The 57798-nt window shown below is 37.2% G+C and overlaps 3 protein-coding genes across 7 annotated transcripts; 2 read left to right on the top strand and 1 right to left on the bottom strand.

The window, feature by feature from the left end:
- Window positions 1–3352: 3352 nt before the first annotated feature.
- LOC117620335 (ubiquitin carboxyl-terminal hydrolase 13-like) lies at window positions 3353–20794 on the top strand. 2 transcript variants are annotated; one of them, XM_034350501.1, is made up of 32 exons: window positions 3353–3596; window positions 3713–3794; window positions 4593–4737; window positions 4822–4979; window positions 6482–6747; window positions 6827–7045; window positions 7135–7243; window positions 7333–7448; window positions 7704–7802; window positions 9003–9112; window positions 9690–9764; window positions 11020–11098; window positions 11187–11333; window positions 11448–11528; window positions 11647–11766; window positions 12433–12555; window positions 14023–14100; window positions 14225–14313; window positions 14386–14494; window positions 14634–14702; window positions 14972–15082; window positions 16053–16108; window positions 16241–16418; window positions 16515–16616; window positions 16701–16772; window positions 16905–16970; window positions 18307–18372; window positions 18490–18573; window positions 18803–18916; window positions 19046–19120; window positions 19208–19294; window positions 20198–20794. In XM_034350501.1, exons 1-32 carry the CDS (start codon window positions 3567–3569, stop codon window positions 20237–20239), a joined length of 3357 nt encoding a protein of 1118 aa, XP_034206392.1. In that variant the 5' UTR covers window positions 3353–3566; the 3' UTR covers window positions 20240–20794. The 2 variants fall into 2 exon arrangements, with proteins under 2 accessions (XP_034206392.1, XP_034206393.1); XM_034350502.1 differs by having other exon boundaries at window positions 3475–3596; window positions 3716–3794.
- Window positions 20795–21492: 698 nt separating this feature from the next.
- Window positions 21493–23175, top strand: LOC117619383 (very-long-chain enoyl-CoA reductase-like). 2 transcript variants are annotated; one of them, XM_034349324.1, is made up of 3 exons: window positions 21493–21736; window positions 21877–22160; window positions 22560–23175. In XM_034349324.1, the coding sequence occupies exons 2-3, from the start codon at window positions 21879–21881 to the stop codon at window positions 23028–23030; spliced, it is 753 nt and encodes a 250-aa protein (XP_034205215.1). In that variant the 5' UTR covers window positions 21493–21736; window positions 21877–21878; the 3' UTR covers window positions 23031–23175. The 2 variants fall into 2 exon arrangements, with proteins under 2 accessions (XP_034205215.1, XP_034205214.1); XM_034349323.1 differs by having other exon boundaries at window positions 21493–22160.
- A 19447-nt stretch (window positions 23176–42622) lies between these two features.
- On the bottom strand, window positions 42623–48702 carry LOC117619209 (pentatricopeptide repeat-containing protein At2g17525, mitochondrial). 3 transcript variants are annotated; one of them, XM_034349105.1, is made up of 6 exons: window positions 48646–48702; window positions 46621–46712; window positions 46296–46412; window positions 43188–45501; window positions 42834–43088; window positions 42623–42727 (listed from the first exon to the last, which is right to left on the bottom strand). In XM_034349105.1, the coding sequence occupies exon 4, from the start codon at window positions 45446–45448 to the stop codon at window positions 43511–43513; it is 1938 nt and encodes a 645-aa protein (XP_034204996.1). In that variant the 5' UTR covers window positions 45449–45501; window positions 46296–46412; window positions 46621–46712; window positions 48646–48702; the 3' UTR covers window positions 42623–42727; window positions 42834–43088; window positions 43188–43510. The 3 variants fall into 3 exon arrangements, with proteins under 3 accessions (XP_034204996.1, XP_034204994.1, XP_034204995.1); XM_034349103.1 differs by having other exon boundaries at window positions 46621–46773; window positions 48646–48679; XM_034349104.1 differs by lacking the exon at window positions 48646–48702 and having other exon boundaries at window positions 46621–46788.
- Between the last annotated feature and the right edge of the window lie 9096 nt (window positions 48703–57798).

The raw sequence follows: 57798 nt of genomic DNA, 5'->3' as shown, positions 1-57798 counted from the left end.
CTAATCAACTCTCTTGTGATAGTTGAAATTGTTGACTTTTCTGAGTCAGGTAGTCACGTGGGTTTTGAGAATAGGCTTTGCAAAAAGATTTGCTGACCTTGCACTTTAGATTTTGAGATCAGTGGTGAGCCAAAAGCTGGGCCCAATCCAATTTTTCTTTCAAATTTTTTTTTTTATTGATCTGCTTCAGTGGTTGATTGCCATTTAATCTTGACGTTTTTACAACTTTGCCATTTTTGTAAAAGATATGGGCCTTCTGATTTGGTTTTGGGCTTTCTCTATTTTTTGAATCAAAGCCCAATCCTCCGTCTTTTCTGTTTTGTGGGCCTTTATGAAAAGTGGGCTGGCATGCGAATTCTTTTTAGTCCCAAACAACAGTGTTGCTACTTTTCCCTTTTCCAATCATGGCATTGCACCTGTTTTCCTTTTTCTCCTTGATCTGAACCATGTTCACCATTTTTGCTCCTCTTTCCCTTATGATGTTGTGTTCCTGTTGAACACAGATGGTGATCAAATCATTCAAAGTCCAGAATTCCTTTTGAGCAATATAGGTTTCTCTAAGGGACTTGAAATCCTTTGGTAATGAATTCAAAGCAAAATGCACCATCATATTCAAAATATGAGCTCTCACACAGCCTTGCCCATCATACTTCATGTCTATCAATCTGTTCAACGAAGTACTTTTGACTGCTTTCTCTGATTCCTTAAACCTATGTGCAATTGCCTCATAGTATTTCTTAGCAGTGTTTAACTTTGGAATACTACCTTTGACTGATGATGCCATAGCCCTCTGCATAATTAGTATTGCCATCTTATTTGCTTTATTCCATTTAGCAAACTTGGTTTTGGTTTCTGCAGAAGCATCTACAGTAGGCTCTTGAGGAGGATCTTCTTTGAGAACAAAATCGTAATCTAGAAAACCAAGAGATATTTCCAGATCCTGCTTCCATTTCTGATAATTTGATCCAGTAAGAGTTTTGATGGTGTTGTGGTTCACTGTAGAGATTTTTATAAAATCAAATGAGCAAAAACTGTCCCCAAAAGCTTTACTTAAATATGTCAGTTTATACCTTTGGGTTTAAAAAGCCATATTCCAAAATCCCAAACAGCAGACTGTACAAAACTTCCTGCGCAAGAATACTCACATTTGTGGACGTAGAGAAACTTGCTAGTTTGTGCAGTCTGTTGTCCAGATTGTTCCATCAATATCGTTATCAATCTATAAAATTCCCATTTGTGGATGGAAAAAATACATAAGGCTACTTATATTGATGCAATTTTTTTATATCAAACTGTCGTTTCAAGATCTCTCATACAAACTGAGCAGTTGTGGCTTGCTTAGTTTGCACAATAGATCCTAAAACTTGATCAAAAGACCTTTTGCAGTATGATCGAGCAGTAATACTATATGCCCTGAATCATACTTAAATAGATAAAATATGCTTGCTGCTTGAAAACCTCATATTGCAGCATTATAAATTAAAACATACAAATTTATATGCAGATTTTGTCGAAACATGGATTAGATTAAGAAACAAAAGCCTAGAGCTCTGATACCACATGTAATTCTATACTAGGCTTTTATAACTCAACACTAACCTTGGTCAGACATCTTGGCTTCTAAGAGGATCTTCTTCTCTATGCAACGCTTTAGTGCTATTTCTCTAGATGGGGAGAGAGCTGTGTGTTTAGTGTATTTATTGCTAGAGAAGGGACCTCTATATATGCATCACTTGAAAGCCTTGCCCATCAAGGAGCTATCAAGTGTTTCTAGTTGCATTAGGATTAGGTTGTTCAATCCCTATAGAATTAGGAATTCCATTATCTCTTGTACTTCAATAGAATAACTTATGTACAAGAGTAATCAAATAAGTCTGAGTATATTTCTGAACATGCAAACCTCTAGAATCCTTACATGATTAGAAGACCACAATGTCACAATGATTTGTCTTACAAGATTACCATCAAAACAAACTCATTCCTTAGCTTTGCCAATCTGATTATACGTGCTGTGCAAACCTTTTTCTTTTTCACTTTCCACATTCTGAATCACAATATGAACTGAAAAATAAGATGAGCAGATAGTTATTGATGTGTAAGGTGTGTGCTTTGTTTGGGGTTTAATTTAGTTTTAGTTGGCTCGATTAGATTGGTTATTTGGCTTATGAGTCTGATAGTTGTTGGGTTTTCTTTTCCTTATTTTTTTTTGTGTTTGGGATTTTTTTTAATTTCTCATTTTTGTTCTTTTTTAATTTCCATGAGTTTGGACTTACTGTAGGATAAATTAACTCGTAAGTTTTATTACATTTGGGCTTCGCTAGCTCTTATTGTATGGTGTTTGTTTGTTCATGATCATACTGTTATGAACTGCTTGCTCACAGTAAGTGAAAGTGTTTGACTCAGTTGATCAAGAAGAAGAGAGAAGGGAAATTTATTAAGGTTTAGGATTTAGGGTAAAAGTGTAATTTTTTAAATTAAGGTGCAATCTGTTTGATTAAGGAAAATTTATTTGATGTGCAATTTGTCTGATTAATGTGCAATTTGTCTGATTAAGGTGCAATTTGTTTAATGTGCAATTTGTCTGGTTATATAGATGGAGGTAAACCAAGGGGTGGAAGAAGGTTTTGCTTCTAATCAGCCATCACCTGTAACTGAATCTGCACCAGTAATTGTGACTTCTGAAGCTCAGGCTTTAGAATATTTGTTTTGATGGAAATTGTGAACTTAAATGCATGCTGGAAACTGGACAACTTTTGATTAAATGGAAATTATGAACTTGTATTTTGGGCAGCCTTTCATTTCGTAGTTCATCTTGTATTCATTTCTTATAAACTTTAGAATGTTTTGATGGAAGTTGTGAACTTAGATGCATGCTGGAAATTGGACAGGTTTTAATTAAATGGAATGTTGTTGTGTTAGTCTTTGATGGAATGGAATGATATAATGGCAAAATGTTAGCATTATAATGTAAGAGCAGGTTGAAAAATGCATGATTTTGTGTTAGGCACAAACCGGCCGAATCAATCCGAATAAAGCCGATTACAAGTGGTTTGGATTGGTTCGGTTTTCATTATGGTTTTAGGCTAATCCAAACCAAACCGAATCGTTATTTTTTTATTGGTTCAGTTGTGGTTTGAAAGTAAAATCGAACCAATCCGGACAATACCCACCCACCCTCACTATAAAATTTCGCTTACAAATTAATATCTTTTCTTATTGAGTTAGACCCAATTGATGGTGGCATTTGACACATTATTTAAGCTCAAGTTTGATTGGAAAAATTGGAATAGGAAAAGTTATAAAATAAAAAACAAAAAAAAACAAAAACAAAACTCAAAAGTAAAGTCTCAATAATTTTGATTTATTGCCTTTCTCGTCTCCGGTCTCCTCCTCTACCATTTTGCGAAATCCCGAAACTGTCCCATCTCCAGCTAAAACCAGCAGCAAAGCCCTTTTCTCTAATGTTCTAAATTTTTAATAACTTGCAGGCTCAATATCTCAGTCTCTCTCTCTCAGCAGCTACACAGGTCTCTCGGATTCGTCGATCAGACGGCCTTCCGGCCTCCATGACTCTGATGACTCCTCCGCCGCTAGATGTAACTACTAAACCCGTCAAAATGCGATCTCAAAACGATTTCGTTTAGGTGTACGAATGTTTTCCTAGGGTTTCAATTAGCAGATCGGAGCTCTCATTTTGACCTTGTTTTTGCAGCAGCAGCAGCAACAGCAGGAGGACGATGAGATGCTGGTCCCGCACTCTGAGTTCCCCGATGGTCCTCAGCCCATGGAGGAAGGTTATTCTTTTTCTTTTTTTTTCTCTTTCTATTTGTTTATTTATTCAGTTTTTGGTTAAAACCAATTTCTCTCTTTCTTCCTTCCTTTCTGTTTGTTTCCCGAGAAAATTCTGAAAATGTTAAGCAGTGAAGTTTTATGTCAAGGTTCCATCTTGTTTGGCTCTAGGCACAACAGAAGTAGTTTTTGGGCATAGTTGAGGGTTTTTTATTTGTTTTTTACTTTCCATTTTTAGTTGTGAACTTTTTGTATTGGTTATAAAGCTGCAAATGCTGATAATTATGCATTACAGGGGTGACTGAGAATTTGTGAGTCCTTTTACCGCTTGGCTGCTGAGAAAACTGAGGAATACAGAATAAGAGTAATACAAATTAGTTAATTAATTATAGAAAGTCAGAATTCACTTCCCCTAAGCCAATTAATTATATGGAATGGGCAAAGTTTTACTACTCAGATGAAAAAAATGAGGATTATAATTTCAAGGAGGAGTTATCAAAATGTTAGGTTACCATATCATTTTCTTTAATGAATTTCTTAGATGAAAAATGGGCCACTAGTGTACTGGGGTTGTGCTCCTTGGGCAGTTTTTAACCAAATTTATTTATTTTTTTTAAAATTATAGAAAGAAATGAATAGAAAAGGCATAACTAGGACCGCTTACCAGATTGGTTTATTTTGCCTTAAATTGTGTAGTTTCTTGGGTTTATAATACAAAAGTTGAGATATAACACTTAACTGGTTTTTCTCTTCTTCTGCTGCTCTTGACAATCGAACATTTCTTGGTTAACTACTTTTGGCAGCTCAAGCAGAAACTAACAATACAGTGGATGCTCAGTCAGTGGATGATCCATTGTCAGCTAGATTTACATGGACAATTGAGAGCTTTTCAAGGCTTAATACCAAGAAGCTATATTCTGATATTTTCCTTGTTGGAGGCTACAAATGGTATTTAAATCTCTTTTGAGTTGGTAATTTTGATATAGGTACTTGATTTGTTATGACCGATCATATTTCACATGCACCGTGCAGGCGGATACTAATTTTCCCAAAAGGGAACAATGTGGATCATCTGTCAATGTATCTAGATGTTGCAGATTCGGGAACTTTGCCTTATGGGTGGAGTAGATATGCCCAGTTTAGCTTGTCTATTGTCAATCAAATTCATAGTAAATATTCAATTAGGAAAGGTACTTTCTCTGCCACTGATGTTCCTATTAGAAATAAATTATAATGTTTTAGTGGTTTTATAAAATTGGACTGCAATGCATCTTTTCCTTTAGACATCTTCATATCAAGTCCTAATGGTTGAAGTGCAATGAATAAGGGGATAAAACTTTGGTGCATATGATGTGGTAGCTATATCCATTTTGTGCTGTATTTGCTGAACAGTCTGTGGGAGTTATAAACTCTTCAGATGTGCCTCAGTAAATTGTTATGGCATTTCACATATATGTGTAAATTGTGGAAATAGCCGAATTCATTAGTCTCATATCGTGAGTTTATTCAAGAATACATGCGCATTACTTCAGATTCTCACCAAGTGAACAAAAGGGGCGTGAAAAGAAAGAATTATTTTTTTAGACATGCACCTGTTTTGACATGTTCAGCCACACTACTTTCTTTTTTTGAAGAACTTAGAACGAAGAAACTCTTTCCAAAGATGAGGCATGGGGGGCTGACCTGAGTCATCATTGTATCATTGAGTTGTTGAATAAAATAGCAATTAATGTAGTGTTTGGATCAAACCTGGATCCTTGCCTACCTGTTCTTCCATGACTCTAGTTAGGAAATTAAGGGCAGTTACCTATATATAAAAGGTGCAGAACGTAAAGGTATGCTCAGTTAACATGTGAAGAGTAGTGTTCTTGCCTTTTCTGACCAGATATGAGGGTGAAATAAGCCAAAAAAAGAAAAAAGAATCAGAAATGCTATTAGATGATGTTCTAACATTTCTTTTACTCCTGGTTGGGGCCATTGCCTCACTGAGATGATATTGTTGTTTCTATTTTCTAGTAAATATAATGGCTTTTTGAGGAATGAGGACTGGATCCCTAATGTCTAGTAAATATGGAACATATATGTTTTGGAGAAAAAAAAGAAAGGAAATAAATAATGTTAGAGTTGTTTGATATGGCAGAATGGAACCAAGATGTGTTGTTATGATGTTGCTTTGATTTGTTTCTTTCAAGATGTGTGTTTGTGTATGTGATCTTTGTTAAGATTATGCATACATTTTATGTTGTGTTTGATATGATATTCCACCTTACTCTTTATTGATTAAATGCCTTTTTGACACTTGTATTGCCACATATCCAATCTTGTATAAGTCCTAGCTAGACAAGGACCAAGAACTTTACGAAGAAGAAAATGACTTGCATTTTTTTGTCATGGAACATCGGAGGGTTGCCAAATTTCTATAATCTGACCCTCTTTTAACTATTTCATTATGTAGAATATTAAATGATTACAGCATCATAGCTGTTCTCCCAGTGTTACAGGTGTTAAGTGATATAAAAAATATCCTTAATTTTCCTGTAACAAGATGGAATATTTCATATTGTTGAATGAGAATCAGTTTTTCATCATGTGGGCCTTAGCCACTGCTTTGTCGTTACCTTTCTGATTGCGTGTGTACAAAAATTTCATATGTAGTTATTTGTATTTACTTCTTTGTGTTGCGTTATTGCAGAAACACAGCACCAGTTTAATGCACGGGAGAGTGACTGGGGTTTCACTTCGTTCATGCCTCTTGGTGAATTATACGACCCTGGTAGAGGTTATATTGTGAATGATACATGCATAGTTGAAGCTGATGTTGCTGTTCGTAGAGTTATTGATTACTGGTCACATGACTCGAAAAAGGAAACTGGTTATGTTGGACTGAAAAATCAAGGAGCTACTTGTTATATGAACTCTCTCCTTCAGACTTTGTACCATATTCCTTATTTTAGAAAGGTTAGCATAATTTCTGTACATAATTTTTCCCAATAACGTTGTGTACAAGGAAGCCCCATATCTCAAATTGTAATTTTAGGCTGTGTATCATATGCCAACAACGGAGAATGATAATCCATCTGGAAGCATCCCTCTGGCCTTGCAAAGCTTATTCTACAAACTTCAGTACAATGATACTAGTGTAGCGACCAAAGAGCTGACAAAGTCATTTGGATGGGATGCATATGATTCATTTATGCAGCATGACGTCCAAGAACTTAATAGGGTTCTTTCTGAGAAGCTTGAAGACAAAATGAAAGTATGGAGTTCTTACTATATCAGACTTCATGCTTTGCACTTTATTTGTCAATTTTGGAGGTTTTGATTGAACTTTGTTTACTGGAACAGGGAACTGTAGTGGAGGGTACAATACAGCAGTTATTTGAAGGGCACCAGATGAACTATATTGAATGCATCAATGTGGACTATAAATCGACGAGAAAAGAATCATTTTATGGTAAGTGATTGAAGTTGATGTAGATTACTGTGCAATCGAACAAAATACTGTAGGTCTTCTTATGGAATATTCCATATATTTATTTGTAGATCTTCAACTGGATGTCAAAGGCTGTCGGGATATTTATGCTTCATTCGATAAGTATGTGGAAGTGGAACGCCTTGAGGGTGATAATAAGTATCATGCTGAACAATATGGTTTACAGGTAAATGACATAAAAAATTTCCTGTTGGTTTATCTGTTTCCTTGGGAATGTTGACCAACATTAGTGACTTCACCGGGATCATCATCACCATCTTCTTCAACCCATGTTTTTTTTTGGGTGGCGGGGCTGTTTATTGTAACTGTAATTGTTATTTGTCCCACCTAAATTCATTGGAATATCAGTGTTTGTTATTTTCTCAAGGCTTGAAGTTGGTTTCTAATAATATTTTGTATTTTTCTTTTATTACCTTTTTAGGATGCTAAGAAGGGTGTCCTATTCATTGATTTTCCACCTGTCCTTCAACTTCAGCTAAAACGTTTTGAGTATGATTTTATGCGGGACACCATGGTAAAGGTGAGTAGTTGATAGATTAATCTGTCTTCACGAAAACCTTTCATACATTTGTGTAACTATGAGTTGGGGAATGCATGCACGAATAAGGAAGCGCATGCGCGCGCGCACACACACACACATGTATATAATATATATCAGGGTTTCATATTACACTAGGGTATCTTTGATATTTTATTATAATCGGATATATAAATTTAGGGTTTCTTATTACACTAAGGTATCTTTCCTGGACATTAGCATATTGATTTGATAATTTAGAGTTGAGTTCTACTTCTTGATACGAAGAATTATGAATGAAGTTATAAATTTTTGTATTGGATTTTTTGAGTTTAGCATCCTCTTCCCTTTTACTTTGGGCAGTTGTGTATTCCAACTACCAACAACGCACATAGCCTTCAAGCTCTTGGAATTAAGCCAACTTGATTTCCCTTTATTATAAATACATTGTATATTTTTTCCTATATTGGGGGAAGTGCTATATCAAATATTTTATTCTTGTGGGCATGTTCAGTCTTTGGAAGTAAACTACTCTTCAAGTCATTCAGTAGGAACTGTAGAGTGCTGTTTCAGCACAAATTTGCAAGGTTGTTGATTTTTTGCTGTTTGTTTGAGGGATCCCAATTTACGATAATGAGCATTTCACCAACTCTAGTTTACCTTGGCGGCAAAAAGTCTTTGCCAACCCTTAGCATACTGTAGCTACTGCTAGAAAATCTTGCTAATTATAAATATTTTCAGGGACTATTAATCAAAAACATTCATAGGTTGGTTGAGGGAATTGTTTGGTTTGAAGAAAGCTATCTTGTTTCTTATAATTGCATATTGCAACTTCCCATTTGTTAGGTCTATTTTAGCTCTTGTAAATAGAAGATTTGTTTAAATAATTAGAACTTTATGTCCATAATCAAGTTACTTATGTTTTCAGAAAATCATGTAACCATTGAGCATTTGAAATCATTCTGTAAAGCATTATCAATTTTCTTTCATTTGTCACCTGTTGTGAAGATTTTGAAGTCAACTTTAAGATATTGTTTTTCTTTTAAAATTTGATTTTCTTTGCCCATATGAATTAAAGTCCAACACATTTGATATGTCTCTTATAACGTAATTTCTTAGCTGGTATTTTTTTGTTTCTCATACTTGTATCATTTGTGTTACACTTAATTACTTGGAATCATCTGGTGTGCTGATTGCCAACAGATAAATGATCGCTATGAGTTCCCCTTGCAACTTGATCTTGATAGGGAGAACGGGAAATATCTATCCCCGGATGCTGACAGGAGCGTTCGCAACCTTTACACTCTTCATAGGTATTAGTAATTTAACTTTATTGGTATTTAAGACTGTTATACCTTCTTTTGGTGGAATGTTTTGTTTATATGGTATGTATGTCTAGTTCCCCAGATAGACTGATATAGATGGTTGCATCATTTCCATGTCTACTTTTGGAGAAAGTGACTGGATGTACTGCAATCCAATTCTGTGTGTGTTATGCATAAACTAACACATCTTTTTATTTTTTATTCTTTTATTCCATTTGCGTTGCTGTTTTTCTTTTTTTCTTTTTTATGAGAAACAAAATTTTGTAAAACATAAATGGGGTACAAACATAATTTATGGATAATTAGTATCGCGGTGTAACAGGGCTGTATTAATATCTGGACTATCCATGCTTCAAGGTTTGTGGTTTTACCATGACACCTGCTTCTTGTCTAACCATACTGCAATATAGAATGTTCATGGTTAATGTTTTTTGTGTCAAAATTAGATGTCGGTTACACTATGGCCATTTTTAGTGATTGCTACTGCAACAAGTTTGTATATGCATGGCCATTGTATACTGGCTGTGTATGGAGGTTACTAATGCTTGTTCGTATTTGTTTGCAGTGTTTTGGTGCACAGTGGTGGGGTGCATGGTGGGCACTACTATGCTTATATCAGGCCAACCCTTTCTGATCAGTGGTGTGCACATTCTTTCTTTCTGCAGTCAATATATTTAAATTGTTTGCATCTAGAACTTGTCACGTATCTGGTTAATATTTTTCATTAGGTTGTTTTTTTGTTTCCTTTTAAAAGCTTGTAAACAAAATAATGCAAATTTGTACCTTCATTGTGCACTCCCAGATTAACGTGATATCTACAACATCAACAAAACTGAGTTTTTCCGAAGGATAGCACTATAAATTTTTAATTTTTAATTTTTTTTTTTTTTCAGATTCATTTTTCTAAATGTAGGCCCTTGTTCAATTTACTTGGAGACATGATGTTAAAGTTCATTGGATCAAATAGTGGGATAATGAACAAGTTGTTTCACAAGTAGAAAGGTGAACAAGTTGATGAATAAGTTGAAGGACGAGGAAGGCAATTTAATTGAGAGAGAGAGAGAGAGAGAGAGAGAGAGAGAGTTGAATTTTCAGGTGGATGGATCGGACTGGTCCCTTAATAGTGATGAGGGAGCTAGCTGTTTGGATTTGAAAGGTTGAAATTAAGAGGGCAACACTCAGTTGTGGTGTAAATGACAGACCCAATGCCCTTATCTCTTATAATAGATAAAGACAGACCGATTGAAAGAGGGATGAGTGAGATAAGGATAAACAGGGAGAGCCTACCGAGTAATGTTTGAGTTTTGCTGCTCTAGATTACTGTAGCATTTTTCTATTTCATTAATTTGAATATGCTAGAGTGCCATGTTGTGATGGCTAGTGGCAAGCAAGAGTCTCTTGATCCCTACAGGTCTGCTGCAATGAAGATAGAGTGTAGTGGGGTTGTAGACCAATGAAAATTGTTTTTGGATACAATTGGTTAATGTTGTGCTTGAATGAATTTATGCTTGTTGGACTTCTAGGGAGTCAAAATTACTGCGTAAGAAAGCAATAACTTTGCACCAAAGTGGCACTGACTAGGCTGAGCAACAATAATCTTTAAATTTGACCCACAAGAACATAAAAAAGAATAGTATGTGAGACAGTTTTGGAAGTACACTAATTTAGGAATGGAGCTGCTTCAATTTTTTTTTTTTTCCTTTCCAAAAATCCATTGTTATCTAGTAGCTGGGAGTGTGTTACGGAATTTTGCTACTGGAAGGGTTGATGTGATATAAAGAAAGTGCTTAACTAGTTTGATTTTACCATTGAGAATCACAAATGAATTATTGCATAGCATGCCTTGTCTATTCTATTATGAAGATTTAACATCCTTTGCAATTTGTTGCTTTCAGGTTTAAATTTGATGATGAACGAGTAACAAAAGAAGATATGAAGAGGGCTCTAGAGGAGCAGTATGGTGGTGAAGAAGAGGTACAATTTTTGGTTATTTATCACGTTTTATTTGTACTTTCTTTGCCTCTACTGATGTTCTCTATGTTTCACTGTTTGCCTTTGACAGTTACCACAGACAAATCCTGGGTTCAACAATGCTCCATTTAAATTTACAAAATATTCAAATGCCTACATGCTTGTTTATATACGTGAAATTGACAAGGAGAAGATAATTTGTAATGTGGATGAGAAAGACATTGCGGAACATCTGAGGGTAAGAGGGATTGACAATATTTCTGTCGACTTAGAATTTTATTTATTTTATTTTTACTTTGTCTTGCTGGTAAATCATGCTGTGCTTATGTGTCCTTTGAACACCATATTCCAGATAAGGCTGAAAAAAGAACAGGAAGAAAAGGAACAAAAGAGAAAGGAAAAAGCTGAAGCGCACCTTTATACTATCATAAAGGTTAAAATTTTTACATCCCCTTGTCGATTCTTTTCTGTCTCCTGGTTCTTTTTGTTTGAGATATGTAAACTTTGATTTCTGTAACGTTATTTAATTCAGATTTTCTTATGGTTTCTAGGTTGCACGAAACGAGGACCTGCATGAACAGATAGGAAAGAATATCTATTTTGATCTTGTGGATCATGACAAAGTTCATAGTTTCCGTATTCAGAAGCAGATGCCCTTCAACCTCTTTAAGGTACTGCGTTTACCCACTTGAACTTTATTGCATTGAAAATGTTGAAAATCTTCAGGTGTAGGTATACACCGTTTACTCCATACTGTCTTACTAGTTTCTGTACTGAAAGTTGTCAATATGGATATACATGTCTTGACTTATCTTAAAGTAATTTTATATAAGTTCGCTTTGGCATCATATTCTTCTTGGGGTAAGAATATAATAGATTTTTCAATAGAAGACAAATTATTATTTTTTGCCGTATCATCTAAATTCTTTCTGTCTCATAATCCATGCATCTAGAGCTAATTTCATCAATTAGATCATCACAAATTTATTAAGTTCCGCAATCAAAATCGTAAAATTTCTCATCAAGTTGAGAGGCTTTTTGATTCCAGTGCAAGCTAGGGATTATAGTTGGTGAGATTTGAATACTCTTTATCGTAAATCCAGAATGTGAAAATACTTAATAGGATGCACAATGTGATGAACAGTGTCGAAGAAGAACAGCAAGACCTATAGCATATAAAGAAGTGGGGTTTAAGTTCCAGTATATGATAATCATAATAATTATGGGATATTCCCAGTTGAGCTTAATTAAATCAAATTGGAGCTATAACCTATACGTACAAGTGTAGTTGTTGGATCCAAATGATCAGTATCATTCTAATTGAAGTCCACCCTCAGGAAGAGGTTGCCAAAGAATTTGGTATACCAGTTCAATTTCAACGTTTCTGGCTGTGGGCAAAGCGTCAAAACCATACATACCGGCCAAATCGACCACTGACACCTCTTGAGGAAGCGCAATCTGTAAGTCCTTTAGCTTGTTACCTGTTATGTCACTGATTCTGTTATATGTTCTACGAGTTCGTGGTTCTTATGCTATGTGTAAATGTAATCAAGCGTAATTCCATTCATGGTTCATGAGTAATAAAAAAACTGGTGTGATCTTGTCCAAAGACGAAGACCGTACATGTATTTGTCTCCACATTGATGTGTTCTATGCAAAATGAGTGAGGAAAAGGTGGATCACCTTTTTTTTACAGTGCCCCTTTTCGTTAAGTCTTTGGCGGACCTTGTTGAGGGAGGTTAAGACTGTTTGGGTTATTCCAAAAGGTTGCTATGATCTTATCTATTACCATTTTGTCATTTGGGACAGGGGGAAGCATGCTTCAACCTTATGGGGTTGCTTGGTAGAGTCTGTATTTTGGAACATTTGGATGGAGCATAACAGGAGGATTTTTTTATGAGTATGAGGGAGTGGGTGTTGGTGAATTATGGGATGGAGTTAAATTCTGGGCAGCTTTATGGGCTTCTGTCGTTTCAGATTTCAAAGATTATTCTTACTCCACTATATTGAGGGATATGGCTGATGTGTGATGTGAAGTGTTTGTTTTGCGACTTGGTTTCTTTGGGTCTTTCTGGTGTAGCAGTCTTTGTGTAGTTTGGCTGGTGTCTTTGTCTTTTTAGTCTGTTTTTCTGTTGTTGCTCCTTTGGCTTGTGGATTTTTTATCCACTTGTGTGTTCCTCTTCTTTTTCTTTCAATAAATTTCGTTTCTATTTAAATAAAAAAAAAGTGAGTAATAAAAAAAAATTTGGTGGTTGTAAATTCATTTAGTTAAATTACAGTTGAAATCTTGATTACTATTAGTGGAGGTTCTGATTCCAAGCAGTTTTCTATTTCAGTATACAAAATGGCATTTTGGAAATTAGTGAAAGTAACATGGATAATATTGTCCGTGTAAAAATTCATTAAACATGAATACTGCTATCAACAAAAAAGCTATTTTAAAGGCTTTCCAGAGAAAATATAGATTGAAGCTTCTCCCCTATTGACAGGCACCCACAAAAGTTTGTAATTCAGTGGTATATTCTAGTTAGCATTTTCCCGTATAATACTCGTATTGTACATGTACGTATGTATTTTTTTAAAATACTACTGTTTTCCGTACATGTATGAAAGATTTGTTAAAATACACATTTTAAAAAAATCAAACGTACCATACATGTACTTATGTATTCTTCACATTTAAGACATGTTTTTTCAATAATACAGATAAAATTTCATGTATTATACACGTATTTTTCACATGTTATTGAATAAAAATAATATATATTACAAGTTTTAAATAAATTATATTCATATATTATATAGTGGCTGAACTTTTCATTTGTCTTTTTCTAACATTTTGCCGAATTAATCATGTACGTATTTATTCGTACTTTTCCCGTTCCATATTTTACAAACTATTTCTCTTCTCTGTATGGTATTTGTAGGTTGGAGAGTTGAGGGAAGTTTCCAATAAGTCAAATAATGCAGAGCTAAAGTTGTTTCTTGAAATAGAACTTGGGCTGGTAATGTTACCCTCTAAAGCTCTTTAATTTTTTCCCATCTGAATTGTTGTGTTATTCCTTGACAAACCATAATCATCTTATTTCAATGTCGGTATTCACTGGTTGTTCTATTGCTGATATGCAGGATTTGCTGCCTCTTTCTCCTCCGGAAAAGACCAAAGAAGAGATTCTTCTATTTTTTAAACTCTATGATCCTGTGAAAGAGGAGCTCCGGTATGTTTGCTTCTTTCTTCCATCAAAGTTAGAGCTAAAATTGATTACTTAGGTATTTCTCTTTGAAATCAGGTATGTTGGGAGGCTGTTTGTGAAGGGAAGTGGTAAGCCTGTTGAATTATTCGCAAAACTAAATGAAATGGCTGGTTTCAGTCCTGATGAAAAGATAGAACTTTTTGAGGTAAGTCCTCTGCTATTTGTGTTATAGTATTATAGCTCTGCCACCTGCTTAACCCATTTGCATTATAGTATTATAGCCATTTATGTTATAGTATTTTAACTTGACATGCATGCACGCAAACGCTTACTTGTGTTTTCAGGAAATAAAGTTTGAACCTAATATCATGTGTGAACACATTGATGAGAAGGCAACCTTTCGTGTTAGTCAGGTATGATTTTCAAAGTCAATGTTTTCATTTGTAAATTGGTGTGAGCTATACGAAGTTATCCTTTTTCTTTTATCTTTCCTCTTTCCCTCCGTTTCTCTGTCTCTCTCACCCCCCGCTTTCCCCTTTTTTCTTTAAATGGATGTGGGGACTGGATTATGTATAATATTATACACATCTTCAATAAGTAATACTTATGATTTTAAACTTTGAAATTCCCCATGTTCTTATTCCGTTGTGCATTTTTTTTAATTTTGTTTTTATTTTTTCAGCTTGAAGATGGGGACATCATTTGCTATCAGAAATCTCCTCAGGCTGGAAGCAGTGAACAATTCCGTTATCCAGATGTTCCTTCATTCCTGGATTATGTTCGTAACCGTCAGGTATATTTTCTTCTTTTTATTTTTAAAGCTCAGAATCTCCCAGAATGTTAATTCAATGTCGGAGTCTCCATATTTTAGTTTACCTGTCCTATGGGTTAATCTTCTATAAGTCTCTGATTCAGAATATAAAAAGCCAGCTAATAAGGAAAACTAGGGAATTCGCAGATCACTGATGACAAGCAATTAAAGTTGGGATAACTTAGTATTTCTCTAAATGAATATTTAGTTTGCATGATTACGGAAACTGTTACTCATGTTACTGGGAATGAGTGGCAAAGAGATGGGGGATGTTGGGATTCCCTCCTTAAGTGGTGGATGATATTTTAACACAATAAATGGAAGCATGGATTAATGAATCACATGTTGCATGTGTTTTAAAGGGGAATGAACCAACATCACGGGATGTACCTAGAAATGTGAAAATGCATTCATTGGCCTTGGGTACAATCTTGTCCCCTCTCTTGTAAACAGCATAAATCCCCTAACCCTTCATTTCTCATCATCCACTAGTTTACACATAAGTGGAAGGGACACAGAGTGGGAGCTAGTGAATGGGAAGTAAATCCTCTTGTATACAGGAAAGGGTTCAGAACTTCAGAATAACCACTTTCTTGTCATTTTTGTTTTGTAATCCCTTAGTGCTATGTAGAGATGAACTTCTGGTAGTTCCATTATGTGTATGGTGGAAGATTTTGCTCCTGCAGCTCAAACACCAAATCTCATAAATAACAGTCTCTTGCTTATTTGTTTACTTGTTGCTTCATATCGTCTGCTAATGTTAATCCCACAAATGCGGAAAGGGTTTGATGTGGGGACTAGTAATTATTTTATGGGCTTTTATTAGGCATCAACCTTCCAACAGGGGGGTTGTGGGTCATGAGGGTAGGGGTGGGGTGTTGCAATGTTGGGTGCTCTCTATTGTTTTATTATTTTTGTATTGTGAGTTTTTCAATTCCATGACAATTTACAGGTTGTTCGTTTTCGTTCTTTGGACAAACCGAAGGAAGATGAATTCTGTCTTGAGTTGTAAGGATGTACTCTATTATGTATTATATTCACCTGTCTTGAGAAAAAATTCTATCATGTATTATATTCTTCTGGAAGGGGTGAATAAATTAAAATGCTTTATTATTGATATTCTTTTCCTGTATCTTATAGGTCAAAGTTCCACACCTATGATGATGTTGTGGAAAGAGTTGCCCAACATCTTGGCTTGGATGACCCAACTAAAATTAGGCTTACATCTCATAATTGTTATTCACAGCAACCTAAACCCCAACCAATCAAGTTTCGAGGAGTAGAACATTTGTCTGACATGCTGGTACACTACAATCAGGTTGTTTATTACAAGATTCTTAACTCTGTTTGAGAAGTGTTTTCTCCCTCTTAACCATGTTCTGACTCTGGAAAAACTTCATTTTTTCTCTTTTAGACTACGGATGTACTCTATTATGAAGTATTGGATATCCCTCTCCCAGAGCTGCAAGGCCTCAAAACTCTGAAAGTTGCTTTTCATCATGCTACCAAGGATGAAGTGAGTACAGATAACGATCAAACCATAAATTATTTTAGTATGTCAAGAATTTTCTCTTACTTGGAAACATTTTTATGTTGACAGGTTGTGGTTCATACCATTAGATTACCAAAACAGAGTAGTGTAGGAGATGTGATTGATGACCTTAAGACAAAGGTAATTCTTTGCAGATTCCGAATTTATATATCTGTTGTACAGTTTGTATAATATTCTCATGGAAGTATTTCAGAGAACTTTACATAGATGAATTATGAAAAGACTTATATTTCCCTTCCTCCATCTGAACAGGTGGAGTTGTCTCACCCTGATGCTGAACTCAGATTGCTAGAAGTTTTCTATCACAAGATCTACAAGGTATTGGATAACGTACATGTAAATGCTTTCTATGAAGAGAATTATGCGTTACGTTCCTTAAATACTTAAATATCCTAGAGAATAAATTTGTGTTATCTGTCAAGAGGAACCCGCCATCCAGAATCTCTATGTTCTCAATATGTTGAAATTCTTATTATTATTTTATTTTCAAATTCCTGGCAAGTCTGTGTTACAGTTGAATATTGATATATAGAGTTTATTTTATAAGAGAGAATTGTATTAAATTCTCAACAAATTAAACTGAAAAAGCCTAAATATTCAATTCCACCCAATGACAAAACAGAATACATACAACTTAAGCATTCACTGTTCTTGATAATTTATTAATCATTTAATTGTTATATTGTTAAGTTGTTAAATTTGTAGCTGAACTATTCTTATTTGTAGTATTGCAATTTCAGTAAGAATTCAGTATCAGGGTATGGTTTGTGATAATGTTTGTTGGTTGGCATTGTTTTAGAAGCTCAAATCATTAGGACATGGACCAAAAATTAGTTATATCCTGACACTTCTGCCCCTATGTTGGCCTCATAAAACTACTAGAGCCCAAAACGTGGAATTCAACTTAATATTACGACGTTGCAATTGCAGGGATATGAATTTGGGATCTCCTACCCTGATACTGTGTTAAAGTTAGTCAGTTTCACATATTTCCCAAAATCTTCTGTTATGACGCAAGTCACAATTATTTTATATTCTAAGCGATTTATTATTAAGAATTTTTGAAATCTTATTTTGATAATCCCTATGGTAAAGGCTTGGTGAGAGGTTGAAGTATCAGAATGAATGTTCATATAAGTGCTCAAATAGTTTTGACCCTTGTAAGGGCTACATGTCATTGTTTGATTACAGGCTTGTTATAAGGTTTTAATTTTGGTCTGAAAGGCTTGTTATAATGTTTAATCATATGTCATTCATGTTTTCTAGAATGTCAAGTGCTTAAGGCATCATCATGTGTTCTACTACTAAGGAGCTGCCTTTTTGTCTTTTAATATTCTTGTTTAGAGATAGAGTTTGAGAAAGAAAAAAAATGTGGTGTCTCCTTTGGGGAACCATAATATTTGCATGTGCTATGATGCTTTCCTTTTGTTTTATTCTTTCAGTTTTCTTCAGAAGGAAATTAGTAGACTTCCTGTTTGTGTAATACGGAAAACATGCAATTGTGCTATCTCTACCTGTGTTAGGCAGAAACAGGACTTGCTCCTTGCTTCTTGCATATTGTGATCGGGGGCCTTGCTGCGCCTGCAGACCTCTATTTTTGTTTCTTCTATCTGCAACCTTTTAGAATTTTCATTCATTAATTGTTTCCATGCAGATTTTCCCACCAAATGAAAAGATTGAGAACATAAATGATCAGTACTGGACATTGCGTGCAGAAGAGGTTAGTCTGCACAGCATTGGGGTCATAGTTAATCTATGTTTAGTCTTTTATTTTTAAGAAAAAAGGAAATCTGTCTTTTACACCTTTTCTGCAAAATCTTTATTGTCTGTTGCTCAGATCCCTGAAGAAGAGAAAAACTTTGGCTCTCATGATCGCCTGATCCATGTTTATCATTTTATGAAGGACACAGCTCAGAACCAGGTAGGATATTTCTTGTTTTTCTTTTTCTTTCTTCTTTCTTTCACTTCTGTTACTTTCTCACATCGTTTTTGCTACAACACTAACACGTGCACAGATACGTGAATACATGCATATATAGTCAACAAGTTCTTTTAGTATTTATTGTTATTATTTTTTATTAACGTCCTTATGAAAAAAAAAATTATCATCATCGTGGTAATCATCTTAATTTTTATTTGTGAATTTGCAGGTTCAGAATTTTGGAGAACCATTTTTCTTGGTCATTCGTGAGGATGAGACATTAGCGGAAGTGAAAGTGCGTGTACAGAAAAAGTTACAAGTCCCAGATGAGGAGTATTCAAAGGTATTCTCTTTATTGAAGAGGACATTATAGCAAGGCTGATGCAGTTTCAGACCAGTGGCCATTCGTGAAATACCATAAGATGTGTTTACTTTGAAGTGTAATATATCCTTTTCTTTTTGTTTGGCTCAGTGGAAATTTGCATTTTTGTCCATGGGTCGTCCTGAGTACCTCCAGGACGATGACATTGTGGCCAGCCGATTTCAGGTCTCTCTCTCTCTCTCTCTCTCTCTCTCTCTCTCTCTCTCTCATTTATATGGAATGCTCAGTTCTATTCTGCAATTTCATTTTCAGAGAAGGGATGTGTATGGAGCATGGGAACAGTACCTTGGTTTGGAACACACTGATCATGCTCCTAAAAGGTCACATACAACAAATCAGGTATTTCTTGCGAACTTCCTTCACCATATTAGCTTACCAAATTATACTGTTGAGAATCCAGGAGGTAAGCTATTAGGAAAATGAGGTAAATCCAAGATTGCTTGAATTTTGGATTTCTTATTCATTATACCAGTAGACAAGTCCAAGTTATTAGGCAAAGTAGGCCAATAATGATGATGATTTATTGACTAGTCCGAGTCAAAGTAGGCCAATAATGATGATGATTCATTACACCATTAGTTTTATTAGGATTTGAACCTATGGATAGATTTTGTTTGTTGAGTTGAGGGAGGAGGAGCAAGTTAAAGGGTGGTGGGAATGGTGGGTTTGGGTCAGAAATCTATAAGTGGTCTTATTATTGTTAGTGATAATCTTATGGTTGCTTCCTTCATTCTATTGCTATGTTCTTTATCCTGAAAAATAATGAGCTAATTCTTTGACAGTAGACGTCCTTCAATGTGGTACTTTATCTGTTGAAGTTTAAGACCTTTCATCATGTTTAATATTTTCAAAGTTTTTGTAGGGAGTTAAATTGAGTTATTGTCGAGAAGACTAAGTTCCTCTCATTTCCATGTTTAAGACATATGACCATTGTGTGAGGTGTATTTCCCTACATGTAATGTAGAACTACCAACCTCTATTTTTCACACCGTTGTTACGGCTGCAGTGACTACTACGACCACTGTGGCACCTGATCACTGCCACCTTCACAATGCCCAATTGGTCTGATACACAGCCTCTGGCAATCATGTATCCACTTGGTTTTTTGCTAACTAGCCAAATAGAAAAATTACAGTGACAGTAGTGGCAATTTTAAAATCACAGTTGCAAATTGCTATTGTGCAATAGAAATTTATTATAAGTATTTGTCAATCCTCTGCTTACTCAGTTTGAACTATGCAGAATCGTCACACATTTGAGAAGCCAGTGAAAATCTACAACTAAAACTACTGCAATGACTTTGTCAGCTCATTTCACAGATTCAACCTCCTATACATATGCAGAATCTTGTGAAGAGCCCGAGATGCACAAAGGAAGCTTTGTTACAGTTTGCCATAGTTATTGACCTTACTGGGCATAAAATTCTTTAGTAGAGTGACAGGGAAATTTTTAGCCTAAACTTTTGTATCCTCGATGGTTCGGACACTTCTCCCTTTCAGGCACCTGTCGTTGAGGTGTGAGGTAGGAGGCATCTCATTTTGAATCCATGTAATTCCGTATATAAGATTTTGGGGTGAGCAATGTATAGAGGGTATAGGTGCAGGTTTAAATGCAGTTTCTTGTCCAGTTATATTGTGTTGATCTTTTTGAATCCTTGATGGAAAAAGCTCTGTATAATATTGGATCGTTGGCTTCCCTGGTGTTTTATTTATTTCTGTATGTTTTGGGGTGCAATGGTAGGCTGCTGTGCTGTGACCTGTTGAGGTTGAAATGACTTCAATATTTTGCCAATAAGAAACTAGTTAGCTGTCGTTACATTTGGCACAACCAGTTTTACCAGTTTTTACTCATCCTTTGTGAGTTTTCGAGTGTTTTTGTGTCCGTGCTCGATTCGTATGGGTTTCTCTATTGGGTTTGTGGGCTTTGTTTGGGCTTATGGTTAATTGTGGTGATGTTGGCCGCCAGTTTTATTTTTAACATGTTAGTTTGTTGACCTCTTGGAATTGTTATTTAAGATGTCATGGTGATGTCTTTGATTGTAGTGTTGAAGTTTATCTTTTATTATATAAAAAATGGTTGGAATGAATTCAATTGGAAAAATTCTATATGCACCCATGAATCTAACTAGTGCACCAAATTTTGTACAACAGCCTTGTCTACACATTGAAAATACAATTGCCTATTCATTTGTTACACCGGACACAAGCTTTCGAGTATCTCACAAAAAACCTCGAAAATAATTCTAAATTTTTTTTGAATTTAATTACTGAAAAATGATTTTCTCAAGGAAAAAAGAACTCAATATCAGGAAATTATAATTTGTTTTGCCTTTGATTTTGATGAGAGGAATTGAGCAAGTTTCAAACAAACAATTATTTTCTTATACAAGTGGTATTTGGGGAGTGAAGTGGTATTTGGGGAGTGGGGAGTTCGAACCGAGGATCTCGGAATTCAAGAGTAGGTGCTCTTAACCATTTAGCTACAATGAGCAATTTTAATGGTTCAAACCAAACATCTTAAACATAATTCCCTTTTTTTCCACAAAGAAATTAAAAGAAGACAGCACGAAAGAAGAGGAGGTAGGCACTTTGACTAAAGCCTTTGGTGGCTTGTCTGGTAGCCGTTCAAATTTGATGCATAGCAGAAAAAACTGGTGGCCTGGAAAGCAGTCTTTTCATTTGTTGATTTTGGTTGTGGTGGTCGTTTAACAAGCGTTTCGCCACCCATCTCCACTAGAACCAACAACAAACACAAGATTCAACAAGAGAGCTACAAAATTTTGTAAGCCAAAACCACCCAAGAACTAATTACCTTTTTACTCTTCTAGTCCTGGATTAAAATCAGACTTGGAATTTTATTAGACCTTTTCATAATGTTGTTGACATTAATTTTCCCACCACCTCCTTCGATTTTCATGGCAGCAATGTCTGTGATTAGCTTCACATCATTAGCCAATGCTGGGTTCTCAGAGCTGAGAGGAAAGCACATGCAATATTCCAAGTTCTGGAATTTCAATTCTTCTCAAAAATCAGCAGAAAAAAAACAGCAAATTCCACAACTATCTGGTAGAACAGGCATGCTGATTTTGTATGCTCCTGCGTTTCTAGCCGCTCTCTCATGCTTGCTGTTTTTTCCCCATCACAGTACCAGGCATCTGTTGCTCTCCTCAGCTCTAACCCTTCATTTTCTTAAAAGGCTTCTTGAGGTACTAATTTAATTTAATTTAATTTAATTCCCTCCCCTCATTACAATTTCTTGAGTATTTGTTTAATATTCTTAAAGTCATTTTAAATACATGCATGCATGCATGGGATGGGAAGTTCTAATTTTATAATCTTCTTTATAATTTGTCTGGAATTATAAATTGGGGTTGGGGTGCATCAAACCAAATGCCTATACTTTTCTTAGGATGTTCATATTTGAACCCCAATTTCTTCACTTCTTCTTCCCCTTATTTATTAATTAATTAATTAATATATATGGTACAACCCAACTTTTTTTTTTTGATCAAATTAAGTTCCATTAGCAATCACAATAAACATTTCAAATATTCAATTAATCAAATTATAATTCTTCACAATATGGTTTCCACCTTGTTTTCTAGGTTCAGTTTGTGCACAGCTACAGTGGAGGTATGAGTATTGACACTGCAATCCCTATCTCTCTCAGTTACTTCCTGTCAACAGCAACCATGATTTATGGTCAAAACCTAACCCAAGGGCTTCCAGAGCCCCCAATTGATTTGAAGGAGCCTGGGATTCTCTTGTTTCTGATAGGAATTTCTGGCAACTTCTATCATCACTACATTCTTTCAAAAATGAGGTCAAAGGGTGACAAGGAATATAAGATTCCAAAGGGTGGTTTGTTTGAACTTGTGATATGCCCCCACTATTTCTTTGAGATCATGGGATTTGTTGGGGTTTCTTGCATTTCTCAGACTCTCTATGCATTCTCCTTCGCCATGGGAACCGCACTCTACTTGACGGGAAGGAGCTGTGCCACCAGGAAATGGTATCTTTCCAAGTTTAAAGAGTTTCCCCAAACTGTCAAGGCTCTCATTCCATATGTTTTGTAGATGTCTTGGATTGGAAGTGTGTTGTTAGAAGAAATTTTAGAGTTCATGTCATTACTAAAATATGAATAAGGTTTGAATACTTTATGTTAATTGTATTCTTCTTCATAAGGAGGTATATATAGGAGTTTACAAGCATATTTTACAAGGAAATGATACAATAATTAATTAGTGGAATATTTGCTAATTATACAAGGACGTGTCAACTATATGAAACAAAGAAGTAAATCACCTAATTAACTTAAGAAATAAATCTCCTTAATTTAGGTTAACTCAAATCAACACTCCTCCTTAAATTGGAGCATACACATTACCAATGCCCAACTTTGGTAAGTGAGTCATAAAAAACTCGTCCACAGACAGCTAAGACATCCGCTAACTGATATTCTAGTTTTACAAATGGTAGGCAGATGATCTTGTTCTCAATTTTTTCTATGATGAAATGTCTATCCACCTCAACATGTTTTGTTCAATCATGTTGAACTGGATTATGAGCAACATCATTCACTAACTTGTTATCACAATATAACTGCATGGGCTTCTCTAGTTTAAAACTCAATTCTGTCAAGAGTCCTCTGATCCTCAATAATTCACAAACTCCTTGAGCCATACCTCGATACATTGCTTCTACACTAGGCCGAGCAACCACATTTTATTTTTTACTCCGCCAAGTGACTAGGTTACCTCCAACAAATGTAATGTAACCCGTTGTAGAGCATCTAATCTGTAATGGAACTAGCCCAATCAACATCTATATATACCCAACACCTTCAAGATTTCCCTTCTTTGAGAACATTAATCCCTTTCCAGAGGCTGACTTTAAGTATTTTAAGATCCGATCTACCGCATTCCTATGAGAAATACTAGGTGAATTCATAAACCGACTAACCACACTCACAACATATGCAGTATTTGGTCTTGTGTGTACCAAATATATCAAGCTTCTAACAAGACGCTTGTATTGTTCGTTAATGGTTGGCAAACGGTATATATCTTCACATAACTTGTGATTCATCTCAATGGGTGTGCCAGCAGGCTTACATCCTAGCATTCCTGTTTTAGTGAGTAGATCTATCGCATACTTCTTTTGAGACAGAAAATTCCAATTTTTGACATTGGTACTTCAATTCCGGGGAAGTATTTCAGAGCACCTAAATCCTTCATCTCAAATTTCTGAGACAAATACTTTTGTAGCTTCTGTTGCTCTCATGCGTCGTTCCCAATTACGACCATGTCATCCACATAAATAATTAATGCAGTGATTTTTCCTCCATCACGCTTCAAGAACAGGGTATGGTCTGAATTACTTTGAGTGTATCCAAAATTCTTCATGGACTTAATAAATCTTCCAAACCATGCCCTAGGAAATTGTTTTAACCCATACTATGACTTTCTGAGCTTGCAAACGTGATTCTTCTTGTCATGAGCTAAATTACATCATGGTAGTAAAATCATGTATACCTCTTCTTCCAAGTATCCATGTAAGAATGAATTTTTAACATCGAACTGATGTAATGGCCAATCTAGATTTGTTGCTAGAGACAGTAGGACTCTGATAATGTTGATCTTGGTTACTAGGGCAAAGGTCTCCTGGTAGTCCACCCTATATATTTCTGTGTATACCCCTTCGCCACCAATCTAGCTTATATCTTTCAATGGATCCATCTGTTTTGAGTTTCATAGTATAGATCTACCTACATCCCATCATCTTCTTTCCATGAGGTAAAGGCATGAGCTCCTATGTGGCATTCTTCTAGAGAGTTCGCATTTCTTCATTCATGGCTTTTTTCCATTTTGAATCTTCTATTGCTTCATTCACACTATATGGGACAGATATATCGGTCAACTGCTTCACAAAGTGTACATGTGACTATGATAATATGCTTATAGATATATAATTACTAATGAGGTGTTTTCCTTTGGTTTTAAGATCTGCTCGAGGTTTACTACAATTCTTCCTTTCTAGAAGTTGGTATATAGGGGTATTTGTATCCTTTATGCTTTCTGAAATTAAATCATCATGATATATTTCATTAATGTTATCAGTTTCAAGGAGAGATGATACTGAATGATATCCTCAGCAGGCGATTGGTGTGGTACTATAGCTAAAGATGGGTCAGGAGTGTGAAAAATCTCATAAAACATGTTAACTTCCTCCTATTGATTTTGGCAGCGTGGAGGCTACCAGTCGTTTGGCACTAGTGACCGGTCATTTTGAAGCAGAAGATTAGGATGTGCAAATCCAAGTGAGGGTGACCGGTCTCGTAGGAGGGCGACCATCCATTTTGAGGCAAATTCTCATCATGTGTACAAAAAAAAGGAAGGCAACCGGTCCTGTGAGAGAAGCGACCAATCGCTTAGACTCTGAGACGCGTCCACTGTGTAAAAATCCAGAAATTCTCCTCTTATGCTTATGAAAAGTATATGTCGTGTGTTCCTAGAACACTACATCCATGGAGCTATATACCTTCTAACTTGGAGGGTGATAACTTCGGTAGCCTTTCAAATGAGGGGCATAGCCAATGAAAACACACTTTTTTGCACAATGATCCAATTTGTTCTGTTGGTGATCATGTAAGTGTACGAATACAACACAGCCGAAAATATGTGGTTCAAGGTTTGGGATAAGAGGTATATGGAGTTAGTGGTGAAGTGTTTGAAGAGGAGTCAGTAATTCAAGATACTTGAGGGAATCCTATTGATAAGGTAAGCAGCATAGAGTACGGCCTCACCCTAAAAAGATCGAGGCATGTTGACACCAAATAGAGAGGCACAAACGACTTCAATAAATGTCGGTTCTTTCTACCCTATTTTGTTGTGGAGTATATGGACACGAGGGTTGATGTGTGTTGCCATGATCTTGTAAGAATTTGTTAAGATCATGATTAAGAAATTCTCCACCATTGTTGGGCATGAAACTGAGTCACCACCATTTTATGGAACTGTTGAAATGTTAAACTGACTTCCCCTTTGGTTTTGAGAAAGGAAACTCAGTTCATTCGGGTGCAGTCATCAATGAAAGTGACAAACCATCAAGTTTAGCCGAAGTAAGGATTTGAGCATGCCCTTAAACATCGTAATGAATAAGGGAGAAGGGAACCAAACTTTTATTTGTACTTAATGGGAACAGAACATGATGGCTCTTAACCAAGTCACACATATCACACGGGAAGCTGGAAAACATCAAAACTGAAAAATAATGGTGGAAACAACTTCTTCAAATAACAGAATGAGGCATGCCCAAGACGTTTATGCCATAACCAAACTTTGTCTCTTTACCTCTCATAACTAGCTCTACTTGTTGTAAAAGCTTGACCAACCTCGGTCTCACTATCCGGTGCCTAGTCCAAGTAGTAGAGTTTGTGACAGGACCCGACCCAATTTTCACTTTGGAATTCGAGCCAAGTCCTGTGCGTGTCCAACGTTTGGCGAATGTCGGGCACAATTGACCTTTTTACCCTTCTTACTTCAACTTCTCTTTAAATTTCCTTAGACTTCTGCCGAAAATTCGGCAGAGTCTCCTATGTATTTTGACCAATCCCAAAATTTTTCACCTGTCAAACAATCTCAAATATTTCACCCAACAGCCAGAATGTTTCCAGTAATCAATTCAATTCTAATCTCCAAATTTTCAACTAGATATCAGAGCATATTCTCAAGTTCTCAAGGTTTAAAGGATTTTCTACAATTCTACCTTACTTGGTGGTGCGGAAGCTCTGACTAGCCCGGTGGTGGATCCCGCGTACCTCTATGGCCTGGAGGCGAAAAACAGTTTGAAAATGTGAGTGGACAAAAAATAATGTTCTTCAAAACAATTATCATAAACATAATATCCCCCATTGTAAAAAGGAAATTTAGCTAAATAAAACTGAATACGTACTTTCTATGCCAAGTATATTCAACTCAAGGCATTCTATCTCAGTCATATTCAAGCTTTAAAGTTTCATACTAAACCACTGAAATCAAAGCTCTCATAAAAGTGCTGAAATTAAACGTGTATAAAAAGTTCTATGCTCAAACCTTGCATACTGAACAAAGATAAAAGTATCTATGCTTGAAAAATCAGAAAAGTTGATTTAAAATAGCTGAAAATCATAATTAAATAAAAGAAACTCAAAATCTTTTGAAAATACTACCAGTTCGTACCCCTGTCATTTCCGTCAATTCCCTGGGAGGTCTCGGGCGTCACACAGGCTACCGGAGCCGCAAACTGGCGAAATCAGGGGACTATGATCGGCCTGTCCCGCCGGCAGATTCCTCGGTGACACCAAGTCAGCTCGAGTCGCTCTGGCAGGATGCAGGGGACCGTAGTCAGCCTGATCCGCAATCCTGGCAGGTCTCGGGGACACAGAGTCAGCCGAGCCGCAATCCTGGCAGGTCCCGGGACACCAAGTCTGCCGAGCCGCAAATCCTGGCACTCACGGTTCGAGCGTCCCCGAAACTCGTGAGGCAAAGTCAAATGCACTGACTGAACTATAATCAGACTGGATGTCCGTAGAGATCGGTCCAACTCTGGGTAATCACCAAAGAAAATGGGTACGAGATGGTTTTAAAATAAATTCCTTTAAAAAGAAATATCTGAATAATAACTGTAAAACTCAAGTCGTGTTGCGGTCTCAACTGATTCGAAACTCAAACTCTGTTTTTCTAACTGGTAAATAAGCAGCACCGACTTATAGAACTATTACTGTAATAATCGTGTTCGGAACCATAATAAAACTTACTCAAGATCAAATAAGGAAATTTACTCGAAGAAACTCATTTATCAAAACTCTCTTATATAAATTAAAGTAAAATCACTTATAAACTTATTTATATAAAATCGAATCAAATCATCCATAAAATCTGATTTATGAAAGAATGTCAACTCACAGATGGTCCGAGCTACTTCGACCCCTCGAAGGTCTCTTTTACACTTCTGTCGAGCTCCTGGTGCCTGATTATCCCGAAAGATTAAATTAATAAACTGCTGAATAAAACGAAATTCAACTAAACACCCTGCCCCCGGCTCCTAGAAATACAAACACTTATTCCAGTTATTCCTATCCCCGCCTCAGCTTTTTAAATAGTTAGGCCGGCCTCAAGAGACCCAGACCCTCGATAAGCGATGAGTTGCTCGATCGGCCGATCCGGGACCCCGTGGGTCCACGGTCTCCGATGGCCAATCTGAGCTTCCCGGAAAGTTTCTCATAGGGCGGGAACCAAGTTCTGCAAAATTGGTCCGAATCGGACTGTCGGATTGGCCAAAATCGCGTTATCGCTTAAAACCCTAACCCTAGCCCCAGGGTTCGCGATTCCGGAGTATCCGGGACTCCGATTCGCGATCCGTCGAATCCTACGCGATCCTGAAATCAAGTAGACCGACATATCCAAAATTCAACGCGATCCAACGATCACACGACACTGCACCCACGGACCGCGCGATATGGAAAATCCGTTCGGGGCTCAAACGGACTCCGAATCGGGATCCGCGAAATCTCACGCGCTCGTGACGACACGAGGACCTCAAAACTGGCCAGAGCCGTGCCACCACCCTGGCCCACGCGCCGCCACACGCGCGGGGCAGATCGGGTGTCCAAAGCGATTCGGGTGTGCCGAAAAATCGTGGAACCGAGACTCCAAACTCTTATCCTAGGTAAAACACCCCATTTGGAGTCACTTTTGTTCTTGGACAACCCCCAAAAAGTGACCGGAAACAGTAGTTTTGAAGGGCCGAATTTCGGCCGAATTTTCAAGTTCAAAATCGAACCCCTTAGAGCTAAAATAGATCGAAGCCCATATACCCAACAGCTAGAGCACGAAAAATAGCTCAAAAACCATACCTTACTCGATCAATTTGGTGGAGAAACGAGGAAGAATTTCAAGCTGGAAGTTCGGGTAGCTTCGAACGAACCTCCGTCGGAAAACACGATTTTCCGGCCATCTCAGGGCGGCCCCGGGGTTGATGTCGGTTGGAAAAGGTAGGGGACTCGATGGCGGTTCCAACGCCACCGGTCCCGTGGCCATTGGAGCTCGGAGGCGGCGCCAGCATCCTCTGGAAGTCGGTGGCCCGTTTCGCGCAGAGTCTGGGTTTATATAGATGCAACTTCGAAATATTTACGGTTATGCCACTGAGACTCTTTTAACCATAACTTTTTCGTTACAACTCCGATTCGGGCCCACTCCGTGTCTACGGACTCCTTTCGCCGTGCTCTACGCAATGGCGCAAGCGGAATTCCCAAATTCTTTCTCGATCAAAAAGTCAAATTTTCCCCATTAAAAAAATGCAAGGGCAATTTGGTCTTTTCGCTAAAAGATATTTTCTTTACTTTTTAGATATTTTCTTTCTTTTTAGATATTTTGTTTTGGGTTCTTACAGTTTGTCCTACCTAGTACCACAACAAATCGTCTTTCCCGTGAGGATGTCCTGAAAAACACAATTATTCTACCAAAATGTTACAGTATGCCCCAAAGTAATAGTAAGTTATGCAACAAACAACAAGTTGTGATCCAAGGATGGAACAACCAATACAGAATCAAGATTGATGAAGTTAGAGAGAGATACAGAGCCCTCCCTAACCATATGGTAGGGGTACCATTAGCATTAGACACCACCAACTGCGTGGATGGTTTGTGAGTAATAAGTTGGCCGTCATCAAATGTCAAGTGATTCGTAGCACCTGAGTCAACAATCCATGTCTCCTTTGGAGATGACGTATGGGAAGCAGAACCTTTGGTGGTGGCTATAGAAGCACGAGCCCGTGTAGCCTGTTCAGTAGAATTGACCGCATACTTCTGTGAGTTTGCAAGGAAGGAGAGAATCGTAGGTGGGACTGACATCGCATCGGAAGGAAGATTTGATATGAGTGTACGTTTGTGATTAAGGAGTTAATCTGAGAAGTTGAGGAATTGAATTTGACGAATTTTAATTTGACGAATTTGATTTAAGGGGTATGTGTTTAAGGAGTTTGATAAGAGGATTTGAGGGAAGGAATTTGATTTAGGGTTTCGGTTTGAATTTGAGGATATTATTTGAGAGCTTAGAGACGACCTATGATCGGCCGCTTTGATACCACGCTAAAATATGAATAAGGTTTGACTAATTTAGGTTAATTGTATTCTTCTCCATAATGAGGTATATATAGGAGTTTACAAGAGTGCTCTACAAGGAAATAGATCCAGTAATTAATTAGAAGAATATCTCCTAATTATATAAGGATGTGCCAACTATATGAAACAAGGCAGTAAATCACCTAATTAACCTAAGAAATAAATCTCCTTGATTTAGTAGGTTAACTCACATCAACAGTTATTAGAGGTGTTCATATATGTTGTAACTTGTATCTAAGTTGTTTCATATTTACACTTACATCTCATATTTTTATGCAAATATAGATTGTCTGCAGTATTTGGCAATTACTAATGTGTAAGAATTACTTCAATTGAGCTTAAAGGCTCAGTTAAAGGTCCAGGACACTTCATTCCTTTCCTCCCTCAACTACCCTTTACATTTAAGGTGTATTGTAATGAAAGGAAAAAGTTAACTGAGCCTTGCACTTGAGTTCAGTCCTTTTCCGTATACACAGTCTAGAATATCATCTTGTCGCAATGAGCTTACAGCTGAAGTGATTAAGAGCATTTACCCCTGTACATATAGTTCTGTGTTCGAAACTCTCCTCCACCACGAAAAAAAAATTAATTGGCTACTTAATTATCTTTTTAAGTTGAAAAAAAAAAAAAAATAAGACGAAATATAGGATAACATTTTGTATTTTTTTTTCTTTCATTATATAAATTTCAAAATAGTTAAAAAGACTCATGTCATGTGGCGGATGATAGTAGACCTTGAAAACGATAAAATAATCTCCAACAAGTGTTAATTACATTTTGCATCCTGAAGTATGCACCAAATTTCATAATACACCCTAATATATAAATTGTTACAATGCTATCTTAAAGTTTGTAATTAATTTAAGATATGGCTGGATAGTAAACTCATTCGTTCATTTTACGGGTTTTTAATGAAGTGTTGCACTAGGGCACAGTTTGTTGCTGTATGGCAAATAAGGCAAAACGACACTTATAGTCCCTATGGTTTTCAACTTTTACCATTAAGGTCCCTTTGGTTTCAATTTCGTCACTTTTGCCATTGTAGTTTAAGATTCCAAGTAATTCGAGGACACTTCTCACTTTCCGTCAGATTCCTTTTAGTTATGTTAGGGCATTACGATCATATCGAGCCATGCTATAAACCCAAAACATTGGCTCAGCCTTACCCATTCGAATTAGGCGATTTTGGAGGAAGTTTAGGAGATGTCGAACTCTGGCCAAGCTCCAAGGTGTCAATTCTATAATGGCGAAATGAGATTGGGAATCTCCAAGACAGATAGGACTCGTGGGAGACGTTTCTGGAAATGCACTAGATCTTATGTAATGTGCAAATTTATTTTTGTCAATTTTTGGGTATAAATGGTGAATCTGGCTTTTGTGATATTAATTTTGGAATTGTGCTATGCAGGGAACACTTTATTGGGATGGATTTATTTGGGATGATGAACAAATTAGATTCAATCAAGCAAGTAGAGAGAATGAAGCAGTGAGAGGAGGTGAAGGCATTAATGGCTGCTTGTAAGATGAATTGCAGAAACCCAAAAAGTTGCAAGAGTATACTATAAATTCCCAAAAATTTGATCATGGTTGTGGTTATGAAGTTGGTAAAAAATTGAACGTTGGCACCATTCCCATTTGCTATGTATTCTGAATGTTGTAGTTTTTTTGGTTTTGAAATTGACAAGCAAATGTGGAATGGAAGCTTTGTTTTGATTCTAATTGCCTTATTCAATTGACATTTGTTTCAACAACAAAACTTGACAATTTCATGCTACAATAAATTTCCTGCTTACTCATTTGATATAACTGAATGCTATATACTGCTAACAATGAATCTGCTGCTCCCATTCAATTCCAAAACAACTTCAAAATGCTATTACATAACAAATGTTCCAGCAACTTAAAAACTTCAGAATGTTAACAAGTGGTGTCATATTCAAAACATGCGGCAATTCAAAATACTTTAACATTCAAAAGGTGCAACAATTGAAAGGTTCAGTACTTTAAATTCATAAGGTCCAGCAATTGAAAGGTCCAGCACTTCAAAATACTGTTATATTCCCAACTTCGTTACTTCACAAAATAGTCAAGAATATGAATATGTTTCACTTCAGTTGGATTTCTACTTCATTCACTTCCTTGGTGCTTTCCCAGGTGGTTTTCATGGAGCACTACGGCTAACTCCCAATAGTCTTGGACCTTGCCTTGGAGTTGGATGCACAGAAGAAGATGGATTCACAGAGGCAGAAGCAGATAGATTCATAGAGGCAAAAGCAGATGGATTCACAGAGGCAGAGGTAGATAGATTCACATAACTCGATAAACCTTGCTGTAAAGTTGCATGTTTTTCGGAATCTGCATTGAAAAAAAATAAGTTTACCAATCATTGTAATATACATGAAGTTGGTTTTTTTAAAAAATTGCAAAATTATGAACTAAAACTCACAGGAAACTTTCTTCTTTGCACATTCATTTGAGAACCATATGCATTAGTTTGAGAACCTCTTGCATTCATTTCAGAACCAAATGCATTGGTTTGAGAACAAAAGCCCCTCTTTTTCTTTTAAGGATACCTAGTTGTCCATCCTTTATCAATATCAGTTCCAAGTGGAGCGACTTGTGGCTGATTCTTACAATTCCTCTTATTGTGGCCTTTTTGAAAACATCTAGTGCAAGTAACAGTCCTTTTTCTTCGCAAATTTGCACCTATTTTCACCTATAACACAAGTGGATATGAGAGCTATGTAATGAGATTGCATACATGGAGACTTCTCATCATTCCTAAATCCTCAATATGTTCCTGGCCATAGGAATATTGATTGGGCGTCAATATTCCGCAAAGACCAGTACACACAGTATCGTCTCTATATGTAGGGAATGGAAAGGGTTCAAGGCATTAAGTGTGAAGACACATCGATATGTGTGTACGTGCTTATAGAAGAACAAGTACACTGAACGCGATCCAACACATGAGTTACAGCATGGAAGTCTTTACTCACATGTGAAGCTGGAACTCATAAATTGCAATGGTGCAAACTAATCCTTAGACCTGAGGCATCATAGACGTTTAGTGGCTATGTTGTTAATCTTCGAGGGCACTATACAATCATGCTGAATAAGGAGTGTTGACATAAGAGAATGATTCAATTGCATGGTCATTCCAATTTGAAAAGGTTCTTCCACAACGTCTCATTTAGCTCGGATAACAGTGACTTGCTGTCAACCATGGTTTGTGGATGTCCTAAAAGGTTTCAATTAACCTTTATTAATGGGAAGAATTAAATTGTGGAATGTAATTCATATATCATCTCTGAGGAGTTGAGTCAACCCACTACCTTGTTAAAGGAAACCTATGGATCTGCACACCCAAAGAATGTGATTAGAGGTACAAATGAGGAGAAATGAAATGAAGAGACACAAGTAAATGGTTGATAATCAAATGTCAAAGTCAATGGTCAAAAGTCAACATGTTGGCTGGAGCAATTGACCAAAGTCAAATAGTTTGACTAGATCAATTAAGTAAGACATTATAATTTAATATTTAAATTATAATTAAAAGATAATTGTTTAATATTGTAGAAATGACAAGACCCGACCCAAATTCTGCTTTGGAATAACCCTGTGCGTGTCCGAAATGTCGGATGTTGGGCACAAATGACCTAATTGCCCTTCTATACAAAGGATAAAATAATAAGGTTGACTTCTAATCGGCAGATAACTGGATCAATACCAAAACATTTACACCTGCCAAACAAGTATATATATAACAACCAACTGCCAACATGTATATATATATATATACATATTCTAACAGTTAAATTCTAAGTCTAGGGCAAAATATCAGAGCGACTACTAAGAATTTACAAAGGAGTCAATCCTTTTACAAAACAAAAGTCCTACATCAAAAAGGAAAGCGCGGAAGGTGGAAAACGGCCCGGTGGTGGATCCATGTGCACGCCTACTGCCTGGGGGCACAAAACATTAAAAAGAGTGAGTGGACCCAAAAACAAAATTTAGAAAATAGCATATGAACATACTAACCCCACTGTAAAAACCGTTATACAAACTAAATTATTCTCTTTATTACTAAAATCAATGCACTCATATAACTATACATGTATATAAGCCAATCATACTCATGGTCAACATTAATTTCTTAAGGCATTGAAAACAGTTTAAAACTACCACCTAGGTGTACCCTTTATTTCCGTCAATTCCTTACATCACCATGGGTGGTACATACTCGCAGGTCTCAGTGACACAAGGTCAGTCCGAGCCGCAACTCGTAGGATTCAGGGGACCGTAGTCCACCTGATACGCATTACTCGCTCCACACGAGTTCGAGTACCAAAGAACTCGTGGGGCAACTGTCAAGCATGCTGACTAAACCGAAGGCAACCAATACAATCCGAAGGCAACATTTAATCTGAAGGCAACTTATTTACTGAAGGCAACATATGTATATCTGGGTACCTAAGGTGGCTTAGGAGAATATAAAGTTTCTGAAGAAAATCTGTTGAATAACTGAATTTCTGTAACCTCTAAAATTGTGCTGCCATTTATCTGATAATTAACCAGAATTTCTTTTCCTAAATCCTTTAAAGAGTATTCCACTTGGCAGCATGCAAAACAAAACATTCAAAAGCATAGAACAGCTTATAAAACACTAATCTTTGAATAAAATTAATTCAAGATCAAATACTGTAACTGTAACTGAACTGCTTAAAACAAAGAGTCCACTTACTGGCAGTCCATGCTCGCTGGACCTCTTGAAGGTCCCGCCTGCGGGTTAACTGGTGCCTGGGTGCCTGATTAAATTACCATAACATTGTATTAATACAATATAGTATTAATTTAAAAACCCCGACCCCCGGCCCCTAGAAGTATGTGCGTCAGATTAAAGTTGTTGCTATGCCCATAAAAGCTTTCCTTCCACTTGGAACAATTTAGCGGTATCCTGGGACTCAAAAGGCGCTAAAGTCCCAAAAAGTCAACTTGGGACCCCACGGGTCCATGGCCTCGCAATTATGATTCGGAAGCCTCTAGAAGTTCCAATATACCTAGGACACATGTTCCGAGGGTTTGGTCTAGATCGGACGGTCGAATTGATCACCATTGTACAATCGCACGATTTCTAAACCCTAGCCCAAGGGTTCGCGATTTCGGAGTATCCGAGACTCCGATTCACGATCCGTCGAATCCTAGACGACTCTGAAATTGTCTAGAGTAAAGTACCTGAAAAAGATTACGATCTAACGTCTCAACCATATTGAACTTGGAAATCGCACAATATGCAATAATCCGTTCGAGGCTCAAACGGTATCCAAATTGCTAGCCGCGAATTCCTACGTGCTCGTGACAACCTAAGAATCTCATCGAGACACAGTGCAACTTCACTACCCTCGCCCACACGCCGCCACATGGGCCGACAGCGCTGGGTGCCCAAAGCGATTAGTATCGCCGGAAAATCTCAAAACCACGGCTCCAAACTCCTACCCTAGATATAACACCCTATTTGGAGCCACTTTTGCTCTTGGACCTACCCCAAAAACCTACCGGAAGTGGCCGGAATCGAGATCCCAAAATCGGCCGAATTTCAATTAGCAAATCGAATTACCTACACTGAGAATTGAATCCTACCTAATAGGCAGCTAGAACAGCTCAAGAGGTTCAGAATCCATACCTGGATCGTCCGATTTGGTGACCGGAAGATGGAGATCGACGACCGTGAAGTTTCGCACGATAACTGGCTGTTTCGTGGTTTTCAGGCGGGATAACGGCAGCGGCTGGCAGCGGGCTGGGCGGGGTGAGGTGGCGGCGTGACGCCGGTTCTTCCTGGACCGTTCCGGCAGTATATGGTGGTCGGTGGTGGTGACGGCGCCCCAAAATCCGATTGGGGGACGGGGGGGTTTGTCGCAGAGAGGAAGGAAGCGGGTGAGGAAGGAGAGAGAGAGAGAATGAGGTTTTGTAAAATCTGATTTTTTAAATTATCGTTTTGCCCCTTGTAGTATTTTAACCGTATTGTCTTCGTTAAAGCTCCGATTCGAGCCCACTTCGTGTTTACGAACTCGTTTCGTCGTGCTCTACGCTACGGTGTGTGCGAAAGTGTAAAATTCCTTCTCGGTCAAAAAGTCAACTTTTCTTTAATAAATTATTCCAAGGGCAAAATTGTCTTCTCTTCTTAATAAATTAATAATTAACAATTAATTTAGGTTTGGGTTATTACAAGAAATATTGGATTGGGCTTTTAAATATGATTTAAAAGGAAAGGGACAAAACAACCCAAAGGCTATTGGGCCCAAGGGATAAGTGGCATAAGATGACATGACCAGTGGAGCCCCAAATACCCACCCAATTGCCTTTTGTGTTGTCCTATATGAGCTTAGTGTTGGAGAAAACTTAGCCAGGGTTTTTGGTTTCCGACTTTGGTTGATGAGTGATCATCTTTGTATCTCATCTTTCATAAACCGAAAATTGGTCCAATCAAGAAGTACACTAGCATCCATACTTCTTGATTGCCTTCTCTTCATCTCTACGAGCAATGGCGGAACCAGGAATTTTTATAGGGGTAGGCTAAATAATTTTTTTAAATTTTTAGAATAGATATATTATAAGCCCTTTTTCTCTTGAAACAAAAATGTAAATAAAATTTTATAAATCAAACGAAGTCACATTACAAGCAAATATAACACAAAGAAGTACAAAATATAAATAAAATCCACTTTTTTTGAAGAATGAATAAATAATTTTTCGTCTCTTTACCAGTCTGTTATCATCATGTGACATAACATCCTAACAAGAAAGACTAGACACCAAAAATCATATGTGCTAATTAATAATTCAAGTTGCAAAAATAAAACACATCAACAATCTCCAAAAGTTTTCACCCAATACTTAAATCATAAAAACTTTACAACAACAATTAAAATTGAAAATTGAATATATATAAAAAGTGAAAAACTTACCAAGATTGAAGAACCCACTGAAGATAAGTTTGTACAATTTTTTAGAGGAGAGCTATTTCCTCTAGCCTCTCAAGGTTCAAATATGGCGTTTTGGGTGGTTAGAATAAATTTTTTGATGTTTGTTCTCTGTGGGTGTAGCATAATATCAGTACGATTAGAATAGGTCAAGTTGGTACACCCTTTGACAGGACCCGACCCAATTTCTACTTTGGAATTCGAGCCAAGTCCTGTGCGTGTCCGACACCTGGCGAATGTCGGGCACAAGGGACCTTTTTACCCTTCTTACGTCAACTTACCTTTAAAATTCCTTTAGACTTCTGCCGAAAATTCGGCAGAGTCTCCCTTGTATTTTGACCAATCCCAAAACTTTTCACCTGTTAAACATTCAACAAATCCACACCAACTGCCAAAATAGGATAAACCAATATTTGCAAGTTTCAGTTTTTCCACTAAAACTCGATATCAGAGCAATTTTCTAAAGTTCACGGGGTTTTCAGGGATTTTTCTACAAACTCTGCCTGACTTTGAAGCGCGGAGGCTATGAGTGGCCCGGTGGTGGATCCTGTGCACTTCTACGACCTGGGGGCGAAAAACAAGTTTTAAACTGTGAGTGGACAAAATAAAATTCTTAAAAACAAGCCAGAATATAATACCCCCGTTTTGAAATAACTAAGGATATATATATATAGATATCGATAATTTAACTATATTTCAATATAAGAAATTCTATAAGCATGAATCAGTATGCTGATGAATAAACTTACATAATCGATCAAATATATAAAGACATCACTGCTTGGAGAAATCAAAGAACTAGTATAACCGAATAAAGATATAAAGATATAAATGTGCAAATACTAAGAAACCGATATAAAATAACTGAAAGTCATCCTTGAATAAAAGAAAACTCAAAATCCTTTGAAAATACCACCTATTTGTACCCCTGTCATATCCGTCAATTCCCTGGCAGGTCTCGGGCGCCACGCAGCAGCAAACTGGCGAAATTAGGGGACTATGATCAGCCTGTCCCGCCGGCAGATTCCTCGATGACACCAAGTCAGCTCGAGTCGCTCTGGCAAGATGCAGGGGACCGTAGTCAGCCTGATCCGCAATCCTGGCAGGTCTCGGGACACAGAGTCAGCCGAGCCGCAATCCTGACAGGTCTCGGGACACCAAGTCTGCCGAGCCGCAAATCCTGGCACTCACGGTCCGAGCGTCCCCGAAACTCGTGAGGCAAAGTCGAGTGCACTGACATAAACTGAAATCGGACTGGATGTCCGTAGACATCGGTCCAACTGTGGTAATCACCAAAGAAAATGGGTACGAGGTGGGTTTAAAATAAATTCCTTTAGAAAAAGAAAATCTGATTAATAACTGAAATCTCAAATTGTGCTGCTATTTCATCTGCCATAAACCTCAAACTCTGTTTTCTATAACTCTTTAGCATGTGTAAGTAAGCAGCACAAAACTATGGAATTATTACTGTGCTAATCATGATCGGAACCATAATAAAACTTACTCAAGATCAAATAAAGAAATTTATTCAAATAAACTCATTTATAAAAACTTATTTATATAAAATCACTTATGAAATCTTAATTGTAGAAATCCTCTATATAACTCATTTATATAAAATCATTCATGAAAGAAAGTCCACTCACTGGTGATCCGAGCTATCCGGACTCTTTGTAGGTCCCTCCTGTAGGTCACCCGGACCTCTGGTGCCTTACTCGATTGATTTGGTGAAGAAACGAAGGAGAAAATCGAGCTGGAAGATCGGTGAAACTCGGGTGAACATCCGTCGGAAATCATGACTTTCTGACCTGCTCCGGGCGGCCCGAGGGTGGAGGTCGGTCGGAAAAGGTAGGGGACTCGATGGCGGTTCCAACGCCACCGGTCCAGCGGCCATTGGTGCTCGGAGGCAGCGCCAGAAATCTCTGGAAGGCGGCTGCCCGTTTTCGCGCAGAGAGAGGGAGCTGCTGGGTTTTATAGATGCAACTTCGAAATATTTACGGTTATGCCACTGAGACTATTTTGACCATAACTCTTTCGTTACAATTCCGATTTGGGTCTACTCCGTGTCTACGGACTCGTTTCGCCGTGCTCTACGCAACGGCGTAATCGGAATTACCAAATTCTTTCCCGATCAAAAAGTCAACTTTTTCCTTATTAAATAATGCGAGGGTAAAATTGTCTTTTTGCTAAAAGATATTTTCCTTACTTTTTTAGATATTTTCTTTCTTTTTAGATATTTTGTTTTGGGTTATTACACCCTTAGCGTGAGTTTTGCTTCTAATCAAATTTATATAGGTTTGGATTGATATTTATTATTTCCTATATGCTTCGGGAGGAGTGGGCTTATTTTAAATAGAAGGCTAAGCTATTATTTACTTTACTTAGATTGGGCTATTATTAGTTTATTATATTAGCGATAAAAAAATAAAAAACAATGCATGTGTGGGCTATATTTATTTGGTGCAGTGGGCTAAATATTTATTGGAGTAGGAATAAACTTATTAAATTTAAACTATATTTAATATTTTAGAAATCTTCCCCTAGGCTGGAGCCCACTCCAGCCTAAGCATAAGTTCGTCCTTGTCTAGGAGCATTTGGTGTGGTGAGATAGAGGACTCCAATCTTGGAGCCTTAAGGTGAAGGAGTCAAAATCAAGAGAAACAAAAGGCCTTTCCAATAAAGGTGTTCATTCTTGTGAAATCAAGAAAATGTCATCAAGGGTAAATGATCTATTCCCTTTTTCCTTTTTCTATTTGTGTTCAAAGAGACTAGGACAAGATACTTGATTTAAAATGAAAAAGGTTTAGCTCAACTAGTATGAACAAAATGAATCCGCCATTTAGAATGTTTTTGTTATATAGGTTGTGGCTAAAGTTCATTTCCTAAGTATTAGATGCATGTTTCCTTCATTTGGTCTCCCTGGTTGTTTTCTAACAAATGGAGGTGACAATGGTGTTTGGCATTATAAAGCAATTGGGGTGGCCCAACATCTGAAAATTTTTAGCATAACCAAATAAGAACAAAATGCAAACCATGCATATTGAATACTTTATGCAAATAAAAAGGGACACTATTCTTCCTAAAGCCTTTAGTAGTGAAAACATGCACGGGACCACTGCCTTTACTTCCTATTCCAACCAAAAAAAACTTTTACTTCCTAAAGTCTTTACTTTCCCACCAACTATTCCATTAAGAGACAAACTCAACCCAGTACAAAAGGCTACAAATTAGGGATAAGAAATAACACATGCAGACAATCGAAAAAACAAAGCATTGAAAGCAATATACACTTTAACCATTGAAAGCCCCTATATCAAATTGAAACTAAGTTAAGGCTTCAAATCAGGGATAAGAAATAATACATGCAGACAATCGAAAAAACAAAGCATTGAAAGCAACAAACATTTTCACCATTGAAAGCCCCTATATCAAATTGAAACTAAGTTAAATAATCAAGCTCTTTCTAACGTGGTTTGTTCAAGCTTCCACTGCCTTCTCCTATGCTCTTCGTCATTTTGGTTGTGTAACCAGCTCCTTCAATCAATTAACTTTTACGCACATGAAATTTTTTTAATTAAACCCTTTAAGACCCAAAAGAAATACCTAATTTCTGTTTGATTATTCGAGCCTTCATGTTCTCTTTCTCTAGAGTAAGAAGAATGAGAATGCTGGGTTATTCCATTGTGGCACATCTGCTATGAATTGCAAGGGATTTGACCTTAATGCCCCTCCACTTATTCAATAACTAATGGCAACAACTGATGCCCTAATAGAACTAAAAGAAATCTGACGGAAATTGACAAGTGTCCTTGAATTGCTTGGAAATCTTAAACCATAGTGTTAAAAGTGAAGAAATTGAAACCATATGGACCTTGGTGGTAAAAGTTGGAAACCACAAGGGCTACAAGTCACCTTGTAAAAATATAAAAAATAAAAAAATAATTGGCTACTTAATTATCTTTTTAAGTTAAAAAAAAATATGACAAAAGATAGGATAACATTTTGTAATTTTCTTTTTCTTTCATTATATAAATTTCAGAATAGTTAAAAAGACACATGTCATGTGGATGATAGTGGACCTCAAAAACAATAAAATAATCTCCAACAAGTGTTAATTACATTTTGCATCCTGAAGTATGCACCAAATTTCATAATACACCCTAGTATATAAAATGTTACAATGCTATCTTAAAGTTTGTAATTAATTTCAGATATGGTCAGACTGTAAACTCATTCGTTCATTTTACGGGTTTTGATGAAGTGTTGCATGAGGCACAGTTTGTAAAGAAAACAAAACATTGGAAAAGAAAAGAATAGTTTTGTTTCTTTCTATTTTTTCATTCGAGGGAATATATATATACAATCCCCTTTTATTGAGAGATTCCTCAAATAATTTTATTTGAGGGACGCCATTTAGGGTACCCTACCATTTTTTTTCCCAATGATCCAAAGCATCTATTTTTTAGGTATTCATTCATAGATCATCCTTACAAAAAATTAGACAAATCGGAAACCGTTTCGACATCCAATTGTGTCTTATAAAATCAAATAACACTGTGCTTCAAGAAAATACTAAAATTTCAATAACTCAATTAAGTGGTCAAATGATATCTGATTCAAGTGATTTTTTTGTAGAGATGATCTTTGAATGAGTATCTACAAATAGACGGTTTAGATTAGTGAAATACAATCCGGAGTGAGGCCTACAAAGAGTATCCCTCAAATAAGTTTATTTGAGGGATCCCTTAATGGAAGCTATATATATATACAGTCCCCTTCTATTGAGGGACACCCTTTAGGGTCCCATACGAATTTTTTTTCAACGATCGAAACCATCTATTTTTTTAAGTCTATATTCATAGATCATCCTTGAAAAAAATTAGACAAATCGGAAACTGTTTTGATATCCAATTGTGTTCTACAAAATTAATGAACACAGTGCTTCAAGAAAGTACTAAAATTTCAATAATTCAATTGAGTGGTCAAATGATATCGGATTCAAGTGATTTTTTGTAGAGATGATCTTTGAATGAGTATCTACAAAAGAGATGGTTTGGATTAGTGAAATACAATACATAGTGGGCCCTACAATGGTATCCCTCAAATAAACTAATTTGAGGGATCCCGCAATAGAAGCTCTCTGTGTATATATATAGTCCCGATCTCTTGGACTACAGGAGTCCAAGAGATTGTGGTCACCCACCGTTGGATATTAATCCAATGGTTCAAAAAAGTTTCTTAAAAGGAGTGCAAGAGTGAACCGTTGAATTTACATCAAACGATGAGTGACCACAAATCTCTTGAATCCCTGTAGTCCAAGAGATCAGTACTATATATATATATATATATATATATGCAGTGCATTGCCGCTTGTCTGTTGCACGTCACACCCTCTTAAGTTGTTCAACGCATCTTCTAATGCAATTGTTTGAAAATACAATTAGAACACATTAGTCAGAAGAAATGAAGCATAATCAGTCATGCTAATCAAAAACATCAACAAAAAATTAATTAATGTCAGTTCCTTGTCTCTGCGGTTTCTTACTACTAACCCTTGTGCGCCTTGCTAGGTGTGGAAAATTCCACTCTGCTCAATACATTTCATAGGATTCAACTCCAACCTGCATTCAACTGAAACAAACGTCCTCAGTCGGAGAAATGTTTGATATGGATGATATGTTTAAAAAAAACTTATTCGGTCAATTTTAAGAGCAAATGCTTTAAAGACCCCCCTGACCTGTGTAACGTAAACTGTCAAGCAAAAATGCACTACAATGCCCAAACTGTACGCTTAACAGAAGCAAGAGCTGAACATGATCAAAGCAATTCTGGTGTATGATGTTCCAGAATCTATTTGAGGACTCATAATCCCACCAGCTCAAAAAGCTTCAAAACTATCACAAGTGTCTGCCGACTGGTTTGAAAGTAGGAGATGCCTTTTGCATTTTCTGGCATTCCTACTTTGTATATTTGTTCCCTCCCCATTATTACCCTGCAGCCAAAAAAGAAACAATGACAAATTATTTCAAATTCATTGATTTCCTTAAGCTACTTTTTCCATCGTCACAAACATATAAATCCACGAAGTTACCTTTAGAAACTGATTGAAACGAGAACAGAGAAATATCCTATTCTAACAAAGATTTCCACAGGCCTTATAACTTATGAGTCACTACCTAGTTCTTTTCTCAGTTTTGGAGCCCCTCAAGTTCAGCACGTGCCAAATGCAAGTTCGGAACAGCCACCAGATAAATCAGCAATCTTGTCATTAGCCAATCCCAATTTTCTTTCAAAATAAGCAAGCAGGAATTTCCAGATCTTGATAAAGGCAAGCCACTGTTAAGCTATCACTAAGTTAAGAATTGTGGCTTTAAACATTAATTTCAACAAAGTGCCATCAACCCTGGCATGTATTTAATTCTCGATAATACAGTGTACCAAGTTATTTACATCCAATATACTTTTGCCCTTCAACCATACAGTCTCTTGACTTAAACAAATAAGCAACGAGTTCCACGTAAAATAATCTGGAATGATACCCTTCTCTACCATTTGCAAAACAAGTCTCAAAGCTTTCTGAAAATCCCCCATATGGCAAAGAGCGGCCACCAAAGGACTATAACTTCTAGCATCGGGTGAACAACCTCTCCCAACCATGTCTTCCAGGAGCTTCAGTGCACTACCAACTTTTCCTTGCTCGCAAAACCCACTTATCAGAGAATTAAATGTCAACGCAAGAGGAAAGTAACCATGAGCAATCATCTCATTCAATAGCTCAAAGGCTTCACTAATACACCCTTCTTGGCAATATCTATGGATTAGACAGTCATAAATAAAAACACTTGGAACTCCCCTTTCCATAAGCATCTGATTATAAACTCTCTTGGCATTCTCTGTGTCACCCTCCTCACAGAAACCTAAAATTCTCAAGCTTCTATCAACAGCTCTAGGAAATAGTTTCCCCATATTGGTTAGAAACTCAAGTGCTTCGTCCAAACGATGTTCCTTATACAGGCCATATAACACACTATTATAAGGAGAAATTTGGCCAAGGGAACCACCTTTTCTTTCATTCATTAATTCCAAAATTTCAAACCCTTTTTTCGTCCTTCCTCCTGAACACAAATATCTAATTAATGTATCATACGTAACAAAATTCCAGTTGATGCCATCTGTTTTCATATCATTAAACATATCAAGCGCCATATCCAACATCCCAGACTCACAAAAACCAGAGATCAATACATTGTAAGTATCAACATTTGGAAGGCATCCCTTTCTCTCCATCTCCTTCACAATGCGAAGACCGAGTTTTGCTTTCCCTAATCTACAGAAACCCTTAATTAAGGTGTTATAAGCTACAACATCCACCAATCCTCCCTTGCTCTCCACTCTCTCTATAACCTTGACAGCCTCCATTACACGGCCATCACTGCCAAGAATTTCCAACACCTTAGTTACAGTGACAATATCAGGCACAAACCCCAAACCAAAGCACTTCTCTAGCAAAACAAGAGCTTGCACTAAATTCTCTTCTCCACAATAACCAGATATCAAAACATTAAAAGTCACATCATTGGGCGCTTCCATCTCATTCATCAAGCTTCTCGCTCTCCCAACTTTCTTGTTCTTGCAAAGTGCATGAAGCAACGTGTTATAGACCACAGTATTTGGGGTAATTCCCCGAGACTTCATCGCTTGCAAAAGCTTAAAACCATCACCAATTCGATTCGTCAAGCAAAGTCCTTTCATCAAGATACCGAAAGTATAGTCATCGCCTTGAATGCCACTTTCCATCATCTTCTTCCTATAAAACTCCCTAGCTATATCTATATCTTCCTTCACAAGAACATCAAGTATGGAATTGAATACCTTCAAAGAAGGCATTTTTTCATACTTGTAAATCAAGTCAAGCACGTTGATAACTTGTTTTACCATGTGGGCACGGCCGAGACCTCGAATGATGGTGACAAAGATGTCTTCATCTGGGGGTTGCCCAATTGAGGTTGGCATTTCGTCGAGCAATTGGTGAACAGTGTCAAAGCGGTGGAATGTGCATAGCTTGTGGATGAGAGCACGGTAAGTGGAGGGAGAGTGGATGAAGTTGGGGAGTTTGGAGGCCCATTTGAAGGTTTGGAGGGCTTGGGATGCTGATTTTTGGTCTAACAGAAGATGGGCTATGTGCTTATGGGATGGAGTTGCAATGGATGATGATGATGCCGACAACGACGACAATGAAGAAGATGATGATGCTGACGACGACGACAATGAAGAAGATGACGATGACATGTTTCTAAGAAAACATCTGAAACACAAAATTTGAAGCTTCAAAGGATTATAAATGGCTGGCATTGGACATCCACTTGTGTTGCTTTTGAAGGAGTTTGTTACCCTTGCTCTGTTTTCTGCACATCAAACAATACACAATAGACTAAACTCAATTAAAACAACTCTGAGTTGAAATGTGACAATTAACAGAAGATTAGGAGAATCCAAAATTATCAAGAAGAAGAAAATTACAAAGGTCGGGGGTGGGCCAGAAGTGCTACTGAAAATAACTGTTAAACTACAAAACAACACTGCAAAGAAAGAATGCAGAGTATCCTAACTACAATTAACACACAGCTGCCCTCCCATCTAAATAAATATCAGAAAGAAAAAAAAAATATCCTTGAGTTCTGCCCCAAATTTGACATTTCCCGGAGCTCGTCCACTCCAAGTGCCATATAATCTTCGAGGCATATATTTTGTGTGTGTACATATTTACATATACATACACACAATTGATCACCGAACATGAACCCGGCATTATAGCAGTGTATGTACAAAGGGCCCCAATAACGAGAAATAGAAAGAAAAAAAAAAATTAACAAATTTTAAAAGTAATAATAAAAACCCTATGGAAAACTTAAACTCTAATTTCCATCTTTTCTACCTTTTTGTTCAGCAACCAAACAGAGCATATCACATAATCTTAAACAAAACCAAAGAGAGACAACATTAAGCACATAAAGACTACTTTCAAGGTAGTACTTTGTAACTAAATGTCACCAATTCTCCAATTTGGGCAATATTTCCCTTGGAACGAGAATGTAGCAAGTAAAACTGCCTCGAAGCACTCCACAACAACATATAGGACCTGTTCAACAAAATTACTGACAGACACAGACAAAGAAGCAAGAAATGATTAGAGCTGTACCTGGAGAGGTTGAGGCAGCTACGGAGAATCAGCAGGAGAGGTTGCAGGTGAAGAAGGGACGGGTGAGGCAAAGGCTGCTGCGGCTTTGGAAGGAGACAAGCACAAATTATTTGAAATCTGCTTAGAATCCAAAACATGAAAGAGTCCAAATTATTTTAATATATATTTACAACAAAGAACAAAAATAATAAAAGAAATGGAGTGAAAGATCAATTCTAAATTTCTAATGTCCATCCTCCAAAACAAAATCAAGAGTAAGCAACAAGCATACTCCTTGAGCTTCTCAGCAAAGAACATCCAAATATAGGAGATTTTATTACTTTACCGTTCAGAAATCTTCCCAATTTCACCACCAAGGGCATCCACTTCATGTACAAGTTTGGAATTTGCTGGTCCACCTACTGCTGTGTTGCAAGGCTGCATCGAACACTTTTCATTAAGAAGGGCTTTAAATTATCTGGGTCATGACTCTGAAGACCTAAGACATTTTGCATAAAGTAATGTGATCACACCTCTGTTTGTTTCGGGGCACATGAGAGAGAGAGAGAGAGAGAGAGAGAGAGAGAGAGAGAGAGAGAGAGAGATATACATATTATATCAAATCTAAAGCTGCAGAGTTGCATAATAAATAAGTTGGCATGCTGCCTCACAATTTATGTGATTGACAAAAGTATTCTAAATATTTCATCCCATTAGGTGAACTTTCTATCACACCCAGGAAAAAAATTGGTGAACTTTCTAGCTGTAAATGATAAAATTTTACCAATGTTCCTTTTAGCAAAATCATGAGTTGAGAATCCAAAATGAAAATTGGTTATTACATATCTAGTTTTGAGAAATACAATAAAAGTACTAAATAAAACAGCAAAATTAAGAGGTTATCAAGAAAAAGCCAGAGTTAAACCTGCCATGCAATCCTAAAAATGCTCAGTGTCAGTATAAGAGTTTTTGCCCCTAAACGAGCAGATGCTATTAGTTTGTAGCTTGATGAAAGGTATGTTATTCTGATTCATTGAGATAAAATAGCTCGCAATATATAAATATTCCGATTCATTGAAAGATAAAATAGCTCATAATATATAAGTAGTTAGAAGTTAGATCAGATGAAGATAGATAAGAGAGGTTGGTAGACTGGAAAGGAAAAAATAAACACAATAAGATGCTAGGTAAAGATATGATCAACTCTCCTTTCAATTTTATTATGGAAAAGCATATGTTCAATTACTTCTAAAAATCCACAACAAATAAATAGAGGCAAAACAAAGACTGCTCACACACATAAAAATTCCTTAAAACCATATGTTCCCAAACCACTTCATGCTGTTTGTTTAAAACATCCTACTGCTTATTTGTTGAACTTAATGGGAAGTCTTAAGGAGAAAAGTTAGCAAAATTTCAAATTGGCTCAAATGATAACCAGAATCCTTCCTCTAATTTTCATCACATCACTCTTCCTTTTTTCAAAAAATTTGTTACGGTCCACACTAATACTTCCATCGCAACGAAGGAAGTTCCTGATTGGTGGTTTGCAGATGCAGGATTGTGATGACATCACCAGCTTGTCTGGATTATGCAGTCCAAGCTGCCCCAAATTAACACACTACAAAGAAACAATACAGAGTATCCTAACTGCAATTAACACACAGCTGCCCTCCCATCTAAATAAATATCAGAAAAGGAAAGATCCTTGAATTCTGCCATAACTGAAGTACAAAGAGCTGCCCCAATTTCATATATATATGTGTATTTATATCTCTACAACGTAATGGAGGACTCGTCGTACACATTCCACTGCGCAATTGATCACTGAACATGAACCCGGCATTATAGTCCTGTCTGTACCCTTACATTTAATCCAAAAAAACATCAACACTAGAGGAAAGATCCAAACTTATATAAGAAGCACATCATTCAAGTCCAGCAGACCGATGGCTTGAAAGCTATAGTAGTGCTATCTGGATAACCTATTAGAATAAGATTCAAGGTGTTCATGACAACACTAAGCATATTTTTCTACTTTACAAAGGTCCCCAATAACGAAAAGTAGAAAAATTCCACAAATTTAAAAATAATAATAAAATTTGGAGAACTTAAACTCCATTTTCCACTCTTTCCTACCTTTTTGTTCAGCAACCAAACAGAGCATATCACACAATCTTCAACGAAACCAAATTCATGAAGGCGCTATACTTTGCAACTAAATGTCACTAATTCTACAACTTGGACAATATTTCCATTGGAAAGAGAATGTAGCACGTAAAACAAAACACTCCACAACAACACATATGACCTGTTCGACAAAATTCCTAACAGACATTGAGAAAAAAGCGAGAAATTATTAGAGCTGTACCTACAGAGGTTGAGGCGGCAACGGAGAATCGGCGGGAGAGGTAGAGACCGAAAATCTAGAAAAGCAAATATGAGAAGGATTGAGGATTGTGAGCCGTTGGTTACGAGCCAAGGACGGTTTCTTTCTGTTACTGCCGTTATGAAGTCTCAAATCTTTACCAATAAATTTCACTATGTTATTTCTTTTCTTTTTTCCAATAATCCTAGGAGCATGGGTATCGTACATCCATGGGGCATGGGTATCGTACATCCATGGGGTATCTCCAAACCTTCCCTATAAATTTCTCAAATTTGTCCCCCCTCCCCTATGAAAATTTACAAGTTCTCATCAAAAATAAATGGGTTAAATGGTCCTGTGATATCGGCATTTGGCAAATTTAGTCTGTGTTTTTAATTTGGCCAATTTAGTCCATAAGTTTTATTCCGTTATCTAATATTGTCCATTCGGTTAAATTACCATTTAAAAATTCATTGAAATTTTTATAAGTAATAAAAAAAATTATTAAGTTCAATTTATAAAATAAAAAAATTCTGGAAACCTAACAACCTCTATGCCCTTCTTCTCTCATGCCGTCACCACTACCACACCCATCATGGCAACCACCATGAGCAGTCCCAACCACCACCTATTCTCTCTCTCTCTCTCTCTCTCTCTCTCTCTCATCCCACAGAATTTGTAATGTGCTTGAACAAATTCAGCGTTGATGGATGCTTAAGCTGCATCATCATAGAAGGCACAAGACGAATTAAGTTCAAAGTCATACCAGAACAAATGGATATAAATTGTAAAGTTATTAAAAGAGAATATTATCAACATCATCTCAAACAACCTCAACATTGAAATCCTTATTGAGCTTCTTCTAGGGAGGTGAAGATGATTTCATGGCATCAAGCCAACCGTTGGACTAACATCATTGAGCTTTCCTTGCATTTTCCTGGGGATGTATTTGTACTTGCCAGAGGAGAATGATGCTCCTTGCTGTGAGTATGACAACAAACTAGAATGGAGGCCTAGTCTTGATTTAGTTCTCGGTGGAGGCGGCATGAGAGAACGACATAGAGGCTGTTGGGTTTCCAGATTTTTTATTATGTAATTATATTTAATACTGTTATTTGTGTTTATAATTTTTATTTATTTGTAAACTGAACTCAATAATTTTTTATTATTTTTTAAAGCTTTAATGAATGTTTTAAGTTAATTTGACTGAATGGACAATATTGACTAACGGAATAGTCACAGGGATTAAATTGATCAAATTAAAAACACGGGGATTAAATTGGCCAAATGAGTAAAACACATGGACCATTTTAGCATTTAAGCCAAAATAAATTTATAAATTTTTTTCCTCAATAAGCTTAGGCCCATTTGGTATCCTACTAGGATCCTGGGGAAGCTGTAAAAGCATTTCCACCCATTTGTCATGGCAAAGGGTAAGGGGAAGCAACGGCTGTTACTATTTACATGAATAGTGTCAACTCTTGTGTTTCCACTCATTGTCATGGCAAAGGGCAAATACTCACTTTAATTTTTTTTTTTTTTTACTTAAACGATTAATTTGGATAAGATTTTCAATTGTCACATGTCAATATTTATTATAAAATTCACATCTCATATTTCGGATAAAATTTTTGGATAAGATTTTCGGTTACCACGTGTCCATATTTATTATAAAATTCACATCTCAAATTTTAGATAAGATTTTCGGAGTTGCAACATCTCAATAAAATCACGCATGATGTTTGCAATTACGATGCATGCTTCGTTCAGAAGTATGATGCTACTGGGATTTTGGGGCTTCTCCCGGAGCAAAAACTCACAGCTTCTTTATGGATGCTGGCGTTTGGCGCATCTGCAGACCAAGTGGATGAGATTGCTAGGATGGGCAAATCCACTATCTTAGAGAGCTTGGTCAGATTCTGTAATGCAATCAAAACTCTCTACACGAGGGATTACCTCTGCAAACCTACGCCTAGGGACCTCCAAAGACTTCTACAAAAAGTAGAGGCTTGACTTTCCCATGGAAGTATCAACTGTATGCACTAACAATGGAAGAATTGCAACCGTCTGCCAAGGAGATTATGGGAATAGGAAGGGCCAAAAAACTATCATTCTGGAAGCCATTGCATCATTCGATACATGGGTTTGGCATGCCTTTTTCTGAGTTGCAACATCTCAAAACGACATTAACGTGCTCAGTTAATTCCCTATGTTCAATGAACTGTTGAGAGGTCAAGCCCCTCAGATCACCTATGAAATCAACAATACCATCTACTCTAGTGGGTACTACCTAATCGGCGAAATTTACTCGAGATGGATGACATTCGTCAAAACAATTCTGCATCCCTAATTAGAGATGGAAAAATCATTTGTTGCCTATCAAGAGGGTTATAGGAAAGATATGCAAAGGTGTTTCGGTATCCTCCAAGATCAGTGGGAAATCATTCGAGGGGGTTGCTCGTATTTTTTATGAAGAGGTGCTTCAGAATATTATGATAACATACATCATCCCCATAACATGATTGTGGATGATGAGTATGATTATGATGAACCAAAGGTATTCGAACCCGATCCCATGAACACGGCATTCACAAGAATTTAAGAACGGCCTGTGGGAGCAAATGGACAACCAATACTGACAGGACCCGACTTAATTTCCACTTTGGAATTCGAGCCAAGTCCTGTGCGTGTCCGACACCTGGCGAATGTCGGGCACAAATGACCTTTTTACCCTTCTTATTTCAATATCGCTTTAAAATTTCCTTAGACTTTTGCCGAAAATTCGGCAGAGTCTCCCCTGTATTTTGACTAATCCCAAAGTTTTCCACCTGTTAAACAAGCTAATAATTCTTCACCAACTGCCAGAATAGTCAATCAACCAATTTCAACTCTAAGCACTACATTTCCATCTGGATATCGAAGCGTTCTTTGAGTCCCTCAGGGTTGTGAGGATTTCTACAATACCATACCTGGTTTGAGACATGGAAGCTAAGAATGGCCCGGTGGTGGATCCCGCGTACTTCTATGGCCTGGGGGCGAAAAACAGGTTGGAAATGTGAGTGGACAAAAAATAATGTTCTTCAAAACAATTTTCATAACATAATATCCCCCATTGTAAAAAGAAAATTTAGCTAAATAAAATTGAATACGTACTTTCTGCATCAGGCATATTCAACTCAAGGCATTCTATATCAGTCATATTCAAGCTCGAAAGTTTCATACAAAACCACTGAAATCAAAGCTTTCATAAAAGTGCTGAAATCAAACGTGTATAAAAACTCTGTACTCAAACCTTGCATAACTGAACAAATATAAAGGTATCTATGCCTGAAAAATCAGAAAAACTGATTTAAAATAACTGAAAATCATAATTTAATAAAAGAAACTCAAAATCCTTTGAAAATACCACCAGTTTGTACCCCTGTCTTTTCCGTCAATTCCCTGGCAGGTCTCGGGCGTCACACAGGCTACCCGAGCCGCAAACTGGCGAAATCAGGGGACTATGATCAGCCTGTCCCGCCGGCAGATTCCTCGATGACACCAAGTCAGCTCGAGTCGCTCTGGCAGGATGCAGGGGACCGTAGTCAGCCTGATCCGCAATCCTGGCAGGTCTCGGGGACACAGAGTCAGCCGAGCCGCAATCCTGGCAGGTCTCGGGACACCAAGTCTGCCGAGCCGCAAATCCTGGCACTCACGGTCCGAGCGTCCCCGAAATTCGTGAGGCAAAGTCAAGTGCACTGACTGAACTATAATCAGACTGGATGTCCGTAGACATCGGTCCGACTCTGGGTAATCACCATAAAGAAAATGGGTACGAGGTGGGTTTAAAATAAAAGCCTTTAGAAAAATCTGAATAACAACTGAAATCACAAATTGTGCTGCTGTCTCATCTGATTTCAACCTCAAACTCTGTTTCTATAACTGGTAAATAAGCAGCACAGATTTATAGAACTGTTACTGTACTGATCATGTTCCGAAACCGTAATAAAACTTACTTAATATCAAATAAAGAAACTTATTCAAATAAATTCATCTCTGAAAACTTATTTATATAAAATCAATATAAACTCATTTATAAAACTTATTTACATAAAAGCACATCAAATCATTCATGAAATCTGATTTATGAAAGAAAGTCCACTCACAGATGGTCCAAGCTACTGCGACCCTTCGAAGGTCTCCTTTGCAATTCTGTCGGGTTCCTGGTGCCTTACTCGATCGATTTGGTGGAGAAACGAAGGAGAATTTCGAGCTGGAAGTTTGGGTAGCTTCGGACGAACCTCCGTCGAAAAACACGATTTTCCGGCCAGCTCAGGACGGCCCCAGGGTTGAGGTCGGTTGGAGAAGGTAGGGGACTCGATGGCGGTTCCAACGCCACCGGTCCCGTGGCCATTGGAGCTTGGAGGCGGCGCCAGCACCTTCTGGAAGTCGGCGGCCCGTTTCGCGCAGAGTCTGGGTTTATATAGATGCAACTTCGAAATATTTACGGTTATGCCACTAAGACTCTTTTGACCATAACTTTTTCGTTACAACTCCGATTCGGCCCCACTCCGTGTCTACGGACTCCTTTCGCCGTGCTCTACGCAATGGCGCAAGCGTAATTCCCAAATTCTTTCTCAATCAAAAAGTCAAAATTTCCCCTATTAAATAATACAAGGGCAAAATTGTCTTTTCGCTAAAAGATATTTTCCTTACTTTTTAGATATTTTCTTTCTTTTTAGATATTTTGTGTTGGGTTCTTACAAATACAGCACAAACCGTTGTTTAAGGATAGTAGTTACATCAACCGTATGATTGCAGAAATTCAATCTTCTTATGTTCACGAAAGATGTCCAGTTGACTTGATGGAGCACTTATGAGCACTAAGAGACAATCACAGTCAATGAAGTCAAGTTTAATGCTTAGTTTTGATGTATGCAATGTTTTTAATAAATAGCTATATTATTGAAAGAGAAGAAAATGTATGAAGATTTGGTGTGGAAAGTGAAGAATATTGGTAGGTATTTATAGAAAGAAAAATTCAAAATTTTTTGGTATTTAAAAAAAAAATTTCGAATTTTTTTTCAATTTTTTTTACACACAAAATGGCAGCCGTTAGATTGGAGGAAAGATTTGGATCGTAGACACCAAGACGCGATACATGGCTTGTAGCTGTTGGAGGAAAGCAAAGATGACTCCAAGCTGGCGTTAGCGCATGGGGTTTTGAAAAAAAAAAATTACCGTTGACTTCACTAGCCCTCGGGCTCAATCTGCCTTTAGGCTTGCCCAGTTTGGTGACCCCCACCATTTAGCCGGGCTGTTGAAGCCTGCTGGAAATGATCACAGGGCCTAGGGCCCCCTCCTGCCCAGGCCAGCCCTCATCGTTGGAATTGCTCTAATAAGGAGTTTAAAGTGATGAGGCTTTCTGAGGAGGTCAATCTCACCATCAACAAATGTAAAGAAATCATGGGACTTAAACATTTTAAATGTTGTGATTTCAATTATTTTTAGATACTAAAAATAGTTTGGAATTCAATACAAAGAAGTTTTTAGATCTTAAAATCACTATTTGAAAATTCATGTTTTTAAAAAGAATCATAATTTTTTAGTAGGATATCAAACAGGCCTTACTTCCCTCCATAACTTTTTGTTTTGAAAAAAATAAAGTTCATTAATATGTGTACCTACTAGCCATAACGCCTTCTCCAACCCATTTGGAGCTAACTCAAATTTTCCTCTTCCAAAAAGTAACTATTTGGGTTTTGCCCGGACTCAAACTGTTTTTCCCCCAACCCTTCAAACTCAAATTTTAAGTCCGCAACTTTATTAAATTGTTTACGAATGGTTTAAGTCTATTTTTTTTTAATGGACAAGTTTTCTTCATTTAACCTTTTTAAATAACTTCATAATTTAATTTTTAAAATAATTTGACCTGAAAAAATTGAAATTCCACAAATATAATTTTAGAGATTCACTAATATACCCAAAATTAGGCCAGGGCATGGATCGATTCAGAACGGTACAGGGCTCTTCCATTGACTAAACCAAAGATTTCAGCAGACCATTTTCTCTTCCATTAACCAAACCAAAGACTTCGGTAGACTTCGGATTGGTTAACCTAATATTCTATTCAAATTGGTTCGGTACACCGGTAGTACCGTAATAAAATCATACTCATAACAATTTATAATACTTTCACATAATATAATTCTTGAACAAATACACCAAATTATCCTTGTAAAATATAAAAATCCAATAGTCTAATTCATCCAAGTATGAAATCAAATAACTTAGTCACTATATCATTCAATATGTACTCAAGATGAACCGGGAACCACTTGTGTTTGTTGTTTGAACCTTTAAGTGTTCTTTTTACTAAATTCTCTATATTTATGTAAATGATTATGAGTTTGTTCCACGTTGGGTTCTTTAGTTTTTCATGCTAAATCTAACCATATAAAGAACATAAAATTTTGATCAACGGTTGGAAAGTTATAGGTAAAAAACAGAACAAAGGTTGAAACTAGAAAATATAGGAAGATCATAAATTCTTCGTTGACCAAAAAGTGCTACAGTTGTAATAACCCAAACCTAAATTAATATTTAATTAGTAATTTATTAAGAGAAAAAGACAATTTTGCTCTTGGAATAATTTATTAAAGAAAGGTTGACTTTTTGACCGAGAAGGAATTTGACAATTCCACACACACCGTTGCTTAGAGTACGACAAAATGAGTCCGTAGACACGAAGTGGACTCGAATCGGAGCTTTAACGAAGAAAATACGGTTAAAATACTCCGAGGGCAAAACGGTAATTTGAAACATCAGATTTTTTAAAAACCTCATTCTCTCTCTTCCCCCTATATATATATATATATATATATATCTCTCTCTCTCTCTCTCTCTCTCTCTCTCTCCCGTCGCGAACAGCCCCCTCCCCTTTAAACAGCTGATCGGTTTTCTCCTCGCTACCACTACGTCCGGTTGCCATCTTCATCAGTACAGGTCCCAAAAGAACCACATCATCATCCTCTATAAGTTCCAGCCCTCGGCAGCTCCGCTCCGCCCCCGATGCTGCCGGAATCTGCAGAAATCGCACTCGGTTTTTCCAAAAATTCAAACTTCTAGTTCTCCCTCATTTCTTCTCCAAATTTGACGAGTAAGGTATGGATTTCTACCTATTTTCCATGCTCTAGCTGATGATTGGTAGGATGGCATCGATTTTGAACGTAGGTAGCTTGAATTTCGAATTGGAATTCGGCCGATTTTGGAATCGCGATTCCGGCCACTTCCGGTTAGGTTTTGGGGTAGGTTCAAGAACAAAAGTGGCTCCAAATAGGGTGTTATACCTAAGGTAGGAGTTTAGAGCCGTGGTTTTGAGATTTGCCTGCGATACGTAATTGCTTTGGGCACCTAGCGCTGCAGGTGCATGTGGCTGCACATGCGCGAGGGTAATGAAGTTGCACAGTGTCTCAATGAGATCCTTAGGTTGTCACGAGCGCGTAGAAATTCGCGGATCGCAATTTGGATACCGTTTGAGCCTCGAATGGAATATTGCATATTGTGCGATTTCCGGGTTCAATATGGTTGAGCCGTTGGATCGTAATCTTTTTCAGATATGTTACTCTAGACAATTTCAGAGTCGTTTAGGATTCGACAGATCGTGAATCGGAGTCCCGGATGCTCCGAAATCGCGAACCCTAGGGCTAGGGTTTAGAAATCGTGCGATTGTACGATCGTGATCAATCCGACAGTCCAATCAAGACCAAACCCTCGGGACATGTGTCCTAGATCATAATTGCGAGGTCATGAACCCGCGGGGTCCCCGGTTGACTTTTTAGGACTTTAGCGCCTTTTGAGTCCCAGGATACTGCTAAATTATTCCTAGTGGAAGGAAAGCTTTTATGGGCATAGGAACAACTTTAATCTGACGCACGTACTTCTAGGGGCCGGGGGTCAGAATTTTTAAATTAATACTATATTGTATTAATAGAATATTATGGCCATTGAATCAGGCACCCGGGCACCAGAAGACCCACAGGAAGGACCTTCAAGAGGTCCAGCGAGCACGGACTACCAGTGAGTGGACTCTTTGTTTTTATAAATGAATTTAAGCAGTTCAGTTTCAGTTACAGTATTTGATCTTGAATTAATTTTATTCAACGATGAGTGTTTTAGAAGTTGTTCTATGCTTTTGAGTATTTTGTTTTGCATGCTGCCGAGTGGAATACCCTTTAAAGGATATATGAAAAGAAATTCTAGTTAATTATCAGATAAATGGCAGCAGAATTTTAGAGGTTACAGAAATTCAGTTATTCAACAGATTTTCTTCAGAAACTTTATATTTTCCTAAACCACCTTAGGTACCCAGATATACAGATGTTGCTTTCGGTAAATAAGTTGCCTTCGGATTTTATTGGTTGCCTTCGGTTTAGTCAGCATGCTTGACAGTTGCCCCACGAGTTCTTTGGTACTCGAACTCGTGTGGAGCGAGTAATGCGGATCAGGTGGACTACGGTCCCCTGAATCCTGCGAGTTGCGGCTCGGACTGACCTTGTGTCACTGAGACCTGCGAGTACGTGTCACCCATGGTGATGCAAGGAATTGACGGATATAAGGAATTGACGGAAATAAAGGGTACACCTAGGTGGTAGTTTTAAACTGTTTTCAATGCCTTAAGAAATTAATGTTGACCATGAGTATGCTTGGCTTATATACATGTATAATTATATGAGTGCATTGATTTCAGAAATAAAGAGAATAATTTAGTTTTAAACTGTTTTCAATTTTACAGTGGGGTTGGGTCCACTCAATCTTTTTAATGTTTTGCGCCCCCAGGCAGTAGGCGTGCACAGTGATCCACCACCCGGCCGTTTTTCACCTTCCGCGCTTTCCTTTTTGATGTAGGACTTTTGTTTTGTAAAAGGATTGACTCCTTGTAAATTCTTAGTAGTCGCTCTAATATTTTGCCCTAGACTTAAAATTTAACTATTGGAATGTATATATACGTATACTGGCAATTGGTTGTATATATATATACTTATTTGGCAGGTGTAAATGTTTTGGTATTGATCCAGTTACAAGGGAGACTCTGCTGATTTTTCGGTAGAAGTCAACCTTGTTATTTTATCGTGCTTTGTATAGAAGGGCAACTTGGTCATTCGTGCCCGATATCCA

Source organism: Prunus dulcis, chromosome 2 (genome assembly GCF_902201215.1).
Source record: "Prunus dulcis chromosome 2, ALMONDv2, whole genome shotgun sequence".
NCBI lineage: Eukaryota > Viridiplantae > Streptophyta > Magnoliopsida > Rosales > Rosaceae > Prunus > Prunus dulcis.
Note: the sequence above shows the minus strand (reverse complement) of the source record. Positions and strands in the feature narration are given on the sequence as shown.

What these genes read in the sequence shown, in the direction of transcription:
- LOC117620335 (XM_034350501.1), top strand. Translation starts at nt 3,567, where the DNA reads ATGACTCTGATGACTCCTCCGCCGCTAGAT. An exon ending in TCCTCAGCCCATGGAGGAAG is followed by an intron (nt 3,795 to 4,592) that starts GTTATTCTTTTT and finishes TACTTTTGGCAG; the next exon opens with CTCAAGCAGAAACTAACAAT. An exon ending in GGTCACATACAACAAATCAG is followed by an intron (nt 19,295 to 20,197) that starts GTATTTCTTGCG and finishes TGAACTATGCAG; the next exon opens with AATCGTCACACATTTGAGAA.
- LOC117619383 (XM_034349323.1), top strand. Translation starts at nt 21,828, where the DNA reads ATGTTGTTGACATTAATTTTCCCACCACCTCCTTCGATTTTCATGGCA. An exon ending in TTCTTAAAAGGCTTCTTGAG is followed by an intron (nt 22,161 to 22,559) that starts GTACTAATTTAA and finishes CTTGTTTTCTAG; the next exon opens with GTTCAGTTTGTGCACAGCTA.
- LOC117619209 (XM_034349105.1), bottom strand. Translation starts at nt 45,448, where the DNA reads ATGCCAGCCATTTATAATCCTTTGAAGCTTCAAATTTTGTGTTTCAGA.